The sequence below is a fragment of the Balaenoptera ricei genome, chromosome 20 (assembly GCF_028023285.1).
Source record: "Balaenoptera ricei isolate mBalRic1 chromosome 20, mBalRic1.hap2, whole genome shotgun sequence".
In the NCBI taxonomy this organism is placed as follows: domain Eukaryota; kingdom Metazoa; phylum Chordata; class Mammalia; order Artiodactyla; family Balaenopteridae; genus Balaenoptera; species Balaenoptera ricei.
In genome coordinates this window covers 35,351,785-35,423,873 of record NC_082658.1, presented here as the reverse complement: position 1 = coordinate 35,423,873, position 72,089 = coordinate 35,351,785, and the positions used below count along the sequence as shown (strand labels likewise).

At 39.7% G+C, this 72,089-nt stretch overlaps 1 protein-coding gene, 1 non-coding gene and 1 pseudogene across 2 annotated transcripts; 2 read left to right on the top strand and 1 right to left on the bottom strand.

Annotated features, from left to right (window-relative positions):
- Window positions 1-31,041: 31,041 nt before the first annotated feature.
- On the bottom strand, window positions 31,042-31,114 carry TRNAG-UCC (transfer RNA glycine (anticodon UCC)). Its single transcript has one exon. It is a non-coding gene; the product is annotated as a tRNA-Gly (tRNA).
- Window positions 31,115-53,257: 22,143 nt separating this feature from the next.
- LOC132354541 (growth hormone-inducible transmembrane protein-like) lies at window positions 53,258-59,706 on the top strand (annotated as a pseudogene).
- An 11,995-nt stretch (window positions 59,707-71,701) lies between these two features.
- SMIM36 (small integral membrane protein 36) lies at window positions 71,702-71,983 on the top strand. Its single transcript, XM_059907181.1, has one exon. The coding sequence runs from the start codon at window positions 71,702-71,704 to the stop codon at window positions 71,981-71,983; it is 282 nt and encodes a 93-aa protein (XP_059763164.1).
- Window positions 71,984-72,089: the final 106 nt, after the last annotated feature.

The window sequence follows — 72,089 nt, the reverse complement described above, 5'->3', positions numbered from 1 at the left end:
AGGAAGTGGGAGAGAAGGAAAGGGCTTCAGATTGAAAGGGCCAGAGAGTCCCACAAAAACCCCACATCAGACAGTAATAAGAAAATGCAAGACTATCGAAGACAAGGAGAAAATTATGAAAGTTCCTAGACAACAAGGACAGGTCCTGAATTCATAAGCAAGGATTAGATTAATCTCAAATTTTCAATAGCACATTAGAAACAGTCATAACAAAAAAAAGAATGAAAAATATAGTGTAATGTCTTCAAAGCATTGGGGAAAAGTATTAGAACCATAAAACCAAGAAACTTTTATTCTTTCAAATTGTTATTTAAATATGATAAAAATATTCTCAGGCATCAAAACCCTCAGACTGCCACAAAAAGACTTATACTGAAATTAATTCTGTATTAAGTACTTCAATTCGAGAAGAGAAAATTCCAGGAGATAAGATGTGTATGAAGTTAACAGTGATCAAATACCTTAGTAGAGTTTGATGTTGCCTTAAAAATTAGCTACTAGAAAAACAAAGAGAAATTACATGCATAGTTACCCAGATTTATAGTCTACATCAGTGGTTCTTAAAATGTGGTACCCGGACAAGCAGTAGCAGTATCACCTTGGAATTTGTTAGAAATGCAAATTCCCAGGCCCCATCTTAGACCTGCTGAATCAGACGCTCTGGGTGTGGGGACCAGCAGTCTGTGATTTAACAAGCCTCCCAGTGATTTGGATACACCATTAAAATTTGAGAATCACTGGTCTCAAAGTGTGGTTTATGGACCCCTGGAAATTCCTGAGACTCTTTCAGGGAATCCACAAGGGCAAAACAATTTTCATAGTAATACTAAAAATGTTATTTGGCTTTCTATTCTCTCTCATGAGTGTATAAAGGAGTTTTCCAGAGGCTCTATGAGTTATGAAATTTTATAAAATGTAGTAACAAATATAAGAATCTTTTCTAAGACAGACAAAAAGAGATTGGCTAAAATGTAAGGCAACACCACTCTTTCATTTAAAAAATGCAGTTATTTTTCATGAAGATATGTTATGTTATCATGTAATGGGTTTGCTATTATTATTTTTCAATGAATTAATAAATATTTTAAATATTCTCAGTTTTAAATTGTAATATGATAAACTTTAATAGATATAACTCCCATAAACAAAAGTCTTTGGAATTCTAAATATTTTTTCAGCATATAAAGAGGTTCTGAGACCAAAAAGTTTGAAACATTGGTCTGGATATTGTCAATATAATGGGATAACAGGAAATGGAGAACAACCATATGAGAATAAGCTAACATTGTGTCATAATGGGGTTATATAGTGAGAGTAATCCAAAGAAAAAGTAAGGATTAAAAAGAAATTTACAAAGTGGGATAAACTAAAATAAATAAATAAAATAAATGAAATGAAATAAACTTTAATGGTAAAAAGAGGTCCAACTTATAAATGATTACCTTAAATGGACTAAATATTCCAGTTAAAAAACAGACTGTATCCACATCACCTTAATCAGACTGAAGAACCATAAAATTAGAAAAAATGGACATTATTTTTTTAAAAAGATAAAAATGGACATTACTTAATGAAAAAAACTTCAGTTCAACGGGAAGATGTAATAATTCTTGATCTGTATACACCTAATAATTTAGCCTCTACCTAAATAAAGCCAAAATTGACAAGTCTTACATCCAATATCTACAAATCCAAAAATACACTGAAAATTTGACCAAAAATGCCATATGCTGGTTTATAAAGCAAGTGTCAAAAAGTTTCAAAAGATTGTAATAATAGAGAGTGTGTTCTTTGAACACAGTAGAATTAAGTTACAAATGCATACAAATGAAAAATAACAATTTATTTCTAAATAATCAATAGATCGTAGTAGAAATAACAATAGAAATTAGAAAATATTTTGAAATAAATACTACTGAAAATATGACATTTCAGAATGTGTGTGAGGAAAATGAAGCCATATCAGAGGGAAATGCATAGCATTAAATGTATGTATTATAAAAGAACATGATGAATAACTTTATGCCAATACGTTTAAAAATTTAAATAATATGAACCAATTTCTAAAATATGAATAAATACATTTATACTATTCAAACTGGTACAAGAAGATATAGTTTCCAAAACTAATACAAGAAGATATAGAAAACATAAAACATTTACTCATTAAAAAATTTGAACCCTAATTAGTGGATAAAGAAAGACTTGAGGCCCAGATTACCTCACCAGAGAATTCTTCCAAATGTTTAAGGAAGAAATAAAATTAATTTTAGCCAAACTCTTCCAGAGAATAGGAAAAAAAGAAACAATTCTAAACCCATTTTTTGAGGCCAGTACAGATGGTCCTCGACTTAACAATGTTTCAACTTAACGATGGTTTTGACTTTAGGATGATGCAAAAGCGATACACACTCAGTAGAAACCATACTTCAGATTTGGAATTTTGATCTTTTCCCAGGCCTCTGATATGTGGTAGACACTCTCTGGTGTTGCGGAGCAGGGCAGCAGTGCAGCTGCCGGTTGGCCACTTGATCACGAGGGTAAACCACCAAAACACTGACAACCATTCTGAATCCAGACAACCATGCCGTTTTTTCACTTTCAGTACAGTATTCAATAAATTCCATGAGATATTCGGTACCTTATTATAAAATAGGCTTTTCGTTTGATGATTTTGCTCAACTCTAGGCTAATGTAAGTGTTCTGAGAATGTTTAAGATAGGTTGGGCTAAGCTATATGTTGGGTAGGTTAGGTATATTAAATGCATTTCTTACTTACAATATTTTCAATTTACAGTGCATTTATTGGGATGTAACCCCGTTGTAAGTCAAGAAAGTTCTGTATAATCTTGATATTAAGTTAAACATACCAAGACCTTATAAAAAAGGAAATTTATAGGCTAGTCTCTTACTCATGAACAAGATGTAAACATCCTAAAAAGAATATTAGTAAGCCAAATCCAGCAATTACACAAAAAGAATAACTAGACTGTGTTTATCCCAGGTGTGCACCGTTGGTTCATTTAAAAGTCAACCAATGTGACTCCCCAAACTAAGAGAATAAAGAAATATAAAATAATATGATCACCTTAATAGATTAAAAAAATATTATAAAATTTAACAATATTTAAATAATCTTTAAAGCCTTAGCAAACTTCCTTAATCTGATAATGGTGAGAATGAAAAAGAGAGAAAGATGGTGCGGGTGGGTAGGGGAAGAAAAGAAGGAAATTAGGAAATTAGGAAGGAGGGAGGGAGGGAGGGAGGGAGGGAGGAAGGAAGGAAGGAAGGAAGGAAAAAAGGGAGGGAGTAAGGGAGGGAGGGAGGAAGGAAGGAAAGAAGGAAGGGGGTGGGGGAGGGAAGAGAGGAAGCCTACCACACGGGAGAACAACAGAAAAATGATTCAGATTGCTAGTTATGCAGCAGTTTGGAACTTTGAGACAGGAGGAACTCATCCAAGACAGCAACCAGTTCTACTGGCCTCCCTCTTTATCTTTTTGGTTCAAACCCTTTCAGAGAACTCAGAGCCACTTTGATGGAAGGCCAAGTGGCCTATTCATCCCTATACCTACAAATGCCTTACCCATGCTTTGCACATAGTAGGCACACCCTAAGTGGTTGTTAGAGACAGTAATTCAGGGACCATAGTCCTTAAAGCAGCACTGATAAGCTTCATTATTCTTTCCCACCTCCTCATCGTTAGGGTGGAATAGTTTTTGCAAACATGAGATGATGAGAGTTAAACACCACAGTGTGTTGATTTTACTCTTCCCTGTACCCGTGAAATTAACTCAGCAATAGTTTCCTGCCTGGGGAAGTAATAGGACAGCTTCACTTTCCCAGGTCTCCTCTCTCCTATGTGGTGTGTTAGCATGTGTTTGTTCTCCCCTCTTCTCTCGCCCCTCTATCTGATTTGGCTGGGGATTCTTTTACTTTCTCCCATCATTCTCTTGCCTTTATCTCCTCGGAAATATCAGTTAATGAAAGTTTAAATGAATGCAAGCCTTATTCCAAGCCTTATAATCTAAATTTCTATGCCCAGCACTGATATTAGAGAAAAATAACAAAGAGTTTTCTGGAAAAGCACACCTCTTTTGTTTCTGATTTAAAATATAAATTTCCTACAGTGCTCTCAGCTTCACCAATTCACAGCTTCCTTGGGAAAATTCCTATAACTCTGGGAAACCACTTTGTCCTAGTTCAGTGAAGGCAGTTCTTAAGGAGGCTGCATAGAAGTATGGGAATGACAGAATATCAAAGGCCTGGTTTTTACCTTATTTACATAAATTTAAAATTATTTTACATAATTTATATTTATGTATAAAATATGCAATTACATAAACATAATTATAATACATAGTTGTATTATAAAATGTATAAATTATTTTACATAACCAGGAATCCTGAGCAACTCTGAAGGGCCTAATCCATTAGCCCTTAATTCTGCTAAAATTACATGTCTACATACCCCAAGAGAGGCAGCAAATTGAAAACTCCCTGTGGAAATTTCCTTTTCCAGTGGGAAGCCAGAAAGATTTCCAGATCAAACACATCACCACTTCTGGTTTTCCCTCCAGAGAACAGTCAGATAAGGGGACTTTTCTCCTAATTCCACTTGTTGAAATGATAACAAGCAGATACCCTGTGCCCCCCAGCCTCCCAGCTGCTGTTAAGTCCTGAAATCACCCTTATGATTGTATACCTCCGGGAAAGAGATAGCTGACTGCTGGCTGTCAAAGTGACAGCACTGTGACAGCATCTCTCCTGTGCTTTCTTGAATCTCTGCACATTTGGAGTCATATTCCCTGAGGAAGCGAGGAGGACATACAATGGGTGGATGGGCCCAAGGCAGGTGGTGGGAAGGCAAGTTGTTATTCCCATTGGGAACTCCTATTTGGGAATTTTGCTACGACAAATGAAAGTCTAGTGTGGAGCATAGTTTTCCCAAGATATACGTAGCTCTATCTTGTGTCCATTCTTATCTTTCAGGGGAAAGGCAACTAATTATGCCCAGATTAGTAGGTGGCCTCTGTTACCTCTTCATCTATATTCATTCTCTATCAGGGGTTTTAGGTTTGGGGAAAAGAGGGTTGGTAACTCTGAGTGCAGAAGGGAGGGGAAAATTGGTTTTCACACAATAAGCACAGAGGGAATTTTGAAGCCAAGATTCTTTGTTCATCTGCTTTGTAACAGATAGATAGTACACTTGCTCTGCAGCAAAGGGATTTAGGGCTTTCCAAAGGGTTGAGAGGTCTTGGAATATGCCTCCACTGCAGGCTACAGAATTATGTTGTCTAGAAACTTGAAATAATACAATGATTATAGAATCCCCATGCCACTTGGAAAGGGATGTTGTAAGAAGAAAATGAGATAATATCAGTGAAGCACTTAGGAAGGGACAGGGTTAAGGACCTCTAATAGCAACAGCAATTGTTCATATTGTGTAATTTGTATGTTTATTTTCCTATGCTCATCTTCCTCAGTGGTAACAAGGCCTTGCTATTTTATCAATGCTAACTCTTCCAAAATCATCAAGATACCTGACTTCTGTTATATCACCGTTGTTCTCATGTCCTTGGACATACTCATTAATTCATTCAACAAACATTTATGAATACCTATTACATATCCTACTAAATGGGAGGTTCAAAGATGGGCAAGATATGGTCCTTGCTCTTCAAGGGCTTACAGTCTAGTTGGAGAAATAGACACATGAACAACCAACTCAAACGTAAAGCATAGAGAGAAAAGTAATCCCCAGTGTAATGAAGCATAAGGTTTGCAGTCTGTGTAAAGCAGGGCAGCAGGGCTACGGAGAGAGAAGCCAATTCAAACCGGGAGGGAGCAGAGAAGGGGGTTGGAAAAGGCTTCCGGGGGTAGGGGAAGTTGCACTGCCTTTATAACTAAATGAGGACTCTGTGTCCACCAAGTCAGAAAGGGAAAGGGGGAGAGGACATTCCAGCAGCCTGAACAGAGTGGGCAAAGAGGGCCACGGGTCACCAAGAAGTGTTAATTCAACTGCAAAGAGTCTGCGTGCCTGAGGCCAGGAAAGGCAGGGAGTTGGAGGCCGATCCTAAAGGACCTTGCTTGCCGGGGACTCCCACCGCTCCGCAGCCAGACAAAGAGAGGCGGCCCACCTGTGCTAAGGGAGCAGCTTGCGGCGCGAGATAAGGAGCACAGTAGGAACCCAAGCCCCGTGGTACCCGCCTCCAGCGGGACCGCTTAGCAGCCCAGAGCGCCAAAGGCCGGCGGGCGCACAATCCTGTTCTGAAACGCAGGAACTGGGACTTTTGTTTTGGCCACAGGACGGGACTCAGAGAGCACACAATGCCCAGTGTTGAAACTCCCTGTTTGGAAGGAAGAACAGTTGCACATCTGGGAAAGGTTAGGGTCAGACCCAGAAGCGCGGGGAGCGGGCACATTCCTCTGAGACGCTGCGGCGGTGACGTCAATCGCGGCTGGGCTTGGCCAGAGCTGCTCGCGGGCAGGAGTCAGGGCCCATTAACTCTGCCCAGCGCCCGAGTGTTTATGTGGAAAATGTGAGGCCAGGAAGTTGCTCCTAATTATGATTTGGAGGTTGTCAAGTCACTGTTCTTTAGCGGTTGGTTTCTCTCTTTCCCACCTTCCCAGCTCCATTCGTTTCCTAGTTTCTTTTGTGTAGCCCAATCTCTCTCTCTCTTCCTCTCTCGCTCTAATTCACTCTTTTACTGAAAAAAAAATAAGAAGGAGAAGAACTGCATTTGCTCCTGCGCCTTCTCTGCGTTGCTTCTTTCCTCTCCCTTGTAGATCTTACCACCGCTTCACGCCCACCACCCTCCCCGCCACCCCCATGGCTGTGGGCCCATCTGGGGAAGGAACTCTTCCCAACACATGACCACTTATAACATAGTGTTTGGACCATCAACGTTTTCCTCTTTCAAACAAGCTGCACTCTGCACAGGCACCATCATGGCCCCTCCCCAAAGCCAAGTCAGAAGGAGCCAGGAAACCTGCCCCTTACCCCTTCAGGCATCAATCAAATTTAAAGAAAAAGACGGCAGAGGCTAAACCTTGTAAGCCGGGAAGTGCTCAAGGCCTGAAATTCCACCTTCTCTTCTTGCCTCCATCACATCCCCAACACTTCCAAAGCCATTATCATCCACCCAAAATAATAACTTGGAGAACTAGAGACCTGCTTGTAATTACCATTATCCTATTTAATCCTCGGCCAAGGTGAGGCACCCCAGCACTCCATTGCCAACGCCCAGAGAAAAAAATCCTAACAGCCTCATATAATGAGCAGTTACCCACATACAGACGATTCACTTTAATAATGATTGACAGTGCATTTTACCCACATACAGATGATTCACTTTAATAATAATTGACAGTACATTTTAAGCCCAAGGCTACTTTTGTATTTGCCCTATGACTTTCCCCCACCACCCACTGATCAGCCTCTTCCCCAAAAAATACTGCCAAGAAGATTGAGGAAGGAAGAGAAGAGCCGAGACTACACTTGGAAAACACAACTCATACCGGCCTCAACTACACATGAACTGAAAAGTAAATAGGCAGGAGAAAAAAATTTATATATATAATTTATTTTTATATAATTTAAATTTACATATTCATATAAAATTTAAAAATGTATACTTATGTATATAATTTAACTTTATATGTATAACTAATTTTAATGGGAATAGAGATATAGAGAGATGTATACATAGATTTACTTTATAGTGATGTAATATTAATTAACATTTATTGTTACATATTATAATTAACATTAAATGTAACATTACATTTAATAATGAACACACATCTTCAGTAAACAGCTTGATGCATTTTAACATATGTAAAATGTATCAAGCTGCTGAGAGCCAGAGCTAGAGCAAGAGAGAGAGAGAGAAAGAGAGATCATTTATCATCACCTAGATCAAAATAGAGGACATTTTCATTACCTAGAATTTCCTTTGTGGCCTTCTCAGTCAATAACTTTCCCCCAGCGGTGACCACTATTCTGACTTCTACCACTATGCATAAGTTTTGTCTGTCTTGCTCATCACATAAATGGAACCATACAGTATTGTATTCTTTTCAATCTGGCCCCTTTTGCTCATAATGTTTGTGAAATTTCCACGTTGTTACATTTAACAAGATGTAGCCCATTATTTTTCAGTGTTGTGTAGTATTCCGGGAATTCCCTGGCAGTCCAGTGCTTAGGACTCAGTGCTTCCACTTCAGGGGGCTCGGGTTCAATCCCTGGTCAGGGAACTTGGATCCCACAAGCCACATGGCCAAAAAAAAGAAAAAAGTGCTGTGTAGTATTCCATTTATGAACATACCATAATTTTTCTATTCTACTGTTCAATCACTTAATTTTTAAAACATTATCTATCCTTTAGGATTATACAGACTACTCTTTCCCTTTAATCAGGTACTAACTACAGGACAGTACACTCTACACCAATGATTTGCAACCTCAGTTGTATGTGAGAATGACTTAAATAACTTTTTACCTTACTTGTGGTTTTTGCTGTATCATGGATCATGGGTACCTCTGTGGAAAGACATAGCTCCCCAGACTTCCTTAGAAGATAGAACGGTTTGTTTATTTTGATTGAGACTAGAGGATATAAAATGTAATTGAAAGATTCTGTGTTTATGTAGCATAACACAGATATGATGATGATGATGATGATGATGATGATGATGATGATGGCAGACATTACGTGTTGAAGCTTTCTGGATACCATACACTGTGCTCAGCACTGTACAAACACACTATCTGGCTGGCTCTTTATTCAATCCCAGTACCTAGCACAATGGCAGGCACACAGCAGGTCCTCAAAATATACTCAGTAAGTAAATTTAATTTGATCCCCAGAACAACCTTTTGAAGTAGTTATCATTATCTCTGTTTTAAAGAGGAGGAAACAAATACAGTATGCTAACACATATATATGGAATCTAAGGAAAAAAAAAAAAAAAAGGACATGAAGAACCTAGTGGCAAGATGGGAATAAAGACACAGACCTACTAAAGAATGGACTTGAGGATATGGGGAGGGGGAGGGGTGAGATGTGACAGGGTGAGAGAGTGTCATGGACATATATACACTACCAAATGTAAAATAGATAGCTAGTGGGAAGCAGCCGCATAGCACAGGGAGATCAGCTCAGTGCTTTGTGACCACCTAGAGGGGTGGGATAGGGAGGGTGGGAGGGAGGGAGGTGCAAGAGGGAAGAGATATGGGAACATGTGTATATGTATAACTGATTCACTTTGTTTTAAAGCAGAAACTAACACACCATTGTAAAGCAATTATACTTCAATAAATATGTTTTTTAAAAAATGTAAATAGCTGGGAAAAAAAAAAAAAGAGGAGGAAAAATAGAATGTCAGAAACTGTGCCCAAACTTACCCAGCATAAATGTGGGAAAAGTAGGAATCAAATCCAGATGTTAGCAACCCTACTAATCTATCCTTGAATGAGACTTAAAGATATGGCTTTTCTGCTGAGGGAGGGGCGAGAAGAGGGTAGTATTATCCCAGATGGGGGCATTGGATGACCTGGGGAGTGAAATCTTAAAGAAGCTCAGATACAAGGAAAAAGTGTGGTACTTTCATTGATCATCTGCTATGGGCAGAGCACCCAGATAATTAGTATTGAAGGGATGGGGACACCTATTCATCTTCACAACAAGCTCTTTAAGTTGGTTTTATCATCTCTACTTTATAAGTGAGAAAACTGAGGCTTTGGAACATTAAGGGCCACAAGTGGCCAGGAATCATACAGTAAGTCGTGTACCCACAGTTCTAAACCAGGTCTCCCTAACTTCAAAGTCCTCACTCTTTTTACTACATCCTGTCGAAAAGAGGTGAAGATGTGGCAACAGTTGGAGATTCAGTAGGCTCTGATATCAGCCTTACAAGAACATCATGAAAGGTTGAAGGAAAGTACAAAGTGAGATAATATTTTTTAAGAAATAACAGCTTATGTTTATTTGAGCACTCACGGATGTACTAGAGCCTACTAAGGATTTTTCATCCATCATCTAATTAATGCTCACAAAAACTTCTGAAGGAGCTATTTTTATTTTCACATTATAGATGAGTCACTTGAGACTTAGAGAGGTCAAGTAGCATACATGAGATCATGCTGTCATTAAATGACCAAGCCAAGGTTAGAAGTAAACCATTTGTCTCCCAATCACACGCTTGTAACCCCCTTGCTGCACTGACTCTTGAGGAATAGACAGGAGGAAACAAATCACCTGGGCAGAAGCAAAACCAAGGAAAAGCACTAGGATTCAGTGTGATGTACCAGAGCTAAGGGTGGTTCAAGCCTAACCTACCGCATGAATGTCACATTTGTGTCCCCAAGGTCATAACCTAAAGCTGAGATAGGGACTTGGGGACCAGATAGAAAAAGCCCATTTTCCCAGGGATCAAGGTGGTTGAAAATAGAACTGAAACAGTACAAATACATTTTCAAAAAAGAATAATAATCTTAAAATTATTTAGTTGAACCGTCTTCCTGGTTCTCCCAAACAAGAGAAGACCAATAATAAACTAAAGAATGGTTTAATCTTAAACCAATATATTGATCACTGTGAGACTCCAAACAACACTCCCTTAGGCCACTTCATAGCAGAGGTGGGATGACCTTCTGTCAGCTACCTGTGCTCTCAGACTTATTTCTGTAAAGGACTATCCACCCTATCCCAGCTAGACTATCTATTAAGACATGTGGATTTGTAATGGGAAACCTTTATTAGCTATATTCCAAGCTCTTCCTGGGATTTACAATCTTGGAGTAGGCGATCTTGGGAAGCACACTGTTGCCAAATGTCTACCAAAAGCCTGCCTGAGTGAAGCAATATTTGAGAATGCTTTTTAGAAATGAAAATGAATCTTTAAATTAATCTGATTATAAAAATAATATATGCTTAGTGGAGAAGATTCAAATATAGAAAGTATAAAGAAGAAAGTAAAAGCTGCTTGAGAGTCAATCACCCAGAAAGGACAATTGTTAACGTTTTAGTGCACTTTCATCACCTACATGTGAAAACACATACATACACACACTCCAGGTGCCAAATGGGCTTTTCCATACTTTAAGACTGAAAGATGGTTATGAACCCCTTGTCTTTGCCTGGAGGGAGAATCCATTACCTCCCGCATCTCTATGAAATACTCCAGTGCTAACAAGCCCATGATTGCCTCTGGCTCTGATGTCACCCCATGTTCCCTGAATTTTGGTTCTCTGCTGTGTCTTACAGCTATTCCTCTAACTCCAGACGGGTGTTGACCCAAATGAAGAAATCAGTCACATTCGTATCACACAATTCCTTTGCTTGTGAAACAAGCTATAATAAATGGGAGTTATATGGCAAAAAGGCAAATAGCGAAATAGCGTTACTCAGTTACTCTGGTTTCTCCTTTCTCCTGCTCCCTCTCTTCTCTCCTCTACTCTCCTTCCATCCCCCAAGTCTCTGTGCATTTCTAAGGCACAGTGATTCAGTCATCTCCCTTGTGACTTTGTATCTTGCTAATCCAAGTCCTTGGGACCTCACTTTCTCCTAGCAGCTTAGAAAGGTATTTTACTAAACAAATATAATACTTTTTTTAATAAAGGGAATCAAATGTCTACTGGTAGGATATTTTTAACCTCACTTTATCACCATTCTAATAAATATACATGTGCCCTGTTAACTTCTAAGAAAGGAATCACATGCAGCTATTTGCAAATATATTTGACCTTTTGTTCCCGAGAGTGTCTTTCAGGCCCAGTGTGCCACAGAACACACTTTAGAAAATATTGGGTAAAATTCTGTTAGAAAGAATAAAAATAAAAAAGAATTTTAAAAAGCAAACAGCTTTGTGACAATGGCACACTATACCTGATAACCAATCCCTTAAACAATAGGAGGTTTGCTCACACTCAGGAGTGTGACAGTGAGAAAAATCCAAGGCACTGTAGCCCTCAAAAGTGGGATACTTAGAAAGGAAATACAGTCATTTAAAGCACTTAAAAGTGAAATTCTTGAAGCCACACTACTATGAGGATGATCTAGGTAAAATAGCCTCTTATTACTGATCTTATTAACACTTATTCTTAAAATTCCAGAAAAGTAACTTCCTTTTATGAAGCCATGATAGAATTCTCCACTTAAGAAATGTTAGATGTCCCCATTCCTCACTGCCACAAGCTCATGTAGCTTATTGTTTATGAAACTGGCATGGTGCTAAATTCTTTGCAGTGTCACTATCTGTGATGGTTAATTTTATGTTTCAAAATGGCTGGGCCATGGTGCCCAGATATTTGGTCAAACATTATTCTGGATGTTTCTGTGAAGATTTTTTTGGTTGAGATCAACATTTAAATCAGTGGACTTTGAGTAAAGCAGATTACCCTCCATAATGGATGGATTATGATTGGATAGGAGGGCCACATCCAGTTAGCTAAAGGCCTTAATAGAACAAAAACTGGCTTCCCCAGAGCCAGAAGGGTTTCTAGCAGCAGTCTGCCTTAGGACTTGGACTGCAATTCTTCCTTGAGTCTCCAGCCTGACTGCCTACCCAGCAGACTTTTGATTGCCAAGCTTTCACAATTACATGAGCCAATTTCTCAAACTCAATCTCTCTCTATGTCTCTTTCTCCCTTTCTCTCTCTCTCGCTATATATGTGTGTGTATATATATATATATATATATATACACACACACACACACACACACACACACACATGTATGCAGATATATACACACACAGACATATATAGATATTATACATATATATTTATGTATATATTTTATATATACACATCCTGTTGGTTCTGTTTCTCTCGAGAGCCCTGATGAATTCACTGTCTGTCCCTTGTCTGCTTCCCTAGCTAAATGGAGAGTTCCTTGAAGGGAAGGAGCATCGCTATGTACCTCTCTTACTCAGGGTCTAACTCTCCACTTGCCATAAAGTAAGTACTTTTAAAATGACATAAAAGAAATTGAAATTATTAATGTTATTAATTATTTAGTTTAATGGAAGTATAAAAATTACTTTTACAATAAGAAAAATAAAAACTTTTAGTGGCCTAGAAATCTCTACATTTTTTTAGTTTTCCCTAAAAGTCCAATAAGCTTTTTTAAGGAATTTAAAAATTCAGCAACTAATTTTTTTCACCTGCAAAGGATAGGATAAAGAGAACATTCCAAGTGGACCTAAAAAGATGAACTTTCAAACATTCCACTATGAGCTAAAAGAACTAAGTTTAGCAATAGATCAAGTGAAAAACAAGAACAAGAAAGAGAAATTGGAAATGCTAAATTGTACAACTTTTAATTATTTCAAGGACTAATTATGTTAAGTGCATATAAATGCCACAAGGTATAAGTTTAGTAGACTAATAAAAGTTGCACAGACATATTGAAGAAAAGATTAATAATTAACATATAACAAACACAACCAATAGTATATATTTTGGTTGCTTAGGGAAGGTAAACTTTTTGCATATTTCCAGAAAATATTTAGATTACACAAACTAAAATATTTAAGACTAAAAAAAAATGATGAGACAATGGTTCAAAGAATAAATGAATAGAGGGATAAGATTATGAAAATAATTTTGCATAAAAATTAATAATAGTCACATTATCAAGAATCAAACAAGCCCCAAATTATTAAAATGCCTACATTAAAAAGGGAAAGAGGGAAAAACCCATAACATTCACAATTAAAGCAAAGAAGATCACTTACTTAAAATATATGGGAAAATCTCAGCTCTCCATACTTGTTGGAGATGCAAATCACTAATTTGTAGCCAGAACTTTCAAAATTGATGGGTGGAGCAATGAAATAGCAATAAGTAGTTTAATGTGGCTGTTGTACAGGGACAGAGTGGCAGGAAATGGGACTAATACTTTCTGTTTTTCCTCTCTTCCTAAGCTTCCTGGCTGACGTCTTATCTGTGCATGATTTTCTACATCATCATGTAGATGGAACCAGATTGTAGATGTCCTTAAATGCCATAGAAAGGGGTTTAGATTTCATTTTCTAAGAAGGCAATGCGAGTCCATTTAGAGACTGTGAAGTGGAAGAATAGCATGATCAAATCTGTCTGGTTGGTGGACTGAAGCAAAACAAATATGATATCTGAGGGTATATTAATGAAATTCAATAAATGGTTGTTCTATCCTTATTTATTGGGCAAGGCTCCATGCTAAGAAATAAATGTAAAGAAAACAGATAAAATCCAACCCTTGTGGATGTTGTTGTCCAGTGGGGACACTTCCATAATCCATGGAAAAGCTTAATTAAATCAGACGAGAAACTCAGTCTAAGAATATTTGACCTAATCAAAGCATCAGCAATTACTTGGTGCAGTCCTCTCATATTTACAGAAAATAAAGGTGAGGCTAAAAAAGAATCAGAGTTCTGATTTGAGTTTGGCAGTCATATATTCTATATGGACCACAATGCTAGTTTTGGGAATCTGTGTTTCCAAACTCTAAGCATGAACTTTAAGGAATGTATCCATTATGGATCACAGTTGCTCAGTTTGTATTTATCTTAACAGAATTTCTTACCTTAAACATAGATATAGGGATGGATGTAAATGTAGATAGAAATAGAGATAGACATTTGATTTAAAGGGTAGCATGATGATGTAGAAGCCCATGCACAGGAAGTTTAGAAAGAGAGGGAAAACAGAAAGTGAGAGCATAGGAACATCAATAATACATAGCATTGCAACATATCAATAGATTGACAAACCTGACATCTGAGTGCCAGAAAAAATGTATTCTGAGGTCTTAAAGTTCCATGTGAATTTTAAAATTGTGCCTAAATTTAACAGTTTTAACCCATATAAATGACCCATCATTGAAAATTAATCCAAGTGTAATTTGCATGTTCTAGACAACCACTTTAAGAGTAAATTCTCCCATAAAATTTCAGGACCACTTTTGCAGTGATAATTGCATTGGTACTAAGTGAAGTCCAAATGACCCCACAGAGCACTGTTTAAATGAAGGTTTACAGTTGTGCAAATAGAAAAGGTGATGAGGGAATTCAGACATCTTTTGGAAGTTAGGGGAGAAGGTAACATAGGCATCCCGAACGCAAAACTCCCTAAGTAGTGCCTGTCAGTACTACATTCAGGTTGTGAGTGAATGGATACTGTGACATCCATGACAACTCAGCTCAAGTGAGAGTAGTAAACACACATGAAGAAATGTCACTCATTTTTTTAGACTGTAATGCCTAATAAAATAATGATTATTAAAAAATTATTACATCATTGAAACAGAAAAGCAGTGATTCAATTGAAGCAAAGTGACTCTCTAAATGTCTTCTTAACCATTCAGTGTTGATACGTTTGTCCTTTATAATCGTTTGTTCATAGAATGATTTTCTCATTGAACATGAACTCCTATAAAGCAAGAATAGTGCCTTTAACAGCTTTACTGAGATCTAGTTCACATACCATGCAATTCACCCATTTAAAGTGTATGATTCATATATACACTACCAAACGTAAAATAGCTAGCTAGTAGGAAGCAGCCACATAGCACAGGGAGATCAGCTCAGTGCTTTGTGACCACCTAGAGGGGTGGGATAGGGAAGGTGGGAGGAAGAGAGATGCAAGAGGGAAGAGATATGGGGACATATGTATATGTATAACTGATTCACTTTGTTATAAAGCAGAAACTGATACACCATTGTAAAGCAATTATACTCTAACAAAGATGTTAAAATAAATAAATAAATAAATAAAATAAAGTGTATGATTCAATGGTTTAGGTATAATACATTATTAATTTTTTAAATTGTGGTTAAATGTATATAAATAAAATTCGCCATTTTATCCATTTTTTCCCATAAATTTATTTATTTAATTTATTTATTTATTTATTTTTGTCTGCGTTAGGTCTTCGTTGCTGCATGCGGGCTTTCTCTAGTTGCTGCGAGCTGGAGCCGCTCCTCGTTGCAGTGTGCGGGCTTCTCATTGCGGTGGCTTCTCTTGCTGCAGAGCACGGGCTGTAAGCACGCAGGCATCTGACTCATATTTATTATTTTGCTGAGTTCTCCCAATAACCATGAGATATTTTTATTCCTATTTTAAAGATGAGGACACTGAACCCCACAGGGATTAATCAACTTGTCAGTTATACATACAAAGTTAAGAGGTGAAACCAAACCCAGATCTTCAAGGCCTGCACTTTCTCCCACTAGAGTGGGCATTTCAGTCACAGTTTCAAAGCAGCAAATCAGAACTCAGGACGTTATAGATAGATGCCCAAAGAACAAAAAAAGAATATTAAAACCACAATTTACCCATGAAGGAGAATAAAGGAAAACAATACAAATGCAACAGTAGAATTCAAAATAGTCGGAGGCCATTTAGCAGAGAGGCAAACAGCAACAAACAGGCACATGATGAAACAGATACCTGATGAAATCTACCCTCTTCTTATAATGGTGTAATTAGGTTGGAATCAGCCCTGAGTCACCAAGCAAAATTTAAGTTTTGTCTCTTATTTTTAGGGTACCAATAAAAATTATAAGGAATTAAGGGAAGATTTCTAATAGGTACTTAATATAAAAGGTTTGGTCCTGGAGTAGATGTATTCATTCAACAGAATTTCATTGAGTATCTAATATGTGCAGTATACTTAGGCAGTATTCCAGGCATTGGTGATGCAACAGGAAATAAAACAGAGAAAAATCCCTGACCTAGAGAGATTAAATTTTAATGGATATTGAATCTTATATAAAATTTCCTAAGTGTCAGATAAATAGATTACTTTGTACCATGCTTTCACTATTAATTTGCAGTCATCTCTACATCTTGTAAGTCTGAGCTAAACCCTTGGTAAACCAGGCAATGTGTCCTTCCTCTTCTGTTAGGCCACAAGTCATGTCTTCAGTTCTTACAGCAGCCATCACAGCACTCAGCTCCTCTTAGGGCCACACACACACTCTGAATTCAATCGTTGTTGTGCTGGGCTTTACGACAATTACAAGAAAAGGAGAGACTGTGTTCCACCAAGTTGCATCCAGGACTCGGAAACCCAGAGCCCATTTGGATCAAGAGAGGGAAGCTCACGGAGGGACCAGTGCCCAGACTCATCTCCAGCTAACACGTGGGAAAGTTACATAACTGCCAGTTCTTATTCATCACCCCAACTAGGCTTTAGTTGAAATGTCAGATGTTCATCCTTGCCGTTGCATAGTTATCTCTGCTTTGGAATTGCCCCTGTGCTACTCTCAGTAGTAAATGAAGACTCTGGGATAACATTGGGCCTATTCCTCCAGGTCCACTGAGCTATCAGCTTAGAATCAAGGTCCCACTTTCTTCTTAGAGAGACCTGCCCCTTCCCTTGTCCAGCTGCCAAAGAAACATACTGCTCCTGCCAAGGTTTCAGAATCTGCAGTCTTTGAATGGTGCAAGAAAGACTGTGCTTTGGTACAAGTTCAAGAAAGCTCTCGGGATCCTGCTTAGGAGGAAATCAGCCAAAACAAAGGGTTAGGAGGGAGTGTTGGGGGAAACTGTTTGATCCAATATCAAATCTCACCACTGACTCCTTTGAACAAAGGCTATCAAATGAAGTCCTCTCCTTGTGAGCTGTGTGAATTGGATTCCACTTACCTTCTGCCTCTTAGAATTAGACAGGCCCTCCGCTCAGCAAGGGAGTGAATGACAAGGGTGTGGGCAGTCCTTTCTGAGCTGGATGATTTAGTGAAGCATCTGGGGGATAGGGATCAGGTGAGGGGGATTTGGAAGGAGGAGGGGACTGAGCAAGAGGACTTTCCATCCCTCTGTTTGTAGTGCTGATAGGACCATATCAGTTGGGAGGTGGAGGAAGGAGGGCTCACTGTTCCCAAGGTTTGCACTCTGCCATAGAGTTAGTGGGGAGCCTTTGAAGAAAGATTCCCCCACCCCATTCCCCACCCAAGGCCCAGGGAAGGACTTGGGTTGAATCAATGATCTGGAAACAGTCAAAATCCAGTTGCTGTTTGGCTCTCCACTTCCAGGGAAATGTGAGCTGTCTGTTTTTGATTACTTTGTTCTTATCACATCAGGCTGTTCTTTATTAGAGGCAGTTTCATTTCCAAGAAACCTGTTTTGCTTCTCCTCCCTTGCAGTCTTCTGGGGCCTGCCTCCTCCCTGTCCCCAACCCCTGCCTCACCATTTCACCCCTCACCCCATCTACTACTGCATCAACTCCTTGCTTGTCCAGGAAATAAACTGCTACATGACCCTAGCTAATACCAGACCTAGAAAAAAAAAAAAAAAACATTAAATTTCAGTCAGTGGCTGCAGCCGATGGCAAAATATTACCCCCCAGCCTTTGCCTTTTCTAGGTTACTGCCTTCTGCCTATGTTGTTAATGGGACAACGGACCTCAGTCCATTTTGTGGTCAAAAGTCAGCAACTTGGAAGTAGCCACTGTGTTTACAAGTAGGACTCCTTGTGAGAGTCCTGGTGGCCCATAGTTTGAAAGGCAGGATAAAGCAAGACATCTGGATGTGGACTTCCCTGGTGGCACAGTGGTTAAGAATCCACCTGCAGGGGCTTCCCTGGTGGCGCAGTGGTTGAGAATCTGCCTGCCAATGCAGGGCACACGGGTTCGAGCCCTGGTCTGGGAAGATCCCACATGCCGCGGAGCGACTAAACCCGTGCGCCACAACTACTGAGCCTGCGCGTCTGGAGCCTGTGCTCCGCAACAAGAGAGGCCGCGACGGTGAGAGGCCCGCGCACCGCGATGAAGAGTGGCCCCCGCTTGCCACAACTAGAGAAAGCCCTCGCACAGAAACGAAGACCCAACACAGCCAAAAATAAGTATAAATAAATTTAAAAAAAAAAAAAAAAAAAGAATCCACCTGCAAATTCAGGGGACACGAGTTCGAGCCCTGGTCCAGGAAGATCCCACATGCCGCAGAGCAACTAAGCCTCTGCACCACAACTACTGAGCCTGGGCTCTAGAGCCCACGAGCCACAACTCCTGAAGCCTGCATGCCTAGAGCGCATGCTCCACAACAAGAGAAACCACAGCGAAGAGTAGCCCCCACTCGCCGCAATTAAAGAAAAGCCCATGCACAGCAATGAAGACCCAACGCAGCCAAAAATTAATTAATTTATTTATAAAAAAGACATCTGAATGAGCCGAGCAGACTCGCTCCAGTGTCTTTTCCCTCAGAACTCACCGATGTTCACAAACGCTGAGCATCTTCTACTGATCCACGTGTTCCACCAGGACCCGAGGCTGTTCTTAGCCAATGAGAATTGACTGGGTGGCCTGTTTCTTGCCCAGGTATCACTCAGTGAGACCCTGGGAACCCCCTGTGCCTCCCTGCAAGTTCCTCTTACATTCATTTTCTTCTATTTGTATTCCTTCTTTCCGTCTCCCTCACATTTCCTCTCCCTCCACACTTTTCCAGTTTCTCCCATCTTTTCTTAGAGTCTCACTCATGATGACTATGGTTGAAGGACTTACTAATTTCTCCCTCACCAGGGTGAGAACTATCACCTAGAGTCCTCTGAGGTCTTCCTGCCCTTAAGCTTTAGAGAAGATCGCCACAACTCCATTCCCTCTTACACCTTCCCTGTAGAATTCCAAAGTCCACCTCCAATTTTCTGTGCATTTCTCAAGAGGTAGATTCTTCAAAAATCAACCTGGTTCTCAAATCCTGCTTTCACCAAGCAACAACCATGTGGACATTAATCCTGCTCTTGCCATGTTATTTATTTCTATACCAAAGTCACCCAGATAAGAACCTGGAACCTTCCTTGGTTTAAAAAAAAAACAGCTCTCACCAGGCACATGTGTGTAAGTAGATAGAGATGTTTATATTAGAACTACACACACAACTTCAAAGTACATATGGAGATCACTTTACTTGAAATAGTCAAACCATACTTGAAGATTTTTCATAGACTCGCTGGTCCCAGCCTCATCCCCTCTCACTGTACCCTCTTCTTCCATCTCTGCTCTCATCACCTCCTTGCTGGTCAGTCTTTGTCATTGCAAAAGGGCCATGCATTTTTAAAGACCCACCTTCCTTAGGCAAAAGACCTGTACACTGAAAACAGTAAGATGCTGATGAAAGAAATGGAGGATGACACAAACAGATAGAAAGACATACCATGTTCTTGGATTGGAAGAACCAGTATTGTCAAAATGACTGTACTACCCAAGGTGATCTACAGACTCAAGGCAATCCCTATCAAATTACGAATGACTTTTTTTGCAGAACTAAAACGAAAAATCTTAAAATTTGCATGGAGACACAAAAGACCTGAAATAGCTAAAGCAATCCTAAGAAAGAAAAATGGAGCTGGAGGAATCAGGCTCCCTGACTTTAGACCATACTACAAAGCTGCAGTCATCAAAATAGTATGGTACTGGCACAAAACAGAAATATAGATCAATGGAACAGGATAGAAAGCCCAGAAATAAACCCATACACTTATGGTCAATTAATCTATGACAAAGGAGGCAAGACTATACAATGGAGAAAAGAAACTCTCTTCTATAGACAGCTACATGTAAAAGAATGATATTAGAACATTCTTTAACACCATACACAAAAATAAACTCAAAATAGATTAAAGACCTAAATGTAAGATTGGATAGTATAAAACTCTTAGAGGAAAATATAAGCAGAACACACTTTGACATAAATCGCAGCAAAATCTTTTTTGAACCATCTACAGTAATGGAAATAAAAACAAAAATAAACAAATGGGACCTAATGAAACTTAAAAGCTTTTGCATAGCAAAGGAAACCATAAATAAGATGAAAAGACAACCCTCAGAATGGGAGAAAATATTTACAAATGAAGCAACTGACAAAGGATTAATCTCCAAAATTTACAAGAAGCTCATGCAGTTCAATATCAAAAAAAAAACAGACAACCCAATCCAAAAATGGGCAGAAGACCTAAATAGACATTTCTCCGAAGAAGATATACAGATTGCCAACAAACACATGAAAGGATTCTCAACATCACTAATCATTAGAGAAATGCAAATTAAAACTACAATGAGATATCACCTCACACCAATCAGAATGGTCATCATCAAAAAATCTAGAAACAATAAATGCTGGAGAGGGTGTGGAGAAAAGGGAACCCTCTTGCACTGTTGGTGGCAATGTAAATTGATACAGCCACTATGAAGAACAGTATGGAGGTTCCTTAAAAAACTAAAAATAGAACTACCATACGACCCAGCAATCCCACTACTGGGCATATACCATGAGAAAACCATAATTCAAAAAGAGTCATGTACCACAATGTTCATTGCAGCTCTATTTACAATAACCAGGACATGGAAACAACCTAAGTGTCCATCAACAGATGAGTGGATAAAGAAGATGTGGCACATATATACAATGGAATATTACTCAGCCATAAAAAGAAAGGAAATTGAGTTATTTGTAGTGAGGTGGATGGACCTAGAGACTGTCATACAGAGTGAAGTAAGTCAGAAAGAGAAAAACAAATACCATATGCTAACACATATATATATGGAATCTAAAAAAAAAAAAAAAAAAAAAATGGTTCTAAAGAACCTAGGGGCAGGACAGGAATAAAGATGCAGACACAGAGAATGGACTTGAGGGCACGAGGAAGGGGAAGGGTAAGCTGGGACAAAGTGAGAGAGTGGCATGGACTTATATATACTACCAAATGTAAAATAGATAGCTAGTGGGAAGCAGCCGCATAGCACAGGGAGATCAGCTCGGTGCTTTGTGACCACCTAGTGGGGTGGGATAAGGAGGGTGGGAGGGAGACGCAAGAGGGAGGAGATATGGGGATATATGTATATGTATAGCTGATTCACTTTGTTATAAAGCAGAAACTAACACACCACTGTTGGTGGGAGTGTAAATTGGTACAGCCACTATGGAGAACAGTATGGTGGTTCCTTAAAATACTAAGAATAGAGTTACCATATGATCTAGCAATACCACTCCTAGGTAAAACTGTGGTTCAAAAGGATACATGCACCCCGATGTTCATTGCAGTGCTGTTTACAGTAGCCAGGACATGGAAGCAACCTAAATGTCCAGTGACAGATGAATGGATAAAGAAGATGTAGTACATATATACAATGGAATGTTACTCGGCCATTGAAAAGAATGAAATAATGCCATTTGCAGCAACATGGATGGACCTAGAGATTATCATGCTAAGTGAAGTAAGTCAGAGAAAGACAAGTATCATATGCTATCACTTATATGTGGAATCTAAAAAAAAATGATACAAGTGAACTTATTTACAAAACAGAAACACTCACAGACTTAGAGAACAAAGTTATGGCTGCCAGGAGGAAGGGGTGGGGGGGAGGGATAGACTGGGAGTTTGGCACTGACAATGTACACACGGCTATATTTAAAATAGATAAACAACAAGGACCTACTGTATAGCACAGGGGGAGAAAGAGTTTAAAATTTAATCATTAAATTTTTCTTCTGGATTGTTTTAAAAAAAGAGAGAAAGAAAGAAGGAAATTTTCTGTTCAGAAGGGGAGAACAAGGGGAAAAAAAGACCCATCTTCCTTAAACAGCAGTCATAGGATTATTTTTTAATGTTTAATTATAAAACATTTGGAACATTTAGAAAGTACAGAAAATAATACCAGTGATAAGATTTTTAGATTTAGTTGTTGAAATGTTGCCATTTTTGTTTCAGCCTGCTCTCTCTCTCGCTCTCTCTCTGAAATAAAATGCTTCCCAATGCAGCTAAAAGCCCAGGCCCATCCCTTTCCTTCCCTCCCACCCTCCCTAAAGTTAACCGATATTCAAGAGTTGTTGCATCATTCTCCTGCATATTTTTGTATTTTTATTGTATATGAATGTTTCTACAAACAATATACAGTATTGTCTGGGTGTTTAAAAATATTTGCTTAAGTGGTGTATTGTACTGGATGGTGAGAATGAGCTTTGTGAGAAAGAAAAACATTACAACGTTATCTTACTCTGGTTTCTATTTTCCCCAATCTCAGCCCTAAGCTCAGTGGCCCAACGTCTTGTACTCAACAAATGTGAATGAATTCATGAGGAAATAATCTCCTCAAAATCATCAATAACTAAAATATGCCAAGTTAAGAGGTAAACCAAGATAGATGATATTTATACGCTTTTTAATTTTTAGTAGAAAACTTCAAGGAGTACAAATAACTCTTCTAACATAGGTACATAGAGGAAGGGGGCTTCATGATGCCTCATTAAGGAGCCTCCTGACCCCAGGGCATAATTTGTGTCTCCCAGCGCATGACTCACAATGACAGATTTCAGTGGGATCTCCTGAGACTGAAGTTCTCAGCCCATATCCTCCCATTCCCAAAGCTGGTGACCTCATGGATGAGTATAGTCTCTCCTCTTCCCTCACCCTGAGTTCATCCCCTCAAATGCCAGGAAGAGCACTTGACATCATTGTCTGTGGAGCAGCCAAGGTCACCATCAGTCATTTGGCTTAATGGGTAGGGTCTGCATCCCTAAGGCATTATTCATTCTGCCAGATTGTGAAGGAGCTGAATTGGAGTTCTGTCGTCTATACTCCCACTTGCAACTCTCTGTAAGACTGAAACCTCACCCAAAGTGACAGTGTGGGGAGCCGTTCCAACCTCCTTAGTTACCCTGAACTTTAGTAGAGTGGCCATATAATTTATATATATGGATGTATAGTTACCCTAAGTCAGTAACCCTGAATAAAGCCAACATGGAAGGCATCTCAAGTGATATATTATCCAGAGCCTCAGAGAATGATGTCCTCGATCTCCCTTCCAGTGTAAGTGTAAGGATGAATGAGTCCATTCTCTTACACCTGAATGTGAAGACCTAATTTCTTATAGTTTAGTTTGGGTAACAGAGACAACTTTTCAGCAGAGAGTAAGCCTACTCACTCTTCATTTCTTTAGTCTTTTTATACTGGGATGAAATTAGGGCCAACTCCTCCCTCACAGTCTTCTGAAAGTTTGCAGCAAATGACAACTTATACCAGACCAACATAAATCAGGGGAGAAGAAAAATGTTCCCAGTGGTTTAAAACTGTGGCTCTGAAGAAGAGCCCATTTGATGTCAATAGTGGCATTTGCCGGGTGACCATAAAGTTCCATGAATAACAACATGGGGATTTTAATATTAGATAAATTTGGGTTTGAGTCTCAGCTTCATCACTACTCTCCATGTGACCTTAGACAAATGACTTGTCTAAACCTCACTTCACCCATCTGTAAAATGACAGGTAAGGATAACATCAATCTCAAAGTTTAGTTAGAAGCTTTCAGCGAGGTAAGGAATTGAAAGATCCAAGGACAGGGCTTGGCACATTTTAAGTGCCTGACAAATATTAGTTGTAATTATTACTCATACCATTTAAATCTTCACTGTATTTTGTCAGCATCCTCTCTCTCTACTTCCACACATATACTCTCTGTCCAATCAAACTGGCTACTTAACTTTTTGAAAAAATGCCTTGCCTTTGCCACCTCTATATTTTTGCTCCTGTTCTGCCTGCCAACTTGTCTCTTTCCTCTCTATCCATACACTCTTGGCTCAAGTATGGCCACACTTACCCATTTTCCAAGGCCCACTTCCACTGTTACACCCACCAGAGAGTCTTCTAACAGGTGAGTTCTCATTCCTAAATCCATCATCTACCATGCATTATAAGGGATTAGTATTTTCCTGGTAAACTATAAAGTTTTTTATAGTTTGTACTATAAACTTTGTACTATAGTTTGAATATATAACATATTCAGGGGCATATGTTATGTCTGATTAAGACTTCTCTTACCCACAGTGTTTAGCATATTACCTTGCAAATATGTTCAATAAATATGTCTTGACTATAGTAAATCTTGGAACACAGTGCTTAACAGCTGCCGTCAGGTAGACATGGGGCTTAATCACAACTCATTAACTGTGTGAGCTAAAGCAAATTATTTAACTTATTCAAACCTTGATGCTCTCCTATGAAAAACAGACATGGCACTGCACAGGCAGGGTTGAGGATTCTTGCTCTAGACTTGAGCCACTGGTGAACCTTCAGGAAATTAGCCTTCTGTTTGATTTATTAGTGCTGCAATTAAGTTTAGTTATCTTTAGTAATACACTTTTGGAATGAGGCATATCTGGTCTCGTGTTTTTAAATCTTCTATTTTATGATATTCAAATCACTTTTTTTTTTTTGCACCACACAGCATGCAGGATCTTAGTTCCCAGACCAGGGATCAACCAGTGCCCCCTGCAATGGAAGCGCGGAGCCTTAACCACTGGACCTCCAGGGAAGTCCCTCAAATCACTTTTAGTAAATGCCAGAGATCTATGTAAAAAGACCTACTCTATATCCTCCACTCAGGATGAAGTCTAACTTCCCACAAGCTGTCCATACCAGCTCACAAGCTCTCACCTTGGTACACCAGGACTGCATAAGACTTCAACCCTTCTTGCTCTTTCAAGACCCCTTCCTAGAAATTGAAGCAGAGAAGAGAGTTGCTTTCACCCACTGAAGAGGGAAGTGACTCCAGGGTAGGCTTTTGGACAGACTCTCTGTACACACCGTTGGCTACTTCACTTTGGAATTCTAAGCAAGCCTATCCCTTGCTATTGCATCCACACAATCAGGAAGACTGATTTTGCTCTAGACACCTGACCTCAAATCTCAAATAGACCACTTTCGACACTGTACTCTCTCGACCTGCACTCAAATATTATCCCTGAACCATTCCCTACCAGCCACACAAATGCCGCAGCAGCTGGATGACCCCATCATTCTCAGCCCAGGAGCCTATAGCCAATCTCACTGAAAATTCCTACCCTACGGGAACTCCCTCATATTCCCATCAGCAAATCTACAGACATAACTGCATCCTCATCTCCTGCCGGTTACCACCCTGATATCCCACCTCATTTCAAAGGCTAATTTCTCAACAAGTGCACTGGGTCCCATCCTCTCAAAGACTTTGATCATATGGTCTTTTCCTCTCTCTCCTGGATCATAAGTCACTCTCTTTATATTGGATTTTTCCTTCGATTCATACAAAACAAGATCTAGCATTTCCCATTAAAAAAAAAATCACTCCCTTGTTACTGAGCCTGCACTCTAGAGCCCGCTAGCCACAACTACTGAAGCCCGTGTGCCTAGAACCCGTGCTCCACAACAAAGAGAAGCCACCACAATGAGAAGCCTGCACATCACAACAAAGAGTAGCCCCCGTTCTTGCAACTAGAGAAAGTCTGTGCGCAGCAACAAAGACACAACGCAGCCACAAATAAATAAATAAATAAATTTATTTTTTAAAAAATCACTCCCTGGAACTCTCATAACCTTCCAGCTGCTGCTGCATTTTCCTGTACCTTTTCATTTGCTTAAGCGTTGTCTACAAATATTGTGTTCATTTATTTATTTTTGACTTACTGTTTACAATCTGAGTTTCTTCTACACCACTAGATAGCAAAATGTTCTTGTCTAGGTAACCAGTCATCTCTATGTTGTCAAATCCAATGAACGCATTTTGTTCACATCTCAGTTGATTTCAGAGTAGCATTTTAATAGTCAACCATCCCTACCTTATTGGAATTTCCTTCTATATGTGTTTGTGTGACACCCTGCAGTCCTGATTTTTATTATATCCCATTGATTATTCCTTGCCTGTATCGTTTGCTCACTTGGCTCCTCTCTACCCAAACCCTAAACATTGGTACTCTTCAAACTCCAGCTGCCTCACTCTCATCTTCTTTCTCTATCCTCTCTCCGTATTTAAGCCAGGGGTTCTCAGTAGGGATTGATTTTGCCCACTAGGGGATAATTGTCAATTATGAAAGACATTTTTGATTGTTACATCTGGGAGGATGTCACTGGCATCTAGAGGGTAGAGGATGGCGATGCTGCTAAACACTGATGATTAATACATAATCCTACAATACATAGCCTCCCACAACAAAGGATTATTGGTCCAAACTGTCAAGAGTACCAACATTGAGAAACCCTGTATAACCAGTCCCTTGACCTCATATACTATCTGTGTGGTAGAAAAAAAATGTGTCATCTACTGGTATCTATTTTTCTTTTCTTTTTAGTAGTGAAATTGACACTTCAACCATGTGGCCAGTTTAGAGACTGTATGTTACAGCCTCTCTTGCAGCTAAGCAATATATAAGAGTTCTGTGTCACTTCCTTAAAAAGAAGATGCTGTCTTTTCTCGTTTTTCTGAATGATGGAATGTGGTCCTGGTGTTAGTGAGCCAATGTCAATCATTCAAAGAAAGATAATATTCAAGGGGATGACAAATCAATAAGATAAAGGTAAACTGGATCCTTGAATGACCTTGTGGAGTGGAGCTGTCTACCTAACCCAGACCACCCACCTCCTCTGAACCATTATGGGAATGAGAAATAAACTTGATCCACAGTATTTAGGGCCCTGATTTTTTTTTAATTTTATTGAAGCATAGTTGATTTAGAATGTTGTGTTAATTTCCACTGCACAGCAAAGTGACTCAGTTATACATATACATATATATTTTTTCATATTCTTTTCTATTATAGTTTATCACAGGATATTGAATATAGCTACCTGTGCTATACAGTAGGACCTTGTTGTTTATCCATCTTATGTATACTAAAACAAACACTCATTTTTTTTTTTGAAGATGCTGGCATTTATTAAAATACATATTAAATATGGGCAATCATCACCTCTGATTCATCAGTTCCAATAAGATCAACTTGTCTTTCAAAAATCAGAGGAAAACAGAATTAGACTCATAGACATAGAAAACAAACTTACGGTTACCAAAGGGGAAAAAAGGGGGAGGGGTAAATTAGGAGTTTGGGATCAACAGATATACACTACTATGTATAAAATAGATAAACAACAAGGACCTACAAAATAGCACAGGGAACTATATTCAGTTTCTTTTAATTACCTATAATGGAAAAGAATCTGAAAAAGAATGTGTGTGTGTGTGTGTAACTGTACACCTGAAAATAACACAACATTGTAAATCAACTATATTTCAGTAAAAAAAAATCAGAGGAAAACTAACATATAGCAGTTCAATGCTTTGGTTTTTGATGTTACTCGTGTTTGCAAACACTCATATTTTAAAACCACCACATTTTCTAGGAATTTCTATGAATTTTTTTAAACATCTTTATTGGAGTATAATTGCTTTACAATGTTGTGTTAGTTTCTGCTGTATAACAAAGTGAATCAACTATACATATATATGTATCCCCATATCCCCTCCCTCTTTCCTCTCCCTCCCACCCTCCCTATCCCACCCCTCTAGGTGGTCACAGAACACCGAACTGATCTCCCTGTGCTATGCGGCTGCTACCCACTAGCTATCTATTTTACATTTGGTAGCGTATATATGTCAATGCCACTCTCTCACTTCGTCGTCCCAGCTTACCCTTCCCCCTCCCCGTGTCCTCAAGTCCATTCTCTACATCTGCGTCTTTATTCCTGTCCTGCTAGGGCCCTGATTTTTTAAATCTTGGTTGGCGCCACAACTGACATACCATCTACATACTGATGAAGCTGCAGTTTGTAATCATAGCCTTGAGCTTTCCTCTAAACTCCAAAATTATAGAATTAAGTACTTATTTGATTTGTACTCTTGGATTTCTCCCGTACATCTCAAACTTAACATTTTCAAACTGAGCTCTTGATTTAACCACCAAACCACTTCTCTCCCAGCCTTTCCTTTTCTCAATAGGTGACTAGAAATTGTAAGCCATCCTTGATTACTTCCTCTCAACCCCAGATCCATTCTTTCACTTCTTCTTCCAAAATAAGCATGATGTACACCTACTTTTTTGCTTGCTCTAGCTACCATCCTGGTTCAAGCCACAGGCATCTCTCCCTTGATCACAGTGACAGCCTCCATACTGGGCTTCCTGATTTCTCCCTTGATCCTCCAATCTACATTCCACAGATAAGCCAGAGTAAATCTTTCTGAAATAAAAATCAGATAATTTCATGCCTTTTCACAAAAACTCTCAATGTATTCCCAGTGCACTCAAAATAGAACTCATATTTCTTACCCAGAGCCCACAGATCTAGTTCCTGGTCCTCACTACCTTACAACTTCATCTTGGGTCACTCTTTCCCTTTATGCTTGATGCCAAGCCACACTGATCTCCTTCCAATTCCTCACACAAATAAAGCTCTCTCTTGTCTCAGGACCTTCATTCATGCTATTCCCTTTTTCTGAGTGCATGTCTCTGTGATCTTTCCATGGCTGACCTGTCTTAGCCTGCAAATTCATATCTTCAGAGATGTTTCCAGGCTCATGCTAAATAAGCTTCTTCTTTCTCTCCTTGTTTTTCTCTATTAATGTGTCCTGTTTATTTCCTTTGTGGGACTTATTACCATTTATTGTTATTATACATGTACTTGTATGTGTGTTTTTATCTCCCCCATGACTGCAGGGATTCTGATTGTTTTATTCACCGATGTGTACTTACTATCAATGTTGCCAGGCACATAGTAGTCACTCAAGATTATGTGAGTATGAATGCTCACATAATGAGCATTATGTGAGTATATGTGTTCTTTATTTAAATTTAATTGAGTGAAAGAATGTCTCAACAAAACAAAGTTTACCCTATGTATCTCCTCATTAATTCTAACCAGCTGAAAGTAGGTTACAGTGAACATTAAGGACAGCCTCAAAAGGGAAAGAGGTTACATTCAGGCAATGTGAAACATAACAAGAGACTTAATGAGAGATGATTGGACACAGTGGAGGGTGTGTGTGGTAGGGAAGAACATGATGCTGGCTTGGGAACACAGATCTCTGCTCAAACCATCACTCAGTTCTAGTAATAGGAAAATATAAAACAGGTTCAACTCTTAGAGACTAATTGTTTAAGATGTAAGTTAAGAAGAAAGGAAACAGGGAAGAAGAAAAGAAGGAAGGGAGGACAGAGAAAGGAAAACAAGGTACAAAATGTTCTTGACATTTTTATTCCTATGCAGTCAAGAGCAAAAATCACCAGGGAAGAGAGAAATCTAATGAAGTACTTGGAAAACTTTATTACTGGAACTAAAGTGATTGGTGCTGGTCTTTGACAAAGATCTTGTTGAATAGTTGGCCTCCAGTCCCAGTCCCTGATGACAGGCTGTCTGTGCATAAATTATTCATGTCTTTTCCAGCACAAACTGGTCACACCACTTTCTTCTCCTTTTCCGGATGCTGCCTCTAAGAGTCTGTACTTACCCACGGTCTCCCTAACACTGTGCAGGATGTCTCATATCTGAGACTGATTTCACAACTTGTCAACATTGGCCCTGGAGATGCCAGTGCTTGATGTGTTTCCCTGATTTTCTTCCAAAGGGCAAAAGCACCTCGAGGATGAGGATCACAAGAAACCAACATTATTCCCAGGTCTGTTATGTACCAGGTATTTTACATGAGTTAAAAGTCAATTCTTCAGAAAACCCAATGTGAAAAGTATTACTACCCCCATTTTACACATGAGGAAAATAAGGCTAAGAGAGTTATGTACTTTTTCTCTGTTACACAGCTAATAAAAGGCTGTGTCTGGTCCATTTAACTGCAAAGCATGTGATCTCTGTATATATGGGACCTCAGCTATAAGACAGGAGAACTTGTGAGATAAACAAAACTACCTCACTAGAGCCAGAGTGATATTTTTAAAAACATAGACCTAATCATGTCACTCCCCTGCTAAAAACACTTCTTGAAATAGCTCCTTCCCACCTGGAGGTTGCGCGCACACACACACACGCACACACACACACACACTATTCAGAGTTTCATTTACATGACTACTTCTCTTCAACCTTTTCTATACCCCAAACCAGTGGTTCTCCAAATTCAGAGTGTGTATAAATTATATGGGAAAATTGTTAAAATTTTTAATTGCCCGGCCTCACCATCAGAAATTCAACATCAGTGGATCTGGGGAGGGGATCAAAATGTGCATGTTAAATAATCACCTGAAATGTTTCTTTTCTTTTTTTTTTTTTTTTTTTTTGTTGGTCGTGCCATGCAGCATGGAGGATATTTGTTCCCTGACCAGGGATCGAACCTGTGCCCCCTGCAGTGGAAGCACAGAGTCCTAACCACTGGACCACCAGGGAATTCTGTCACCTTAAATGTTTCTGATGCAGGTGTTTCCAAGGACTGCATCCTGAGAGGAATTCCAGGTTGTAAAATTTCATTATATTTTTGCCTTCCTCTCTGTAGATCTTTCATTAAACACTCATTTATTAAGAAACATTTGTTAAGCATTCACTATACTCCAGACATTTTTCTAGACTTTGGGAACATGGCAGTTACAAAGAAAACCACAGGGTTCTTGCTCTCATGGAGCTTGCAGTCTTACTGGAGTAAAACCAAAAAATTTAAAAATGCACATATGGTATATCAGGTGGCAAAGTGTATTATGAAGAAAAATAAGAAGACGGCAGAGTAGAAGGACATGCTCTTACTCCCAGAATCACAACTAACTACTGAACAATCATTGACAGGAAGACACTGGAACTCATCAAAAAAGATACTCAACATCCAAAGACAAAGGAGAGGCTACAATGATATGGTAGGAGTGGTGTAATCACAGTAAAATCAAATCCCATAACTGCTGGGTGGGTGACTCACATACTGGAGAACACCTATACCACAGAAGTCCACCCACTGTAATGAAGGTTCTGAGCTCCATGTCAGGCTTCCAAACCTGGGGGTCCAAAAATGGGAAGAGGAATTCCTAGAGAACAGACTTTGAAGGTTAGCAGGATTTGATTGCAGGACTTCGACAGGACTGGGGGAAACAGACACTCCACACTTGGAGTGCACACACAAAGTAGTATGTGAATCAGGACCCAGGGGAAGGAGCAGTGACCCCATAGGAGACTGAAACAGACATACCTGTTAGTGTTGGAGGGTCTCCTGCAGAGGCGGGGGGTAACTGTATCTCACCATGAGGACAAGGACACTGGCAGCAGAAGTTCTGGGAAGTACTCCTTGTCGTGAGCTCTCCCAGAGTCCACCATTAGACCCACAAAAGAGCCGGGTAGGCTCCAGTGTTGGCTCACCTCAGGCCAAACAACCAACAGGGAGGGAACCCAGGACCACCCATCAGCAGACAAGCAGATTAAAGTTTTAATGGGCTCTGCCCACCAGAGCAACACCCAGCTCTAGCCACCACCAGTCGCTCCCATCAGGAAACTTGCACAAGCCACTTAAATAGCCTCATCCACCAGACAGCAGACAGCAGAAGCAAGAAGAACTACAATCCTGCAACCTGTGGAACAAAAACCACATTCACAGAAAGATAGACAAGATGAAAAGGCAGAGGGCAATGTACCAAATGAAGGAGTAAGATAAAACCCCAGAAATAAAAACTAAATGAAGTGGAGATAGGCAACCTTCCAGAAAAAGAATTCAGAATAATGATAGTGAAGATGATCCATGACCTCGGAAAAAGAATAGAGGCAAAGATTGAGAGGATGCAAGAAATGTTTAACAAAGACCTAGAATAATTAAAGAACAAACAAACAGATATGAACAATGTAATAACTGAAATGAAGAGTACACTAGAAGGAATCAATAGCAGAATAACTGAGGCAGAAGAACAGATAAGTGACCTGGAAGACAGAATGGTGGAATTCACTGCTATGGAACAGAAAAAAGAAAAAAGAATGAAAAGAAATGAAGACAGCCTAAGAGACTGGGACAACATTAAACGCAACAACATTCACATTATAGGGGTCCCAGAAGGAGAAGAGCAACAGAAAGGACCTGAGAAAATATTTGAAGACATTATAGTCAAAAATTTCCCTAACGTGGGAAAGGAAATAGCCACCCAAGTCCAGGAAGCACAGAGAGTCCCAGGCAGGATAAACCCAAGGAGAAACATGCTGAGACACATAGTAATCAAACTGACAAAAATTAAAGACAAAGAAAAATTATTGAAAGCAACAAGGGAAGAATGACAAATAACATACAAGGGAACTCCCATAAGGTTAACAGCTGATTTCTCAGCAGAAACTCTACAAGCCAGAAGGGAGTGGTATGATATACTTAAAGTGATGAAAGGGAAGAACCTACAACCAAGGTTACTCCACCTGGCAAGGATCTCATTCAGATTCGATGGAGAAACCAAAACTTTACAGACAAGCAAAAGCTAAGAGAATTCAGCACCACCAAACCAGCTCTACAACAAATGCTAAAGGAACTTCTCTAAGTGGGAAACAAAGAGAAGAAAAGGAACTACAAAGACAAACCCATAACAATTAAGAAGTTGGTAATAGGAACATACATATTGATAATTACCTTAAATGTGAATGGATTAAATGCTGCCATCAAAAGACACAGGCTCACTGAATGGATACAAAAATAAGACCCATATATATGATGTCTACAAGAGACCCACTTTAGATCTAGGGAAACATACAGACTGAAAGTGAGGGGATGGCAAAAGATATTCCATGCAAATGGAAATCAAAAGAAAGCTGGAGTAGTAGTACTCATATCAGATAAAATAGACTTTAAAATAAAGAATGTTACAAGAGACAAGGAAGGACACTACATAATGAGCAAGGGATCAATCCAAGAAGAAGATATAACAATTATAAATATATATGCACCCAACATAGGAACACATCAATATATAAGGCAACAGCTAACAGCTATAAAAGAGGAAATCGACAGTAACACAATAATAGTGGGGGACTTTAACACCTCACTTACAGCAAAGGACAGATCATCCAAACAGAAAATTAATAAGGAAACACAAGATTTAAATGACACAATAGACAGGATAGATTTAATTGATATTTATAGAACATTCCATCCAAAAACAGAAGATTACACTTTCTTCTCAACTGCACATGGAACATTCTCCAGGACAGATCACATCTTGGGTCACAAATCAAGTCTCAGTAAATTTAAGAAAATTGAAATCATATCAAACATCTTTTCTGACCACAACGTTATGAGATGAGAAATCAATTACAGGGAAAAAAACGTAAAAAACGCCAACACATGGAGGCTAAACAATACGTTACTAAATAACCAAGAGATCACTGAAGAAATCAAAGAGGAAATCAAAAAATACCTAGAGACAAATTACAATGAAAAACAATGATCCAAAACCAATAGGATGCAGGAAAAGCAGTTCTAAGAAGGAAGTTTATAGCAATACAAGCCTACCTCAAGAAACAAGAAAAAATCTCACATAAACAATCTAACCTTACACCTAAAGAAACTAGAGAAAGAAGAACAAACAAAATTCAAAGTTAGTAGAAGGAAAGAAATCATAAAGATCAGAACAGAAATAAATGAAATAGAAACAAAGAAAACAATAGCAAAGATCAATAAAACTAAAAGCTGGTTCTTTGTGAAGATAAACAACATTGATAAACCATAAGCCAGATTCATCAAGAAAAAGAGGGAGAGGACTCAAATCAATAAAATTAGAAATGAAAAAGGAGAAGTTACAACAGCCACTGCAGAAATATAAAGCATCCTACTACTACAAGCAACTCTATGCCAATAAAATGGACAACCTGGAAGAAATGGACAAATTCTTAGAAAGGTATAACCTTCCAAGACTGAACCAGGAAGAAATAGAAAATATGAACAGACCAATCACAAGTAATGAAATTGAAACTGTGATTAAAAATCTTCCAACAAACAAAAGTCCAGGACCAGATAGCTTCACAAGAGAATTCTATCAAATACTTAGGGACGAGCTAACACCTATCTTTCTCAAACTCTTCCAAAATATATCAGAGAGAGGAACACTCCCAAACTCATTCTACGAGGCCACCATCACCCTGATACCAAAACCAGACAAAGATACTACAAAAAAAGAAAATTACAGACCAATATCACTGATGAATATAAATGCAAAAATTCTCAACAAAATACTAGCAAACAGAATCCAACGACACATTCAAAGGATCATACACCATGATCAAGCGGGATTTATCCCAGGGATGCAAGGATTCTTCAATATATGCAAATTAATCAATGTGATACACCATATTAACAAACTGAAGAATAAAAACCATATGATCATCTCAATACATGCAGAAAAAGCTTTTGATAAAATTCAATACCCATTTATGATAAACACTCTCCAGAAAGTGGGCATAGAGGGAGCCTACCTCAACATAATAAAGGCCATATATGACAAACCCACAGCAAACATCATTCTCAATGGTGAAAAACTTAAAGCATTTCCTCTAAGATCAGGAAGAAGACGAGGATGTCCACTCTGAACACTATTATTCAACATAGTTTTGGAAGTGCTAGCCACAGCAATCAGAGAAGAAAAAGAAATAAAAGAAATACAAATTGGAAAAGAAGAAGTAAAACTGTCACTGTTTGCAGATGACATGATACTATACATAGAGAATCCTAAAGATGCCACCAGAAAACTACTAGAGCCAATCAATGAATTTGGTAAAGTTTCAGGATACAAAATTAATGCAGAGAAATCTCTTGCATTCCTATAGACTAATGATGAAAAATCTGAAAGAGAAATTAAGGAAACACTCCCATTTACCACTGCAACAAAAAGAATAAAATACCTAGGAATAAACCTACCTAGGGAGACAAAAGACCTGTATGCAGAAAACTATAAGACACTGATGAAAGAAATTAAAGATAATACAAACAGATGGAGAGATATACCATGTTCTTGGATTGGAAGAGTAAATACTGTGAAAATGACTATACTACCCAAAGCAATCTACAGATTCAATGCAATCCCTATCAAATTACCAATGGCAGTTTTTACAGAACTAGAACAAAAAATCTTAAAATTTATATAGAGACACAAAAAACCCCGAATAGCCAAAGCAGGCTTGAGGGGAAAAAATGGAGCTGGAAGAATCAGACTCCCTGACTTCAGACTATACTACAAAGCTACAGTAATCAAGACAATATGTTACTGGCACAAAAACAGAACTATAGATCAATGGAACAGGATAGAAAGCCCAGAGATAAATCCATGCACCTATGGTCAACTAATCTATGACAAAGGAGGCAAGGATATACAATGGAGAAAAGACAGTCTCTTCAATAAGTGGTGCTGGCAAAACTGGACAGCTGCATGTAAAAGAATGAAATTAGAACACTCCCTAACACCGTACACAAAAATAAACTCAAAATGGATTAGCGACCTGAATGTAAGACTGGACACTATAAAACTCTTAGAGGAAAACATAGGAAGAACACTCCTTGACATAAAGCATAGCAAGATCCTTTTTCTTCCACCTCCTAAGGTAATGGAAATAAAAACAAAAATAAACTAATGGGACCTAATGAAACTTAAAAGCTTTTGCAAAGCAAAAGAAACTACAAACAAGACGAAAAGACAGCCCTCAGAATGGGAGAAAATAATTGCAAAAAATCAATGGACAAAGGATTAATCTCCAAAATATATAAACATCTCATGCAGCTCAATATTTAAAAAACAAACAACCCAATCCAAAAATGGGCAGAAGACCTAAATAGACATTTCTCCAAAGAAGACATACAGATGGCCAAGAAGCACATGAAAAGCTGCTCAATATCACCTATTATTAGAGAATGCAAATCAAAACTACAATGAGGTATCACCTCACACCAGTTAGAATGGGCATCATCAGAAAATCTACAAACAACAAATGCTGGAGCGGGTGTGGAGAAAAGGGACCCCTCTTGCACCGTTGGTGGGAATGTAAATTGATACAGCCACAATGGAGAACAGTATGGAGGTTCCTTAAAAAACTAAAAATAGAATTACCATATGACCCAGCAATCCCACTACTGGGCATATACCCAGAGGAAACCATCATTCAAAAAGACACATGCACCCCAATGTTCATTGCAGCATTTTTTACAGTAGCCAGGTCATGGAAGCAACCTAAATGTCCATCAACAGACGAATGGATAAAGAAGATGTGGTACATATATACAATGGAATATTACTCAGCCATAAAAAAGAACAAAATTGGGTCATTTGTAGAGATGTGGATGGATCTAGAGACTGTCATATAGAGTGAAGTAAGTCAGAAAGAGAAAAACAAATATCGTATATTAACACATATGTGTGGAACCTAGAAAAATGGTACAGATGAACTGGTTTGCAGGGCAGAAATAGAGACACAGATGTAGAGAACAAACGTATGGACACCAAGGGGAGGAAAGTGGCGGGGGTGTTGGTGGTGGGATAAATTGGGAGATTGGGATTGACATATATACACTAATATGTATTAAATGGGTAACTAATAAGGATCTGCTTTATAAAAAAATAAATAAAATTCAAAAAAAAGAAAAATAAGGTAAGGTAAGGAGACAGTGATAGGATGCTATTGTATTATGTTTATTTATTTAATGTTTTCTCCTTAAAGGAAAAGGCCTCACACGCCTTCTTCACTTCTACATCCTAAGTGTCAGGGACCTAACCCCCAATAAATATCTCTTTAGGTAGGAATAGAACTACCTTACAGATGCTAGAAATAAAGATCCTTATAGTGGCTTTTATAAAGCTAAGAATGATGACATGATGCCTAATGCTGCCACCTAGAGTGGCCTATGTAAACATTCTAAAGCAAAACTAAGTGATTTAGAGCCAAGGAGCTTAAGTTTTATCACAAAAATAGAATAACAGGATTTCCACTTCCAATAAAGATGGAGTAACATGAGACTGGATTTCCCCTTCCACTAAACAACTTTTTAAGTGGGCAATATATATATATTTTTTTATATAGGTATATATTTATTTTATATATATGAAATGATGGTTTTCAGGCAGTGGACATTAAGCAATGCAGGACAGAGATTCCTTTAAAAACAGCAAACAATCAAAGTAAGCACAGTTGTCCCAGTTTACTATCTATAGATATCTTCCAGGCAACAGTGCAGGGAGGTGGAAACCAGGTTGAGCTCAGGCATTTTCCTGAACTGAGGAGAGAGAGCTGGGTGTCCAAAGAAATAAAGGTGCCTAGAATTTGTAAGGCAAATCCCTTGAGAGACAATATCTACACAGGTAGATTAAATTCCAGAAATGTTCAAAAGATCCCTCCCAAATTTTCAGCTGAGTACTGACCAGCACATGCATGTGAGGAAACCACATGAGGCTGTGGAAAGAACAACCCAAAGGAGAAGAGGTAACAATCACTGGATTCACACATCCAAGAATAGTTTGTGTTCTCACCAGCCAGAGTGGAAAACCTTGTAAGTCATGGTCAATTAGGTAGAACATTCAGAAAGATGTTATCTCTGTCATGGAGAAAAATTAGTCCTGGGTAAAAGGCTGCTCCAATCCTACCTCAGAAAGCTTAAAAGCAAGCCTCAAAAGTATCAAGCTACTTTAAGTAAGTAATGTAACTGCTTCCCAGAACAAAGCTAAAGAATACTTTTTAGAATATAAAAACATTCAGTACCCAACAATTTAACAATGTCTGATACAATCAAAAATTACCAGGCATACAAAGAAGAAAGAAAACACCACCCATACTAAGGAGAAAAATTAATCAATAGAAACAGACCCAGAAAAGACAAAATGATATAGTTAGTAGACAATGACATTAAAACAGTTATTATTACTATATTCCATATATTCAAGATGGTAGAAGTAAGACGAACCATGTGGAGATATGGAAGACATTTCTCAAAAACCCAATTGAACTTCTGGTGATGGAAATTTTAATGTCTGAGATTAAAAACATACTGTATGAGCTTAATAACAGATTATACACTGCAAAAGAAAATATCTGTGAACTTGAAGATATAACAATAGAAACTATCCAAAATAAAATACAAAGAAAAAAGAAAGACAAAAAAACCCCAGAGCTTTAGTAAGTTGTGGGACAACTTCAAGAGGGCTAATAATTAGTTGCAGTCCCTGAAGGGAAGAGAGAGAGGGATAAATAGAAAAACTATTTGAAGAAAAATAATGGCAAAAAATTTTACCAAATGTGATGATCACTATAAAACCCACAGATTCAAGAAGCTTAATGAACCCAAAGCACAAGAAATATAAAGAAAAATAAGTCAAGGTATGTCATAATCAAAATGTTAAAAACAGTGATAAAGAGAAAATCATAAAAGCAGCCGGGGGGCAGGGGGGAAGCACATTACATACAAAGGAATATAGATAAGAATAGTAACAGACTTCTCTTCAGGAACAATGTAAGCCAGAATACAGTGGAACATCTTTAAAACATGGAAAGAAAAAAAAAAAAAAAAAAAAAAAACTGCCAACTTAGAATTCCAAACCCAGAGAAAGTACCCTTCAGAAACAAATGTAAAATAAAGATTTTTTAAGACTCACAAAAGATATAAGGTTAATTACCAAAAGACTGTTTAAAATAAAAGTAATAAGAATGTAATATGAGATGTATAATTTAGACAGAAGTAAAATATCAATATATAGCAAAAAGAGCACAAATGCCAAGAGAAGAGGAATAGAATTACGCTGTTGTAAGATTTTTATACTATTTGTGAAGTGGTCTAATGTTACTCAAAAGTAGTCTATGAGAAGTTAAAGATGTATGCTATAAACTCTAAAGCATCACACAGAAGAAGGACATAGCTAATAAACCAATAAAATGGAATTTTTAAAATACTGAATTAATCTGAGAGAAGGCAGCAGACTGGGAAAAGGGAACAAAATATAGATGGTACAAATACAAAGCTAATAGCAAGATGATATATTTAAAGCAAACCATAACAATTGTGAATCATATTAATGTTAGTCTTCTTTACAGAAACACTTGAAGCTAGAAAACAAAGAAGCAATGTCTTCAAAATTCAAATGAATGACTTTCCACATAGAATTCTACACACACACTACTAATCACACAAGAGGGTAGAATAAAAATATTTTCGGTCATGAAATACTGTCTCAAGAAACTTAACTGTCTGGTTGGCAGCCGTACACTTCCTCACCCAGCTTCACCACGAAGGCATTGCCCACCTCCACCCCACCTTGCTTGGCAGTTCAGGCAACTTAATGCAACCATATTCACTGGGTATACCATACCTACCAGGTGCAGTCCTGAGCACTAGGAATCATAGATAGCTAAGTCACCGTCCACATCCTTAAGGAGGAGAGCAGATGTATACATAAACATTTCTAGACACAGCAGATGACAATCAGGGCTAAAGCAGAGCCCTGGGAATCTCCTGTGGGGAGATGTGGAATAGAGCAACTAATTGTGTCTGGAGCATTTGCGAAAGCTTCTTGAAAAGCGTAGGACTGTATCACATCTAAGATCATCCATCTGGCATCCCCAAAGACCTCTACACAATTTGTTTATGCTCTACCTACCAACAACCAACTGATATGCTACTCCACCGGGCACAGGGCCTCCATCCTACCTGACTCCCCTTCCTCCTCCACGACTCCCTCTACTCATATCTGCCAGCTCCCATAACACCCTGACATATATGTCAGACTCATTGGACCCTATAGTCTTTGTCATTGGTCTTCTCCATCACTGAAAGCACTTCTTTCTATTGATCTAAACCCTGCTCCACCCTTTCAGGGAATACTGGGGCGTTTCATTTCCTCTGAGCACTCCTCTGCCCCCTCTTTTGTAAGCATGATGCACTTATCGGGGAAGGCAAATGACCCCCATGTGCCCATTGCCTCTGTTCCCCACGCCCCCTGTAGCAGATAACCCTCCCTCGCTGGTCTCCAGCCAGCACACCTCCCACTGCACCCTAATGCACCTTCCCATGGTGCCCAATCAGGCACGGCCCCCAGACTGGAGTAGGCAGGTGAGTCAAAACTGTTTGCCACACCAGAGTTAAAAGTTGCACCATTTGCATTTAATCATGAAAGTAAATCATAACAACAAATGCTTGAGCACCAACTATGTACGAGGCCATGAAAGACAGCAGAGAGGGACAAGGTGCTGCCCTGCTTTCCGGAGCTCTTGGTCTAAGCTGGGCAGGTGAACCTATGAGGTGTCATCTTGTATCACTGGTAGATTGTCAGTACCTTGAGAGCAAGAGCCATTGCATCTACCTCTGTAATCCCTCTCACTGTACGAGCAGAGAACTTAGCACTTAGCCTCAATAAATACCAAGATGGTATCATCCACAAAAAAGAAAAAAATAAGAGCCCAATGCTACATTTCCGAGCACCTGGGCCGAGGCCTTGTCTCACTATCAGGGAGCCCCACCGGCAGTTCTGACACCCAGGCCCAGATCCATTCGCCTCTCCTCGATAGAGTTACAGAGCTAGGCTTTCTTTCTTACCTGTATCAGGCCTTTATATCCCGTTCTGACAGCCCAGGTCAAGGTAAATGGCACTGAGATTATGTGTCCTACATGGGGCTGATCAAAGTAGCTCGCTGCCTCCTGGGGATCCAGAGGTCCCAGGTCATGGGAAAACTGCCAAACCCCATCATTTTAGAAAAGAAGTCTTTTCTTAGCATTGCTTTGTTTGCCTGACCTGAGCCGAATGCTCCATGCCCACCTACTTGGCGGAAAAGAAATGAGCCAACATTTCAAAATGGCAGGAACTGAGTAAGTTTAAAACCAAACACCTTCATTTTGACAAGAAAGCAGTCATTCCTTTCCTCCATTAACAGAGCTAAAGAAAAACCTTTTACATTTGTCTATGGTTAAATGTCCTGACATCTGAATTATAAGTGTAATCTCATCTCTTGCCTGATGCTCACTTGTAAGCCTGTAAACACACCACTTGCACACCTGGATACAGCACTTGGGAAAAGAAACACGTTCTAATCTCTTATCTCAGCTGATTCTCCAACCTACAGAGTAAGACAGGCAAAAAAGGGATTATTAGTTACAATCATGTATGAGGGTCAAAGTCAACAGGAACAACAAAGAACAGTAACTGTGCCCTCTGGTTTGATAGGACCTGACTACACCCACCTGGTGGGGAAGCATACCTCCTCACCGTCCCGTGCCTGCCAAATCTCACCTGAGCTTTTACAGAGCTCCACCAGGACCTCGGCCTAGGGCCGTTCAGGCAACTTGGACTGAGCAACCTGAGGACACACCTTGGAGGCAAAGCTGCTGACTGTACATGTTGGTAACTGCTGGGTGGCACTGCCCGCATTTAAGAACGTTCGCAGTCAAGTGTTCAGAGGCACTTAGACCTTGTCCAGAGGCGGTAAAAAGCCTGGGGTCAGGTTCCAGATCTGCCACTGACTGGCTTTGTGGACTCAAGCAAGCAACTTTACCCCGCCTTACCAATACTTCATCATAAAATGAGAATAAGAAGGGCAGAAATGGCCCAGGTTTGTTGTCGAGTGTGAATGAGGCAACACATGTAAAACACGTGAGCCAGGGTCTGCATGGAGCTCACACGCATGGATGCTGGCTCAGATGCTGGCTCAGTTTACTCTTGTGTCTGTGTTACACGCTTCCCTGGCCTGGCTGCGCCCCAAGAACATCACAGAGCCTGGCATGGAGCAGTTGCTAACAACTCACTATAGGAGCCCTGGGTCAGCCGCCTAGCTCCCCGCCCACCCTGCAGGTCTGCATACCCACAGTGTAGGCATCTCTCCTAGGCGGTGGGGGGTGGCAGGGGCTGGCCTGAGGTCAGCAGCAGCTCCACGCCGAGGGAGACAGGCTGCCCCATCCACAACGGCTCCTACACCTCCTGGACTGCCCAGCAATGTCTGTCTACTGCCCATAATAGAACAGAACACTCAGGAGATAAAACAGGGCCCAACTCCCAGGCCCCATGTCACCCCCTCCCTCCGCTGTGCCTGCAAAGGAGCCAATGCCTGTGGGTCAGGGGCAGGGAGAGGCAGCATTCAGCTCACCAGATGTTTCTCCCCACCATAAAAACCACTCTTTGGGATGAACAACCCTAATTCGCAGTCACCTTTTTTCCAGTGAATGTAATGAGACCATAGGAACAGAAATCATTTTGTTCTGAATAAATTCATGAATCAAAGTTTAAAATTTAAAAAAAAAGAAATTTAACTCTCAAGCGCCCTTTCTCAACAAACAACTAGAAAATATACCCTACAACAGGAGAAAGTAGCCCAAGAAAAAGGAACCAGGAAACAGAGGATCCAACACAAGAAGGGGAAGAAGTTTCCGGAATGAAGGTAAAGAGACGTCCCAGGATGTTAGTTGGTCATCAAGCCCAGAAACCTACCAAGGTTGGCACAAGAAGTTAGAAAGTTCCAACGTGGGTGACTCCAAGAAAAAAATAGAATTGATAGACTATCAACTGAAAAGTGGCATGCAACTCCAGTAGAGCATATTAGAATGAATTAATGACAGATACGTGCAAAACAGGTAAATCAAAAAGTAAGGCAATGATTAATGCTGGGGAAAACAAACCCTTATTCAAAAGAGTAACATGTAATTGTGTATTTCTTTGATAAAAAATATACATTTTAATTTTTAAAATATATTTACCAAGGAGCAGAGTCTGCCCAGAAGCTCGATTTCTTTTCTTTTTTTAAACACTTCATTGTTAAAAAATGTTATATCTTATTTCATTTGCTGACAATGGAAAAAAATGATTTAGATTTGTGTATACTAACATCCCTCACTTATACATATACACATGCTTCTTCTACCCCTACCCTCCCAATATTACAATTTTGTGAAATCCAAAATTCAGTGGTAATAACATTATGACCATGCAAATGTTGCCACAGCTGTAGCTCAGGAGAAGAGGAGTTGGAAAAGCTGTGCACAGAAAGTCAGTTGGTAAAATAATATCTAAAACTGAAAAAAATCAATATTTTTTCAGCATAATTAGAAATATGGAGATAAAATTCAGATGAGTCAGCTAAGAGTTGAAGGTCTCTGCTCCTGGGGAGCATAACTCAATGTTAGGGAGGAGGACTCCTGCAATCCTATTTTATTTTTTTATAATATGAGTCTGCTTTTCTTTAATAATAATTTTAATTAAAATTTTAAAAAAAATTATAATCACCAATGTGCTTAGGCTTTCCAGCAAATGCTTTTTTTTTTTAGAAAAAATATCTTGAAATTAAAATAAAGATCGATTTGCAAATCAAATAAGGTATTCTGTCAAATTGAAAAAACAAATAATGCAATATATATTTAAAACTTGGACAAATTACAATCCAGGAATTCAAAACTCTAACTCCACACCATTTGGTCGAGGGAGATTGGCACATTACATTTAACTTTTTTTTCAGTTTCCTCTTTATCAAAAATTAGACTTGAATAAGTAAAGTCCAGATGTTGGAAAAATTAATTTAAAAACTAGTGAAAATATAACACCCTAGCAGTACCGTCATATGTTTTGTGAATCGTACTATTAATAGTAGGACATAATAAAAAGAAGACTGGAATCTAGGATTTTAATCCTAGATCTGCCACTCAAACATCATTTAATAACGGACTAGTCAATTCCCTTCTCTGTGCTGCACTTTCCGTCTGTAAAATGAGGGGATCTTAACTGGGTCATCTCTCAAGTTTCTTTCACGTCTTACGAGAATACAAAAGATACATTAGGAACATGACAAGAATTTCCTCTTTCTCCACTCATGCACCTCTTAGATTGATTTATATAATTATATGCAGGCATTTGAAAACCCTACAGTCTCCAAGGATCTGACCATCGATCACAGCAAGAAATGCAGTAGTCTCATTTAAGCTAAATCTTAAAAATCATCAGCCCCCACGAATTAAGGGTGTGGTGTCAAGAATAATCCAATAAAACTACCATACGACCCAGCAATCCCACTACTGGGCATACACCCTGAGAAAACCATAATTCAAAAAGAGTCATGTACCACAATGTTCACTGCAGCTCTATTTACAATAGCCAGGACATGGAAGCAACCTAAGTGTCCATCAACAGATGAATGGATAAAGAAAATGTGGCACATATATACTATGGAATATTACTCAGCCATAAAAAGAAACGAAATTGAGTTATTTGTAATGAGGTGGATGGACCTAGAGACTGTCATACAGAATGAAGTAAGTCAGAAAAAGAAAAACAAATACCGTATGCTAACACATATATATGAAATCTAAAAAAAAAAAAAAAAGTGGTTCTGAAGAACCTAGAGGCAGGACAGGAATAAAGATGCAGACATAGAGAATGGACTTGAAGACATGAGGAAGGGGAAGGGTAAGCTGGGACAAAGTGAGAGAGTGGCATGGACTTACATATACTACCAAACGTAAAATAGATAGCTAGTGGGAAGCAGCTGCATAGCACAGGGAGATCAGCTCGGTGCTTTGTGACCACCTAGAGGGGAGGGATAAGGAGGGTGGCAGGGAGACGCAAGAGGGAGGAGATATGGGGATATACGTATATGTATAGCTGATGCACTTTGTTATAAAGCAGAAACTAACACACCATTGTAAAGCAATTATACTCCAATAAAGATGTTTAAAAAAAAAAAAAAAAGAATAATCCAAAGCACTTCCACTTAGCTTTAGGATCCATTATATATTTTTGGTTTACAGCAAACTCCAATTAACATTTTGGTTTATTCGGGCTGATTTTTAAATTTGTTGACCTAATTACATACTCAACAATCTAGTCTAAAAACACACCTGGCTTGATAGAAGAGACACTGTCTTTGAATTCGACATAGTCCTTGAATTTCTAAAGGCTGGTTCACACAGAGACCTAGTTGACAGGGTAATAAAAGAGACTTTTGTAGTGTGTGTCTTGCTCACAAGTTCCTCTTCCCTGAGAACAGTTCTCCACTCTGATTCTCCAAGCCACGTTTTAGTTACATAACCACTGTTCAGGACTCACTTGATTGGCAGTGGCCGAGCACCAGAGCCAAAATGAGTCAATCAGAGCTCTGTAACTTGAGAGAGTGAAATCTCAATGTGGGTTTGGGTTCAGTTATATGAAAGCTACATAAACTTGAGAACTGGGGCACAGCCATTATCGTATGAGTAGAAGTAGCAGAGATAGTTGATTTGCAAAGACAGACCAAAAAAAAGAAAAGAATTTGCAGAAAGAAATGAAAGCAAAATATAAATAAAACCTGTTTTCTGGGCTTCCCTTGGCCTTCTTAGTCCCTTTTGAGTCACAACTGCATTCCTATCACTGGATCCCAGGTCATTATATTAAATTCTTCCTTCTTGCTTAGACTAACTGGAACCAATTTCTATCATTAGCAGCAAAAATAAATTTGCTACTGTTAAATTGACTTTTTCAACCGAATTGAAAATTGTAATGAGGAAATCTTTTGGATTACTTTTTTTTTTCTTTTTTCTGAATTAACCTGTAATTTGCTCAGACACAAAGTGACTTGGTATCACAGAGCCCCAGATTATTAAAAGGTGATTGCGCATTTAGAAATTTTGTCTTATTTTCCATGCTAGTCTCTATTCTACAAAGTTTAAGCTTTAGTGTATAACTAAGATGATATACTGCACTTATCAGGTTAATAGAGGGTCATAGCAGTGGAACTTTTTATTGGAATGTCCAACTGCATTCCTGAATCAGTCACAGGTGAATCCATAATAATTAATATTTTCTGAAAGCAATGGCAAAATGTTCCGACTAACAGATGAATAAAATAGCCACTGGAGCCCCTTGGCTGCTATTTGTTGACTACTTCCAAATAGCTGCAAAATACATGCCCCCTTCTGCAAAAATTGAAACTCCAAAACCCTTCAGATAAAGGGGAGCAGATGCTATAATGCAAAGTGCACCAAAATGAGTGTCAGCTGATGTGAGTCCAAGACTTTACAACTGTCTTCGCCTCTGTGGATCTTAGACTCTTCATCTCATTTAGAATAGAAAAAATCCAACATGAAACCCATAGGCCAAATGAAGCCCAATAGACCACCTGCTAATGCCTCCCTTTCTTGGAGGGAAACTTTGTTTTTTCCTTCCAAGAAATGTTGTTAAACTTTTTGTGCCTGTGTTTCCTCATCTGCACGATGGGGGTGCTAATTGTACCTACCTCACAGAGTTGTTGTGAGGCAGCTATTACACACAACGTGCTTAGAAGAGTGCCTGACAAATAGGAATGCTCAATTAATTATAGCCATTGTTGCTATTATTTTTATTATCCTGAGGATATCTTTAACAGACTAGCTAGTTATGGGTGTCCCACTGCTAGTATGTTTGACCACTACCAACTATAAATTTCACAAGATTTGTTGGACAAGTTTGTAACAGTAATCAAAGCTGAATATATTTAATGATAGTATTTTGAGACATTCAAGTTCAATTCCACTAACAGAATAATTAAATTGGATCAACTTAAATGATTATTGAATAAGGAAGAATAGGGCTGACTAAAGCTTGCAGGTAGCACCTGACTCATTTTGGGGTCATGGCCAATATTGATGCTACAAGAAAACTTACCATTATAACCTTTTCACATCATGAGGAAAAACTGTTGAAGACATGTGGACAAAGGAAAGGAAAAGACATAGATATATCCTATTTGTCTGAGTTCTAATATTGCTTCCAAATCAGACATTGTGGGCTTCCATGTTTTCTGCTCTAGAAAATTCTGAGCCTAGAAAGCAACTATTTCTATGGTTACCTAGAAGCAGAAAACTACTGCTTAGAACAGATTGTGGTCTCTTCTGCACACCTGCCAAATAGCATCAGATCAGAGGAGATGCTGTTCATTTAGAAAAATACATGCCTTGTGTTGAACTTCACTGTGAATGTCCACCCCCCACCCCACCTCAGGCCATAATCTGGAAGGATATGAAAAATTAGAAGTGAATTGCTCGACACAATTAAGTGAGAAGAACTTTGAATCTCATCAGGCAACCCAGGCAGGACGATAGGAAGGGATAAGCAGAAGACATGAGCCACAAGAAGGAAGGCCAGCCCACCACATCATCTCCATATAACAGCCAGTAGCAGGGAATTTTAGGCCAATAAATCTAATGCTCATTTTTAAATTGCTGTCTTCATGATGCTATGCTGTAATCCCTTCAGTTCCCACAAAGCTTCAATAAAAAAGAAAAAGAAAGTAGAAACCAAGAACAGTATTTAGAAAGCACATTGCAGCATTTTTTTCGGCAAAAATCCACAGGTGGGATTTTCCATAGCAATGTCTTATTTGGATTTTAAAATAAACATTGACTCCAGAAGGTGAGGGGACTGTGGGGTCCACACAACTGACACTTGGGTTACATATGAATGACCTACCCCTACACAATGGAGAAATACTTCTTCCACATGACAGCAAATATCTCAGTGTCTTTAACTTTATCTTACCATTGTCTGATTTGTTTAGCTCTTACTTGGGTCCCATTCAGGACTATTGTGTTCTCTTAGCTTATTATTATGGTTACCTTCCAGTTCTTAAACAATCATGTCTCCTATGAGTCCATGTTTACGTAAAACAGGGATTGAGTACTGATATGCAGCCAGAATAAAAGCAGTCCATGCAAAATAGGGTTGGATTTCAAAGGAAAAAATAATTTAAGTTTTTTTCCTTCTGCATTCATTTCTCTCTGTATGTAACCAATGTGAAATAACATTCCCACTTTATCAAGACCAAAAGTTAGGTACCAAGAAATTCATTGATTCCACAAATATTTATTGCCCTCAGTTGTATGACTGATACCGCTAGGAGGCAGGGCCATAAAGATAAATACAAAATGGGCACAATTTAATTAGGGAAAGAGAAATGAAAACAAAAGTGGAAGCCTGTGTGTATAGAACACTAAGAAAATGTAAGGAGGTTTAAAGGACTGTGGCTTAAGGAGATGCAAAAATTCCAAAACAAGGTGATAACTGGAACAAGTTTTGAAGAATTCATGGGAGTTCACCAAGCCAACAGGCGGGAAAGGGCATTGCCAGAAGGCGGGGGCATGAACCTATGAGCTACCACCACTCCAAGAGGGAACAACAGGAAGCTTGATATGTAGGGAAATCAATTGGCAGGAGAAAAGGGAAAGGCAGGCAGTGTTGGGATTCTGAAGGTCCTTACATGACTGAGATGTTCTGCCTTTAATCCATGAATGATGGAGATCCAGCTTAATAAAGACCAGAGTGACGAAGCGGATTGTTGCTTTAAAAGGGTGGGTTGGAAGGAAATAGAAATGGAATCTGGAACTCCAGAAGACCTGCACTACGATGATGACTGTAGGGGAGCAGGAACATTATATTCTTCTTAGTGGCCAGGCCCAAATGGGATACCTCTGCTTTATTCCCAGAGCCTGGCTGCCTACATGGACTGTTAAACTTGCCCAAGGGAGGAGGGGGGGGGGGAAATCACTTTTTCTTTTTTCCTGGACAATTCCCAAATGAGGAGCTCTATATCCAAGCAATTTTTTCTTCTTTCCTGCATTTTTAACTGCCTCCTGGAGCCGTCTGCATTAATTAGTTCTACAGCCTCTTAGATTTCCATCCCAATTGCTAAGCAGAAAACTTCCTGCCCCCACTAAGATTTAGACGACTAAAGGGACGACCCCAGGGCTTGGCCTGTAAATGGCAGTGAAGGGATGAAATCAACTCCAGTCTGAGGTTCTGAGCTCAGAAAGCAACACTAAGTTCACATCCCTGAGCTGAAGTGATCTGCAATCCTCACCACCCTCCTCAAATCACCACCACTGACATCTACTGCCCCTGACAATCTCAGGAAAGCCAAGTTGTATTCCTACCATCTTTACATGCAATCCATCCAAATGATCTTTTACCAAATCCCAGTGGAGTGTAGAGATTCTTGTGAAGGATTTGTGAAATTTTGTTGTTTTTCAATCAAACGTTCTTATTTTGTTTCTCTTCCTTCATTCGGGCTTTGGGGGAGAGCTCAGCTTTCAGTTTGGTGGTGAGTTATCAGTTAAACACCTCGTCCCCAAAGGGCTCTCTTGGAGTCTTTTACGAATGACATTGGAAACAGTCTCAGTTGATTCAACAAGGCGGACAACTATGTCCTCAATGGAGACTCGTGTGCTATAGCTGGGCTGTATCTACCCGTGCTAACTTACTTAGGAGGAAAAGTTAGGTTTAAATATTGGATAAAATACTTTTAATATGAAATTAGTTATGACTTGTTGGATGAAATTCAACTGATTATTTTCAAACCCAACTAGCCTTTAAAATAAAATAACCATATTCTCGTTTTTCACATCTGTGTATGGATATCTCTTGTGCACTGCGGTTAGAGGAAACCTGAAAAGGATGGTCCCGACCAATTCTTCCTCTGTTTCTTTGGCATAAATATTAATATCTGTGAGTTGTCCTCATGCAATTTTAAAGAGTGCCAGAAAGACCAGAACAAACATCTGAAAGAATCCCCTAAAGGTGCAAATGAGGCCACTAAAACCCACAGAGGTTAAGTGACACCCAATGTCACACAGGAAGTATGTGGCAGAGCTTGAATTCTACCCAGCTGTCCTGGTTTCTTTGTCCAAATCTTTTTAGCTGCATTTCTTCTTTTTTAAAAATAATTGTTTATTTATATGTCTTAGGTTTACAACAAAATTCAGAGGAAAGTACAGAGATGTCCTGTATACCCCCAGCTCTCACATGTGCAGAGCCTGTCCCATTATCAACATCACTCACCAGAGTGGTACATTTTTTACTAAGGATAAACCTACACTAACACATCATAGTCACCCGAAGTCGATTATTTACCTTAGAGTTCACTCTTGGTGTTATACATTCTATAGGTTTAGATGAAAATATAATGCCATGTAGCCATCATTATAAAGAGTATTTTCACTGCCCTAAAAATCCTCTGTGTTCTGCCTATTCATTCCTCCCCCAACCCCCACCCCTGGTAATGACTGACCTTTTAACTCTCTCCATAGTTTTGCCTTTTCCAGAATGTCATATAGTCGAAATCATATCATATGTAGACTTTTCAGATCGGCTTCTTTCACTTAGTAACATGCACTTAAGGTTCTTCCCTGTCTTTTCATGGCTTGATAGCTCATTTCTTTTTAGTGCTGAATAATATTCTGGAACTACACTCAGCAGTAGGCCAGACTATGCTTCCCCGATCAGACTGTGCCGCCGATTTGGTTCTGCAGACGGGCAGAGTTGCTGGTTGGGGCTAGACTTGGTCTCTGCAGGTAGGGACTGGGTCTGCCAAGACCCCAGTGCTGGTTTTTGCAAGCCCCTCCCCCTTCTCTGTCGCAGATTCCCTGTGGTCAAGCCCCACAGAGTCGCTACAATCCCCACGGGGCTCCCAAGAAGTGACCCACAACACCTGGGGTGTGGAGTCTGGATGTCCCCTCAGGCTCTCTTTTCCCACTAAAGGAACCACAGGCTCAGGGACGACCTCTCAGTGTGAAGCTGAGGCGGCCTGGGGGAGGACAATGCGGTCAGCCTGTAGCTACAATTCAATAACAAAATAACAAACAACTCAATTGAAAAATGAGCAGAAGACCTAAATAGACATTTTCCAAAGAAGATATATACAGATGGCCAATAGGCACACGAAAAGCTGATAGACATCACTATATTAGAGAAATGTAAATCAAAATTGCAATGAGGTACCACCTCACGCCGGTCAGAATGGCCATCATTAAAAAGTCTACAGATAACTAATGCTGGAGAGGGTGTGGAGAAAAGGGAATCCTTCTACACTGTTGGTAGGAATGTAAGTTGGTGCAGTCACTATGGAAAACACTATGGAGGTGCCTCAGAAAACTAAAAATAGAATTACCATATGATCCAGCAATCCCACTCCTGGGCATATATCCAGGCAAAACTATAATTCAAAAAGATACATGCACCCCTATGTTCACAGCAGCACTATTCACAATAGCCAAGACATGGAAACAACCTAAATGTCCATTGACAGATGAATGGATAAAGATGTGGTATATATATACAATGGAATACTACTCAGCCATTAAAAAGAATGAAATTATGCCATTTGTAGCAACATGGATACAACTAGAGATTATCATACTAAGTGAAGTAAGTCAGAAAGACAAATACCATATGATATCACTTATATGTGGAATCTAAAATATGGCGCCAATGAACCTATCTGCAAAACAGAAACAGACCCACAGACATAAAGAACAGACTGGTGGTTGCCAAGAGGGAGAGGGTTGGGGAGGAATGGAGTGGGAGGTTGAAGTTAGCAGATGTAAGCTATTATATATAGCATGGATAAACAAGGTCTTACTGTATAGCTCAGAGAACTATATTCAATATCCTATGATAAACCGTAATGGAAAAGAATATTTTTAAAAAGTATATATATGTATAACTGAATCACTTTACTGTACAGCAGAAATTAACACAACATTGTAAATCAACTATACTTCAATTAAAATAATAAATAAATAAGTAAGAATTGCCTGCCTTCATCCTCGGGCAAATCTAAGAAAATACAATTTCCCTGACAGGTTACCTTAGTCAACAATAAGACAAGATGTGGGAGAAAGAACAACAGACTGAGGAGAATTGAGACCCAACAGGCTGAGTGTCCTTAGGCCTCTGAGCTGTTTATAAAGTTAGTGAACTGCACTAAATGACCTTCGTCTCTCCTTTCTCTGACATTCCCTGTCTTCTGAAAAAATATGGCTCATTGAATCCTGGCTGAATACAAAATGTTTGTACTTGGACCACATTCGCAGGAGTTGATGGCTCTGAATAAACCAGAGAATCCCTACCAGCAGAAAAATGTCATTTCTGCCTGTGGCAGCTTTGGTCTCTGAATTTTCCACAGCACCAGAGATAATGGCCCAGACAATTTTCCTTTTCTCTGCCTCTCATGTTTTTTGGCAATAAAAAGCCTATTGGAGATGGTAAATAATGTAAATGCAGCAGAATCCCAATCCTTCCCTGCAACACACTCCCACCACCATTTTAATCTACGAATCTGCCAAATCACACATCAACCAAAAGACACCTTGAGTTTATTACAAGATCCAGAGGATAGCTTCTTCACAAATGATTTCATTTTTCAGGCTTTCAATACAATGAGCTGAAGTGAGCCAGCCAACTCAGGTGAGTAGAGAAGGGATCCTTGAAATTTGTGGTGTCTGGGGATTTGGACATTCCCCACAGATAATCTAGCAAGTGCATCGTGAAGCGAAAACAGTTTCTGTAAATGGAGAAGACAGAGTATGAAGAGGGGAGAGAAGGGAGATTGATGCAAACTACGAGAGGTCGTGGGAAAAATTAGTCTATTTTCTCAGCTGCTGCCAAAAAATGTCACTGGTGATATAAAGAAATGGAAAATGAGAAAACTCCATTATCATCCAAAACCACTTGTCCATTTCCTGTTCCATGTGAGAAGGAAAATTGGACCATAACCCCGATTTACACGGGGCTGTGGTCTTCTGGCGCCCTCTGCTGTCAGGGAGGGAGACTGCAGCCTCCTGCACGAAGGAAGAAAATGACGCCAAGCCAGAATCTGGCCCTGGGCCTGAGAATCGATAAACTATTAGATAATGAGAAGAGAGAAAAGAAGAAAGGAGTGTGAGAGGGAGAGAGTGGACAGGAAATGCTCAAGTTCCTTCCAAGGCTGGAATCAAGGTTGAGTCCATACCCAGAAGAGAGCACTGCTCTCCTGAGTCCCACAGAGCTGGGTGATTAAATGGGTGAAATGCCTAGAAATGCTTAACAGAGGGCAGCTCTTGACATAAGATAGGTGCCTGATGAATGAAAAAGGGGGAAAATGATGGAGGGGGGGAGAGATTGTAAGTGGCCAAAACTGCCTCCCTCCAGCTCATCTTTGTAACAGAAATGTCTGACTCTGTCACTCATCTAAACGTTTTTCGTAAATTGTATCAATCCTCCAGATATTTTCAAAAGTCTTTATGTTTGAACTACTGACTAAGGTAACAAGAAGTACTGTAATTTGAATTTTTATGGAGACTTACAAATTCTCAATTGTTCTATAAAGTATTTGTTGTATTTGGGTCATTTAAATTCAGAAACTTTAGAACCTGGTGTGCCTGGATCAGGGAATTTCTAATTTAGGGGTAGATGGGAAATGTCTACTCCTCATAACTATAAGAGGTATTATTTGCCAGTTTGTTTCATTTTACCTAAAACTGTTTGTGGCACAACAGATCATAGGCCACCGCTGATTGAACAAGCACTACTGGTATCACCCCACTACCTGTGAAATAGAGGCTGCTAACTGATGAGTGAGAGGTGTTATAAGACGGCTTTCACACTCCTCAGCAAATACTTGGTTCAGTGCCAGGAGGGTTGAGAGCTCTCTGACTGCCTTGACAATTACTAGAATGTAGCAGTTAGGTAAATGAGGCTGCAGTAACAAGTAGGCCCCTCCAGTCACAGTCTCAAGGTGATGTCCCCACTCAGCAGCCAGTGCTCCACATGGTGATTCAGGGGCCCAGGTTTCTTCCATCTTGTGGCTCTGCCATTCTGCAGGGTCAAAGCAGCAGCATCCTTGCCCAGTCCTGGAAGAGACAAGACCAGAGATGGCCTCCATCCTTTGTGCTCAAGTCCCACTGGCTAGAGCCCAGGCAAAAAATCCACACCTAACTGCAGTGGTCCAGCCGCATGCCCAAGAAGAACACAGAATTTGGTGAACAACCAAGTTCTAGGCTGTGGCTACCAGAACTTTGGAGGTCAATTTGTGTTCTCCCTTCTGGTAACTCATGCTATTTAAATCCCTCATTATTATAAATCCCTCATATTAATCCATCACAACACTTCTAAATGCTAGCACTAACATTTACAAGTTGTGTCACTTTGGACAAACTACGTAGTACCTCTAAGATACATATTTCCCTCATCTATAAAATAGTGATAATGATAGTACTTATAGATAGTACTTATATATTGTAGGGAATAAATGAGCTAGTGTGTATAATGCATTCAGCATGGTGTTAGCTGTTAACTAGAATGACCACATTTATTATTTCCTTCTTCTGTTTTGACTGTTTTTCCAAATCAAGGAACATCAATAAATCTCTATTTTCGTTATGTTCAAAGAAGTATCATATGGAGTAGATAGTTTATCCCTGCCCTCAATGAATTAAATCTATTTTGAAGATGAGACATAAAACTGGTGAAAAGTAAAGCCTTAAGAATATTTATATATGTATGGCTGATTCACTTTGTTATAGGGCAGAAACTAGCACACCATTGTAAAGCAATTATACTCCAATAAAGATGTTTAAAAAAATAAAATAAAATAAAGTAAGTGTACAAAAAAAATATTTATACAGAATATTGAGCCAAAGATAGAAAAATTTCAATTAAAAAGTACATGAGGGCTTCCCTGGTGGCGCAGTGGTTGAGAGTCTGCCTGCTAATGCAGGGGACACGGGTTCGAGCCCTGGTCTGGGAAGATCCCACATGCCGCGGAGCAGCTGGACCCGTGAGCCACAGCTGCTGAGCCTGCGCGTCTGGAGCCTGTGCTCCGCAACAAGAGAGGCCGCGATAATGAGAGGCCCGCGCACCGCGATGAAGAGTGGCCCCTGCTTGCCGCAACTGGAGAAAGCCCTCGCACAGAAACGAAGACCCAACACAGCCAAAAATAAATAAATAAATATATAATAAAAATAATTAAAAAAAAAAAAAAAAACTCCCATCACGACTAATGGACACCTGGTAAAACATGCTCAGAATATAATCTGTTAAAAAAAAAAAAAAAAAACGTACATGATTAATTCTCAAATTAGTTGTGTGTACAATGAAATTTTCAGGAGGGAGAGTTAATGTAAGATCTTATGGTGGAGGTAAGATTTGGATTTGGTCTTCAAGAGTAGATTCTAGATAAGGATAATAGGTAAGATGAGGACAGAAGGCACTATAGGAAACTAGAATGACCTAAAAAAAAAAAAAACGGCAAAGACCAAGAAAGCAGGGACATGGGGGAGGGGGAGGGGAGCAAGGAAAAGTTGATAGACAAGATGATACAATTTTTCTAAATGTATGAGAATAATAAAAATAAAGCTGGATAGGTAGGTTTGTGCCAATAGAAGGCTAAGCTAAGAACTTGTCCTTGTAGGCCAGTGACTAGCAAATCTAAATGTGCAGGAAAAAGCCTTTTGCAGGCAGGGGAAGATATATAAAAGAGGTGGAGTGCAGGAGTTAAAAGCACGGGCTCCAGAGACACTGCCTAATTCAAACCTTGGCTCTGCCACTTAAAACATATGACCTTGGGCAACTTTGTCAACCTGTCTCTCAGTTTTCTCATCTGTAAAATGAGGTGATAAACTTTCACAGAGCTATTGTGAGGATTGTATGACTCAATGCACGCATGGGAACCATGGGAAGAGGACCTGGCACATGGTAGGGCAGCATTGGTATCAATGGTGATGACAGTGATAGTTGTGGTCTGCCCCTAAGGGAAGCCTTCATTATTCCAGGATTGAAGTCAACTTAGCTTTATACAATTGCTACTAGTAGGACACCTTTCTTTCTTAGTAATCATGAACTCTAGAACCACTGGACCTTTAGAAACCTTTAATGAGCTTATGTTTCCATTTGGCTTCATATATACAAGTAGAGCCAGGCATTTGTAAGTCCAACTCAAAATATCAGTTTTCCCTGAAGCTAGGTATATTCATTTGCTAGGGTTGCCGTAACAAAATACCACAGACTGGGTGATTTAAACCACAGAATTTTTCTTCTCACAATTCTGGAGGCCAGAAGTTCAAGACCAAGGGCTTGGCAGGTTTGGTTTCTCCTGAGGCCTCTCTCCTTGGCTTACAGATGGCCACCTTCTTACTGAGTCCTCACATGGCCTTTCCCCTGTGTGCACATCCCTGGTGTCTCCCCGTGTGTCCAAATTTCCTCTTATAAACACAACAGCCATATTGGATGAGGGCCCACCCTCATGACCTCATTTTAGTTTAATCACCTCTCTAAGGGCCCTTTCTCCAAACACAGTCACATTCTGAAGTACTGGGGGTTGGAGTTTCATCATATGAATTTGGGGGGACACAGTCAATTCAACCCACAACACCAGGCTAGGATCTTTCTCCTCATTATAATATTTTCTCCAGTCCCCTGTCATGGAGGACTCTTTTCATGACCATTATCTCATAATAAAGAGTTTGAGACTTTACCAAGAAAGCCAAGAGGTGTACTTGTGGTGACCATCCCCAGATACATACTCAACGCTTCCTGTGCCATATTCTGGGCAGTGTGCCTGGATCCAGCCACACACGGAACAACCTGCCTGCCCTGGTGAAGCTTGCATTCTAATAGGGGTGCCATAATCTAACAAAATACATGACAGCACTTGGAGTGAGTCAGATGTGAACAAGTGCCATGGAGAATAAGAAAGAAGAATAAGGGAGAAGTGGAGCCCCCTGGGCAGGGGGATGACTACCTTATAAGGGGTGGTCATGGGAAGCCCCTCTCCTAGGGTCACATTGTAGCAGTGACTTGAGGAAGTCAGGGAATAAGCCATGCGGATAATTGGAGGAAGAACATTTCAGGCCGACAGAACGTCAAGTGCTAAGATTCTGAGCTGGGAGTGACTAGGAACATCAATGTGGCTGGAGCAGAACAGGTGAGGGAGAAAGTGTTTGGAAATGAGAGGAGAGGTAGGTCAGGTCGCCTGTGTGGTGCCTTGCTGTCATTGTAGGGATGTTGGCTTTTGCTGGAGTGAAATGAGAAGTCCCTAGAAGGTTTTTTTAAATTAATTTTTATTGGAGTATAGTTACTTTACAATGTTGTCTTAGTTTCTATTGTACAGCAAAACGAATCAGTTATGCATATACATATATCCCCTCTTTTTTGGATTTCCTTCCCATTTAGGTCACCACAATGCATTAAGTAGAGTTCCCTGTGCTATACAGTATGTTCTCATTAGTTATTTTATACATAGTATCAAGAGCACATATATCTCACTAGAAGGTTTTGAGCATGGTCTGATTTGTCTTTAAAGTCTCCACTCAGATTATTGTGTTGATAATAGACTGGGTGAGGGAGTGGGGAAGGGTGATTGAGTAGGTCAACTAGTTACAATTGTCAGGTTAGACGGTAACAGTAAAGTAGAAGCCGTGACGTTAGTAAGAAAGGTTTAGATTATTGATGTTTTGAATGTAGAACCACCAGGAATTTCTGTTATTCCATCTGGTGCTTATAACTCCCTCTAGACTGCCTTTGGCATCCTGCCAATCAGCACTATCAAGGTTTCAGTTGCATTGAGCATTCTCTGTATCCTGGAGCCAAGTGTACAGCTTAAATCCATGCATAGCCTCCCAAGTTCAATCTCCATATCAAAATAAATGAGCACTAACATGACATAAATCCTACATAGGAAACTGGATAAAGTAGGCATCTTTAACCATCTATGTTCTGATCACAGGTTATAAAAAGTCCAAAGCCAAAAGGAATGCAGAATGCCTCCAGATGGTATCATATTCGGATAAAGAAATATAAAATGTCATCATGCATGGGAAACATTTCTAACCAGAAAAGGAAAAGAGAGCAGAAGAGAGGAAGGCAGACCAGGAAAGTGATAAAATTTGCTAACCCTAAAAGTGGCATGGTGCAACAGTTCTTGTCAATACTTTTGAAAGCAAGCTACAAAATTGTTTTCTAATTGCTGACGTTAAGAAGTTGTACCTTGAGTTTTTCTTATTTAAGATGAAGACTTTAGCATAGTTCTACTCATCTTTTCCTTCCCTGATTTTTGTTCATATACTCTGAGAGGTTAGCTCAACACAATTTTTATTAAGTAAAAATTATCGAGTAAGAGGTGGGCGGAGGGCGCGGGAAGTGCGCCTGGTTGCCTTTCGCCGCCCAGAACGCGAACTGCGCATTTCAGATCTGCTTGGTAAACCAGGTGCACCACCATACTGGCCACAAGACTTGTATTGTCTCTGGACGCTACCTTCCAGGGTTTTCCTCCCAACTTTCACCAAGGCCTCCCCTGTTGTGAAGAATTCCATCACGAAGAATCGATGGCTCTTCACACCCAGCAGGGAATATGCCACCAAGACAAGAATTGGGATCTGGCATGGGAAAACTGGCCAAGGACTCAAAAGAGGCAGCTTTGGAACCATCATTGGAAAAAATATTTAAAATTGATCAGTTGAGATGTTTTATTGCTAGAGGGGCTGCTGTTGGTTTTGGTGTTCTGTGCTACTGTGGCTTGGAAATGTCTAATGAGATTGGCACTATTGAAAAGGCTATAATTTGGCCTCAGTATGTGAAGGATAGAATTCATTCCACCTATATGAACTTAGAAGGAAGTATTGGCTTAACAGCTTTGTCTGCCCTGGCAGTGAGCAGAACTCCTGCTCTCGTGAACTTGATGATGAGAGGCTCTTGGGTGACAATTGGTGCAACCTTTGATTGCACCAGTTGTCATGCAGCCATGATTGGAGCTGGAATGCTGGTACAGTCGATATCATATGGCAGGAGCCCAGGCCCAAAGCATCTTGCTTGGTTATTACATTCTGGTGTGATGGGTGCAGTGGTGGCTCCTCTGATGATATTAGGGGGGCCTCTTCTCATCAGAGCTGCATGGTACACGGCTGGCATTGTGGGAGGCCTCTCCACCGTGGCCATGTGTGCGCCCAGCGAGAAGTTTCTGAACATGGGAATACCTCTGAGCGTGGGCCTGGGTCTCATCTTTTTGTCCTCACTGGGATCTATGTTTCTTCCACCTACCACTGTGACTGGTGCCACTCTGTACTCAGTGGCAATTTATGGTGGATTAGTTCTTTTCAGCATGTTTCTTCTGTATGGCACACAGAACGTAATCAAGCGTGCAGAAGAGGACCAGTGTATGGAGTTCAAAAATGTGATCCCTTCAATTCAATGCTGGGAATCTACATGGATACATTATACATATTTATGTGAGTTGCCAGTATTCTAGCAACTGGAGGCAACAGAAAGAAGTGAAGTGACTCAGCTTCTGACTTCCTTAATACATCAGATATCTGGCTTGTTTAATAGGGGCAGATATTTGTTAAATAGTTTGTGCAAGCAGCTTTCATTGAAGTTTAGAAGATAAGAACTTATCAGCATATTTCAAGTGTTCCAGTAATGTGATGTTTCAGGTCTGCTTTTTCTTCTGCAGAATAAATTCAGTAGTTCTATTCCAAATAGCACACACATTTTCAATTCTCATGTTTGAGTAATTCTAAAATGTTCTAATGAGTGTGAAAACCAAGGTTTGTGTTGCAGGAATTTAAGTATTTTATCTATTTTTAAATTTATTTGGTTAGGTGAAACTTAACAAACTTGTGTACCTCCTTTTATTTTTTTGAATGTGGACTATTAACAAGTAATGTCACAAGTGACATAGGAGTTTGGTAAAGGGACCAGAGAGAAGTAAAAGGTCACCTGCAGTCTTTCTTTGAATGCTGAGAACTAAGAACTTAGTAATTGTGGTGAGTCAGTGAGGGGGGTTGGACATTTGGAAACAAGTCATGGCTGTACATCTGCTGAACTTAGCAGAAGCACTGAGCAGAAAACAAAGATATAGGTGATTGTCAAGGCTGTCCTTATAGTATATATGTGATCATGTTTGGCTTCCCATTGTTTGACACTGTTAGGAGGGTCCACAATGCCAATCATATGGAGAATTCCTGTTATATAGTATGTGTGCATGTGAGTCTTACTTTTGAATCGTCTAGAACAAAATATCCTTAAAACACTCAAGAAAAAATACTCAAAGCATGAAAATTGTTGCATTTTTAAGTATTCAAACAGTATGTTCATAATTGCTGAATATTTTTGTAAATTTATTGAAATGTTTAAAGGAAAACATTCTTGCCTTTCTCATCTGTTCAAGCTTTAAAGCCTGTTTGTGGTTTACATTTGAGATTATGAAAGCAGTTTTTCCCCTCAGATTTGGTTTCTTGCATTCCCTCTCAGAGGAATCACTAAAAAACGGAAGGCAAAGTGAGGTTTTTTTCATGAACTATATCAATCAAAAATATAATGGAGAAAATGCCTCATTAGAGTTTCCCCTAGCAGAATTTTCCTCCTCTCCTCCATAGACCATTATTTAACTCTCTTGTGCCATTTGTAAGCTTTTTGATACAGAAGAGTTATTTTTGGAAGTTCTTATGAATGAAATAAGTGTATGATTATCAAGATAGTTGGTGTTTTGACAAGATTTATTACAGTAATCCAGAAATAATTATTCTTACCACCTCAATTCACCTAGAATGCTTATTTCTGACATAATAAAGGTCCCAGCCAGATAAAAAATAAAAAAGTAAAAATTATCACTATTACTAACTAGTACTATTTTAATTGAAAAATGACCATTCTGAAGACTCTGGTTCCCCACCAGCTCTCTCAGATAAAAGCTGATTTTTTTTTTTTTCCATACTCCATGTGGTAGGTTGAAAAATGACCTTCCAAGAAGAGCTCCACATTCTAATTCCTGGAATGTTATCTTATATGGCAGTTTTTGCAGATGCCATTAAATTCAAGATCTTGAGATGGGGAGATTATCCTGGATTATCTGTGTCGGTTCAAAATGCAATCAAATGTACACTTCTAAGAGTGAGGCAAAAAGAGATTTAACACACACACAGAGGAGAAGGCAATGTGAAGATAGAGCAGAGAGAGATTTGAAGATGCTGGCTTTGAAGATTGAAGAGATGTAAAACACAAGCCAAGGAGTGCCAAGAACCTCCAAAAAAAAAAAGAGACACGGAACAACAGAACCTCCCTAGAATCTCTAGAGGGAGCACAGCCTTGCCAATACCTTGATTTTGGCTCAGTAATACTGACTTTGGACTTCTGACCTCTAGAACTGTGAGAGAATAAATTTCTGTTGTTTCAAGCCACAGAGTTTGTATTAATTTGTTACAGCAGCTACAAGAAACTAATACACCCACATACTTGAGAGCTGTAGTTTAAGTAGGTGGTTTGTTACCCTGAATGCTACTTCTAAACATATCTTTCCCCTTTATCTATCAGACTTGACCATCAGACACCTCTTCCTTTTACTGTGATCTGGCTATCTCCTGACCACTCCCCGCTCATCAAGGGCTTTAGTGCTCAGCTGGCTTCACTCTCTTCACTCTTACTCTTTCCTACTTGGAAATTTCAACAATCCTCTGTTCCTGCAGATTTTTTACTATTCAGTTGAGAGGACATGCCCTTCACTCCACTCCAGCCATCCATACTTTTATGGTTCTCCCGAAATCTTATCATCACCAATAACCATACACCTTCTGAAATCTCAGTTCCAGTCATGCCCCTCCCATCCACCACCTCCAACCCTCCCAGCTCATGGACTCAATTCTCTGCCCCTACCGTCTGTTGACCACACAGGGGCCGCCATTGCACTGACCCTACCACGTATCACTACTCCACACTGCCCCCCCACCCCGTATGTCCTCATTTACCTCCAGCTTAGAAGCTTTGATCTAGTTTGAGAATCATTTCCTTCCTAACACCCTTATCAGCCCTACCCTCTGTTTCTTCATCTGATTAAGCCTCCAATCTGCTTAACCAAACTATCTACCTACTCTGAGCTAAACATCTTACTTTAAATTCATGATGACTAATCTCAACTCAACACTGCCCAGCACTCCTACCCTACTTCCCTAGGATATTTGTTTTCTCTTTCTCCAACACAAATATTTCAGAACTTTTCGTTTCAACAGACCACACATTTCCTCACTCAATCTCTGCTGATGACTTTGACTCATTCCTGAGTGAAAAACAAAACTCAGGAATCAGATGAAACTAACCTCATCTTCCTACCACTAAAGCCACTCAAAACCCACTTTTCCTCCTCTATTGATATGACAGAATAATTGTCCCAGCTCCTAGCTGTGACCCATTCTTCCATGTTTACATGGGATCTCATCCCTGCTCAAGGAACTTGACCCTATAGTTTTCCCTTTTCTCTTGTGCTATCAACTGCCCTTTCACAACTGGACTGTTCCCATTGGCTCACATACATGCTTTAACATCACTCATCTAAAAAAAATTTTTAAAGCAAACACCTGTCTTTCACTCCCACACTGGCCTCCAGCTACTTCATTTCTCTGCAGCCTTTCACACCCAAATCCCTCAAAATTATCTATACTCAGTCTCTATTTTCTTACCTTCTTTTCTCAACCTACATTTTTGGGTTTCATTCCTCACCCCACCCACCTTCATGAAAAACTCCTTCAGTTTTTATCAGGGTCTCAAAACCAATGGTCAATTCCTTATTCTCATATTACCCAATCACTTAACAGCTTTTAACACAGTTGGCTACTTCCTTTTTTACACCTACTTTTCCCTGGGTTTCCCTGATACCGTGCTCCCCTGGCTTACCTTTACCTCACTGGCCACTCCTTTGTTTCATTTCTTGGCCCCTTCTTGTCTGCTGAGTCTCTAAATGTTGGAATACTCTGGACCCCATCCTTAGCCTTCTTCTCTACCCTATTGGCACTTTCTCCCAATCTCATCTTGTCCAGTTCTGTCACTATGAATGTTACCTCTATATTGCTAACTCCAAAATCTGTACCTGCAACACTGATCTTCCCACTAAGCTCAAGACCCAGATATCCAGCAACATCCTCAGCATATCAAATTTAACTAATCCTAAGGAGAACTCTTGATCCACCCCCCAAACAAGCCATGTGCATGTCACTAAGTGATAACCCCATATATGGTACCCCCCATACCCAGTTGCTCAGGCCAAAATCCTCTTTCTCTCATCACTTACAGCCAATCCTCAGCAAGTGCAACATATATTTCTCAAATCCAAGCCACTTCTTAGCATCTTCATCAACACTCCAGTCCATGCCATCATCACATCTCACCTACACCATTGCAGCAGTCTCCCTTACCCATCTCTCTTCTCCAACACTTGTCTCTCTGTAACTCATTCTCTGAAGATCAGACATAGAGAGTTTCTCCAAGATTAAGTGTGATCACTGTCACTCTATTTAAATCTCTCTGATAGCTTCCTGTGGCAATTAGAATAAAATCCAAATTCTCTAGTATAGCTTACGAAGCCCTCTGTGATCTGACCCTGCATTAATCTACTACAGCTTTGTTACAGAGATGGAATTTTCTGCTGCCCATTTTGCCTTTTCTCAGGGTTCCTCCTATTTTTTTGCTCTCTTTATTTTTATTTTTTTTTTTATTTTCTTTTTTTCCAGCCTTACTGAGATACAATTGACCTATAACATATGTCAAACCATCACATTGTACACCTTTAACTTGTGAGGAATAGCTGCGCATGATGTAAGGCACCACCATCTCCACCACCCCCTCCTTCTATACTCATTTCCCTCGGATTGAAGATGTTGAGGATAGGAGGACAGCAATAAGGTTCTATGTGTCCTGGGTCTATGATACAGGGGCAGATGGTGGATTTGGTTGGACAAATGTCCAACTATCTTTAAACATTCTCTATTTAATTAATGCAAGGCCTGATTATGCCCTGCAGTGAAAACTGTTTAAATACTGCTAAATCTAGCTCTATCTACCTGATGTCATGAGTCTCTCAAATTCTTGTATTGGGTTGTCTTTCAGTCTTATTTTAATGCATGTATAATTTACAGGCATGACTCAAGCATACGAAACCTATTTTCCTTCATTTCTCTGTTAGAAAGATAAATTAATTCAGAAGCCTCCACATCTGCCAATGATGAAAATCCAATCTTGCCAATAAAAAGGAGTTCAACGACTTCTTGTTTAAAGCTTCATCTTTGGGGAAGTAAATATTTATTCAAGTTCTGGATTCTCCCTTGTTGCCTTCTTCCCACATTCTTTCTGGGAATCATCTAAGTTCCAGGGGTCTTAGGTCCCAGCTTTGGGGAAGGAACAAGTGGTCTACATATTTTCATTTGTCTTCAATATCCCCCACTGACGTGTGGCTTGTTCCATCTGTTCTTGGGCATCAGACTCTGCACCAGCTACTTCACTGCTCCTGTCCAAGCCTCCAGTCACACAGCTGGCAGTCTGTTCACTCTGTGCTCTTTGGTAGAACTCTGAGACCTTCAACTGAACATCTCTCAACTCTTCCACCTTAATCCTATTTGTGGGTCTTGGAAACTCTTGGCTATTTTCCTTGCACCATCCTGATATGCCTTCAATTGCAAGGTAGCCCTGGCTTGTCCAGTTAGCCACCTTTCTTGGAAACTGTTCTCTACTATTCCAGCACGCTGCTGCTCAGTGTCATATAGGGCATGTGGCCTCTCCAAGAATCTGACAATCTCCCAGAGACATACTATGCAATCAGATCCCAAGACTTTCAGCTTTGGAGTTCTATCTGTGTGAGTCTACAGTCTCTCCACCGATAGATGGTTTGGGGGAAGGGAAGGGCCTTCACAGGGGCACACTAGCATCTACTCTCTTGTTACCTCCCCTTGGAATCCGCCTTTCAACTCTTTATTGCCTTAAAAGTAGAAAAGTTGCTCACATTCTTTACTTTCTTTTTCCTATATTTTGGCCTGAGGTGTAAATTCTAGGTTCTTAGTCCCTTGATACACAAACCCAATATTTTGTAATTTTAAAAATGGTCTTTGCTCTCCCCACAACGCCTGGCTCTAAGCCAATGGACTTTGGTATAAATTTACAGAAGTCTACAAAAGAGCTCAAGAATGATGAATCTGACTCTTTCAGGATGTATATCCCCTGAGAGTCACTACCTTTAGAAACCCTGGATGATGAAGGGGAAGAGAAATGGGTTCAAATAATTCTTGGGAAGGGGAGAGGGAAGAAACAATCTTTAAACACCTTTAAAATACTACCCCCTGCTACACTGCTTTTTTATTTCTTTTGTAGGTCTTTATATTTTTCTGTATCTTCCAAGGAATTTTATTGGGCAGATATAAAAGGCTATATCAGGGGCTGCCAACCAGTTGCTATTTTTAAACTTGTGTTTATTTTTTATGGAAGCAAATTTCACATACAGGAATTTTCTTTCATCTCAGGCATTTTCTTCATGGAGCCATACTTAGCAAAGGAGCCAGGAACCAAAACCAGAGCTAGAAGGGCAAGTACCCAAAGGAAGTAGAGGTAGGTATATCCAAAGTAGAGCTTTGCTTATCTCCCAGTTTGCTCCAAGCCATGCCTTGTTTTATCTAAGCATTAGAGAGATGGCACATTCATTTTCTAGTACTGCTATAACAAAAATACCACAAATTGGGCCACTTAAAGCAACAGAAATTTATCCTCTCACAGTTGTGGAGACTGGAAGTCTGAAATCAGTGTTAGCAGGGTCGGTTCCTTCTAGAGTCTCTGAGGGAGAATCTGTCCCATACCTTTCTCCTAGCTTCTGGTGGTGGCCAGCAATCCTTGGCATCCCTTGGCTTGTAGCTGCCTCACCTCTATCTCTGTCTCCATCTTCACATGGCCTTCTCTCTGCGTATCTCTGTGTCTTCATATATCCTCCTTATAAGGACACCAGTCATTGGATTTAAGGCCCACCCTTATCTACCATGACCTCATCTTAACTAATTATATTTGCAAAGACCTTATTTCCAAAGAAGGTCATATTCTGAGTTTCTAAGAGGATATGAATTTGGAAGGAGACTCTATTCAACCTAGTTCAGGTGGAAAAAATATCTTGAAGTTGTTCTGTGATAATACATGGAAGTATTTTTCCAGAAGGTCCCAGGTGAGCCACACACTAGATTCTGACTGTGAAGTTGAGAGGGGCCATGGGTTGGAGGTAGCTATGTTCTCTGAGTGCAAATTTTTAGGTCAAGTAGACTTTTGAAAAAATAGATGGCTAGCATTTGGTTTTTATGATGATTGTCATTCTTGCTTTTCCAACATCTATCACATCTAGACCTCTTTCATCTTCCTCTCTACCTAGTCAATAGCGCCAGAGAAAAAGCACTAGATTAGAATTCAAAACTTTGCTTAAAGTCTTATTTCTATCATTTACCGTCTGCTTGGCTCAAGCAAATCACGTCCCTGAGCTTCCATGTCCTCAACTGTAAAATAATTAGACTTCCAATGATTCTTTTGTAAGTTTGTGACATTTTTACCTCCGAAGTTATTGAAAATTAAAACTACACTAAGGCTTTTTGGATGCTGTATTTTATTGAAGAAGCAAGGCAGTGTGTAATATCAGAGATAAACTCCTATGCAGCATAATTAAAATTCAAAAATATTTTGGAGTTTTAAGAAATAAACTCTAGTCGCCTGAAAATGCATTTACATGGAGCACATATTTATCTGGCATTATTAGGTGATGTCCCAGGTCAGCAGACAAAATGGACTAGACTGTGAATAAGTGTGTACACAAATGAGAGCCCAGGGAATATCTATCTGATTAGGTTTCAAATGCCCCAGAGCACATAGCATAGGGTATTCTATGTAGATATTTGATTTATATTTCAGGCAGGAGAAGAGAGGTGGAAGAGTGAGAGGGAGAAAGGGAATAAGAATGAGCTGATTAGAATTCCATTGCCTCCCTGAGCTTAGGTTTCCTCATTCCTAAGACGCAGCTGATGCTCCTCTTGTTCATTAGAGCTCTCTACCTATCATCAGGCACTCAGCGTAGCTTCAGCATTTATCACATCGTCAAGCTCCAAAGCACCGAGCAGGCTGCCACATGGTAAGTGCACAATACATGTCTGTAAATGAGTGAAGGAAAGACTATGTCCGGACTATGTCAAGGGGTTGTTTTGAACTGTAGCTTCTTATTATTACCTCTGTCACCTCCTGCTGCTGATTACAAAGCGCCCTCCCAGCTTGCCTTTGCCAGTTTTTTCTTTAGTTAGCAGTCTCTGCTTTGGCCACTAGATGGCACAAGAGGAAAGTTCTTTAAAGATCAGGAATGAAGGAAAGGTGCTTTGGAGACGTTGAGCTGCCACCCCCAGGGTTAATTTAACAAACCAGGTAGCCAGCATTTCACCGAACACATTGGAAGGAAGCAAAGCCTCCACAAGGCTGGATTTGAAATGACCTTTGGGCACTGGTAGATACAAAGACAAAAACACTCTCTGCAGATAGTAATAACCACCTGTAACATACTGCTGCCTTTTAAAGCCTTGCTGTAATCTGGGAGCACTGAAGTGACTTACAGAAGTACCCGACAACTCCACTTGCTGAGACAACTCCACTTCGGTGCTCACGAAGAAACTTTCTATTATAAATGGACTTTGTCTTTAGATCTGCCTCCAGGGAGAAAAAGCTATGGTCATTCCAGCATAAGACCTTCCAGCCTTGTGACAGGTGTATGTTTCACCGTAACAATAAATCGGTATTCTGTTTTAAACATCAGTCTCCTATGAGCTTGGTAAATGTGAATCGCAACCAGGAAAAGGACTTTCTCTTGACAAAATGAACTATCTGAGCCTGTTGGACTGGTGTCATGTCTGTGTTGAATGCCTCCTATGACATCTCTTAGTGGCACCACTGCTCTGGTGACCCATTTTCTACACACCCTTCTTTCACACATCTGTGGTCATGATTCCCCATCCTGGCTGCATATCAAAATTATCCATGAAGACTATTACTGATGCAGAGTTGCAGATTCCAGCCCCAAAGATTCTAATTCAATAGATCTGGCGTTGATCTGGGAATCTGTGTTCCTAAGAAGCCCAGTTGATTCCAATGAGCCTGGCTCTACACCTGCGGTGTTTGAGAACCATTCATCTTTCTAAGTATAATTCCACAGCTTAGTCCAGAACCACAGATTCACGGAATATTTTATTTGATAAAGGTTTCCACATCAATAAGAATCCCTTTTACAGCAACCCTGAACCCTCAGGTTCCCAGGGAAGCTGGGCATCAAGGACTAGACGGGAAGCTGCTAGGCCATTAAAGCCTAACAGCCACAAGAAACTAGCAGACCTCTGGGACCTTTGACCTTTAACCAGGAGTATCAAAAGAATCCCATTAGCTCTTGGAGAAATGGCCCTGTCTGGTCAAAACTGTATACGTGAAGGACTTCCCCAGTGGTTCAGTGGTTAAGACTCCGTACTTCCACTGCAGGGGGCCACGGGTTCGATTCCTGGTCAGGGAACTAAGATCCCGCATGCTGTGTGGTACAGCCAATAAATAAATAAATAAATAACACACACACACACACACACACACACACACACACACACGAGACCATGAGACCAAGGCCAGATACATAATTTGTGAGCCCAGTACAAAATTAAAAATTATTAAAAAATTGAAGATGGAGACAGCAGGGCATTAAACTAAGTGTGTGGCCCTTCTGAGGAAGAGGCCCTGTGCAACTGCCCAGATCCCATGCCCGTGAGGTTGGCCCTCTACAGGACTATTGGGACAGGCTACCACTGAGGCAGGAAGATGATTATAAATCAAGGGATAGCTGTATTTTTATCTGATCTTCTTTTCAATTTGCTTATTTTTCTGCATCCACACAGCAGCCAAGGTGATCTCTTTAAAGTGCAATCTGTCCCGTCCCTCCCCTGCATTAACTGATCCAGTGGTGCCCATAGATCCGGCATCAACTCTAAAGCCCTGAGCAGGGCTAGCACATCCTTTTGCAATTTGACTCCTGCCCACGGCTCTCATGTTATGCTCCCCATTCTTTCTCTATACTACAGTCCACTGCCCTTGTTTCACTTCCTCTAGTTTTCCAGGCTTCTTTCTGCTCAGACCTCTCATGAATGCCGTTCTCTGTGGCTTGAAAAATCTTCCTTACCTGTCCTAACCTGGCTAAATTTTGACTGTCATTCAGGTCATAGGTTAAATGTCTCTTCCTCATGGAAGCTTTCTCTGACCTACCTTGGAACACACTCTCCTATCACCCTCTCCTTGTCTTTATAAATTTATTCCCACTGTTCTTAAATGGTGACTTGTGCTATTATTTGTTTAATGTCTGTCTCCCCTGCTAGACTAAATGCTTCTATCTCATTATTGTTTGGCACAGTACCTAGAAAACAGAGGTGCTCAAGAAGTATTTTCGAATTAATGAATGAAAAAAACCAACAAAGGCAGAAAGGGTGAAAATGTCAGGCGCTGTGCGTGTTCCTCTTATTAAAGAAGCACATCCATTCCCAAAGCCCAAATCACTCCAAAGATGGATACTTGGCATTAAAATCTTCCTTAGAGGGCTTCCCTGGTGGTGCAGTGGTTAAGAATCTGCCTGCCAATGCAGGGGACACGGGTTCGTGCCCTGATCCAGGAAGATCCCACATGCCGCGGAGCAACTAAGCCCGTGAGCCACAACTACTGAGCCCACGTGCTGCAACTATTGAAGCCCACGCACCTAGAGTCCGTGCTCCACAGCAAGAGAAGCCACCACAATGAGAAGCCCGCGCACTGCAACGAAGAGTAGCCCCCACTCACCACAAGTAGAGAAAGCCCGCATGCAGCAATAAAGACCCAACGCAGCCAAAGATAAATAAATAAATAAAATAAAATTTAAAAAAAACCAAAAACCTCGCTTAGATAGAAAAGGAAACAAAAGCAAAAATAAACAAACGGGACCTAATTAAAAGTTTTTGCATAGTAAAGGAAACCATCAGCAAAACAAAAAGACAACCTGCTGAATGGGAGAAAATATTTGCAAAGGATATGTCTGATAAAAAGTTAATGTCCAAAATATATAAACAACTCATACAACTCAATATCAAAAAACAAACCACCTGATTTAAAAATGGGCAGAAGACTTGAATAGACATTTTTTCAAAGAAGACATACAGATGGCCAACAGGCACATGAAAAGATGCTCAGCATTGCTAATCATCAGGGAAACCACAAATCAAAGCCACAATTAAGACAGCATCTCATACTGGTCAGAATGGCTATCATCAAAAAGACCACAAATAACAAATATTAGCAAGGATGTGGAGAAAAGCGAACCCTTGCGCACCATTGGTGGGAACGTAAACTGGTGCAGCCATTGGAAAAGACTGGAGATTCTTCAAAAAAACTAAAAATAGAGCTACCACATGACCCAGAAATTTCACTCCTGGGTATATATCCAAAGAAAATGAAAACACTAATTTGAAAAGATATGTGCACCCCAATGTTCATAGCAGCATCATTTATAATAGCCAAGATATGGAAGCAACCTAAGTGTCCATCAACAGATGAATGGATAAAGAATATGTGGTGTATATACACATATTTACATATTAACCATAAAAAAGACTGAAATTTTGTCATTTGCAACAACACAGATGGACCTGGAGAGTATTATGCTTAGTGAAATAAGTCAGAGAAAAACAAATACTGTATATTATCACTTATATGTGGAATCCAAAAAAAAAAAAAAACACAAACAAATAAATATAACAAAACAGAAACAGATGCACAGATACAGAGAACAAACTCTACCAGTAGGGGGAGGGCAAGGCATGGGTAGGGGATTAAGAAGTACAAACTATTATGTATAAAAAGAATAAGATACACAGATATATTGTACAACACAGGGAATATAGCCAATATTTTATAAAACTTTAAATGGAGTATAATCTATAAAAATATTGAATCACTATGTTGTACACCTGGAACTAATAAAATATTGTATTTAATTTAAAAAATAAAATGAAATAAATAAACTTCCCTTATATAAAGGGTGACCATACTTCACAATTTTTCCAGGACAATCCAATTTTTAAGTGTGCTTATTAACAGCCCTTACTTTTGTTCACCAAAACTCCCTGTTTGGACATTAAATTATATGGACTTCCTGCTTACATACCACACTTTGGTAACATGAACCATCTCTCTTTTTCTCTTTCTCTCTCTGCGTAGGTGAGTTGATGAGACAGTTTCTGTGCTTTGGTGGCTGTAGTATTAACAGAAGAGCTTAAGTTATTAAACCAGGCAGCTTTAATCTGTGAGGTCTCCTGAAGCAGTGAGGATTAATGTATTTTTATTGCAGAGCCAATGTAGTTATTCCATCGAGCTAGGGTTTGCTCCCAGCAACCCCCAAACTGGCCCCACTGCCTTTCTCTAGACCCACTTCCCAACCGTGAGGGATGCGATGGAATTTTACCTGGAGATTGACCCTGTCACCTTGAACCTGATCATCCTAATTGCGAGCTACGTCATCTTGCTCCTGGTTTTCCTCATCTCTTGTGTGCTGTATGACTGCCGAGGCAAGGACCCCAGTAAGGAGTATGCTCCTGAGGCCACCCTGGACACCCAGTCCTCCATCCACCTGGTGGTGATGCAGCAAAGTGCTCCGCGGGCCCACTGGGCAAGGGGCCCTGGCCTTCATTTTGGGAATTGTGCTCCACTAGGGAAGAAAAGCACAATGGTGTGAGGCTGGCTGAAGGATACAGGGGAGAGAGCACTAGACAATCTGGACAAAACTTTCCCCACATGGCTACAATTCTCTCAGCATACAGGTCCTGCTTGGCTATATAAGT

Excerpts from the sequence above, each read along its gene's own strand:
- SMIM36 (XM_059907181.1), top strand. The coding sequence starts at position 71,702 with ATGGAATTTTACCTGGAGATTGACCCTGTCACCTTGAACCTGATCATC.